This window comes from Salmo trutta, chromosome 36 (assembly GCF_901001165.1).
Source record: "Salmo trutta chromosome 36, fSalTru1.1, whole genome shotgun sequence".
NCBI lineage: Eukaryota > Metazoa > Chordata > Actinopteri > Salmoniformes > Salmonidae > Salmo > Salmo trutta.
This window is the reverse complement of record NC_042992.1, coordinates 9,025,319-9,097,407: the sequence shown is the minus strand read 5'-3', so window position 1 is coordinate 9,097,407 and position 72,089 is coordinate 9,025,319. Positions and strand designations below refer to the sequence as shown.

The following is a 72,089-nucleotide window of genomic DNA, read 5'->3' as shown; positions in this document are numbered from 1 at the left end:
ACATCAGTGGTACCGACTTCAGATGAATCCCGTGGGGCTTGTGGGGGTCGTAGAGCAAAACGGAGAACACCATCGTGTTCGTGAGAATCTCCTCTTTCCATAGCGGGGTCATATTAGTTTGTAGCCCAAACCGTTCAGACGCTACAGGCATTTTCATGAGAAGATTGATTTTTCGGGATGTCTCATGGTCTGACAAACACCTCTGTGGCTCGGCTACCTTCAGATGCAGAAGGCCGACATTTAGGCGGATACGGTTGATTGAGACGCAGCCCATGCAGATAACTCTGAAACTGATGGATTTTCATGGGGATCTTTTTCTTATGTTACTTAGATTGAACATTTACGAGCATAGAAGATAACAGGAAGAGGCAATGTTAGTTAGGGGCTTATTGAAGAGTGTGTGTGCGTGTGCGTGTGTTCGTGCACATGTGGGTGGGTGTTTGTGCGTGGGCATGTAGGTTGTGTGTGTGTGTGCGTGAGTGTATGCGTGGGCATGTGTGTGAGTGTGTGCGTGAGTGTGTGCTTAGGCATATGGGTTGGTGGAGTTGTGTGTGTGTGTATGTGTATATGTGTGTGTGTGTGTAGGTGTGTGTGTGTAGGTGTGTGTGTGTAGGTGTGTGTGTGTGTGAGTATGTGTGTGTGTGTGTGTGTGTATGTGTGTGTGTGTGTGTGTGTGTGCTTAGGCATATGGGTTGGTGGAGTTGTGTGTGTGTGTATGTGTATATGTGTGTGTGTAGGTGTGTGTGTGTGTAGGTGTGTGTAGGTGTGTGTGTGTGTAGGTGTGTGTGTGTGTGTGAGTATGTGTGTGTATGTGTGAGTGTGTGTGTGTGTGTGTGTGTGTGTGTGTGTGTGTGTGTGTGTGTGGAAGGAATGAGGTGGAGGACGGTGATGTCTACCTCCTGCCTCTGACACCTTCTTGCTGACGATGAGTCACGACACACACAACGTGTGTCCGAAAGTGACCTGTTTCTGCTACCCTGTTGTTAAACACCTTCCGGTCTAAACAAAGTGAACAGGGTGCTCCTTTGTAGCTCTGTTGGTAGAGCATGGCACTTATAACCCCAGGGAGAGTGGGTTCAATTCCCGGGACCACCTGTATGTAAAATGTACGCATGCATGACTATAATTCCCGTTGGATAAAAGCGTTTGCTAAATGGCATATATATATATATATATATTATATATTGGTACACAGGGAATCTAAAAGCTAACGTACATGTGATTTAAGGCAGTCAACAATTCAAATGTTTTTAGTTTGACCAGTTTCCATAGTAACCCTTATCAGAAGAGAGAAGGATGTGATGTGTAGCATTATGGGATGGACACAGTAGCGGTGCATGGGGAAGAAAATCACTGGGGTAGCCAAGCCCCACCCCCACCCTGTTGTTTGCTCTATAACCTGTTAATTCATAAGCCTTGACACCGTGATATAAAGGCCTAAAGGCAGAGACAATAAGAAGTGAATAAATTCAACCACACCTTTGTTTTATCACAAAACCGGAGAGCAACCGCTGTCCTGTGAAGTCCACAAAGCATATTGCATGTTCAGTAACAGACAGTTACATGACCTTCAGCATGGTCAAGCAAGTTCATGTTTCCCACATTTTCAGACTAGTGTGTGTGTGTGTGTGTGTGTGTGAACGTGTGTGTGTGTGTGTGAACGTGTGTGTGTACGTGTGTGTGTGTGTGTGTGTGTGTGTGTGTGTGTGTGTGTGTGTGTGTGTGTGTGTGTGTGAACGTGTGTGTGTGTGTGTGTGTGTGTGGGTGCGCGTTCGTGCAAGTAGAAAAACAGGTTGACTCACCCTACTTGTAGAGAAACACTATCCTCCTCTCTTTCATGTTGACGAAACGGTCTATCACTCTGTCATACAGTCCGGGCATTTCGTTGTTGTTGTCCTTGGCTACTTGGCTAAAATACTTGCTCGCTAGCCTAACTTCCATTCATGGGCAGCGTTAGCTAGTTAACATTAGCCTTCTATATCTAGCTACATACTGAACTTCCATCCTCTCAGGCCAGTGGCACAACAATGTATGAATTAATGGTGGATCAGAATCGCCGTTATAATCATTGGCCAGTACACAGAATTAAGTAAAACCACAAGTCCAAATCCCTATCTCCATCCATGGCTAATTTAGGAAAGGGACAATTTTAGCTTGCTGGCTATTTAGCCACGGGAAGACAACAACACAACGAGATGCAACAATTCAAATTTTTCTGTCAATGAGGAATGCTCTCAATGGGATTTGATAGGAGTGACGCCAAATCCAAGATGGCTTCCCTTGACACTTTTTTTTAGTGCTCTAGAACCATTCACAGTTTAGCTCAATGCTGATTGGCTAATTCTTTATAATTTTTTGGTCAAGGGAGATCAGATGCCTAATGGCTTCCCTTGCCTTCAATGCTTCGGGTGGCAACAATGTCATACTCGTTTGGACCAGACAGCATCAGATAGATGGTCTACACATAGAGACAGAGGTCGCTGTTTCGCTCGCTCGGATGCTTTCTCCTGTGAGTTACATTCAGAAAATTATGAAACACAGAGAGATGGAGAATTGTGTGTAGATACAGTGCCTTCGGAAAGTATTCAGACCCCTTGACTTTTTACAAGTTTTGTTACATTACAGCCTTATTCTAAAATTGATTAAATAAATAAATAAATCTCATTAATCTACACACAATACCCCATAATGATGAAGCAAAAACTGGTTTTTAGACATTTTGCAAATGTATTAAAAATAAAAAACAGATACCTTTTTTACATAAGTATTCAGACCCTTTGCTATGAGACTCAAAATTGAGCTCAGGAGCATCCTGTTTCCATTAATCATCCTTGAGATGTTCCAATAACTTGATTGGAGTCCACCTGTGGTAAATTCAAATGATTGGACATGATTTGGAAAGGCACACACCTGTCTATATAAGGTCCCACAGTTGACAGTGCATGTCAGAGTAAAAACCAAGATATGATGTTTTTACGGGAATTGTCCGTAGAGCTCCTAGACAGGATTGTGTCGAGGCAGAGATCTGGGGGAAGGGTATCAAAACATGTCTGCGGCATTGACGGTCCCCAAGAACACAATGGCCTCCATCATTCTTAAATGGAGAAAGTTTGGAACCACCAAGACTCTTCCTAGATCCTTGATGAAAACCTGCTCCAGAACGCTCAGGTCCTCTGACTGGGGTGAAGGTTCACCTTCCAACGGGACAACAACCCTAAAGCACTCAGCCAAGACAACACAGGAGTGGCTTTGGGTCAAGTCTCTGAATGTCCTTGAGTGGCCCAGCCAGAGCCTGGACATGAACCCGATCAAACATCTCTGGAGAGACCTGAAAATAGCTGTGCAGCAACGCTCCCCATCCAACCTGACAGAGCTTGAGAGGATCTGCAGAGAAGAATGGGAGAAACTCCCCAAATACAGGTGTGCCAAGCTTGTAGCGTTCTACCCAAGAAGACTTGAGGCTGTAATCGCTGCCTAAGATGCTTCAACAAAGTACTGAGTAAAGGGTATTTCCGTTTTGTCTAAAAACCTGTTTTTGCTTTGTCGTGATGGGGTAGATTGATCAGGAACAAAAACGATTTAATCCATTTTAAAATAAGGCAGTAACAGAACAAATGTGGAATAAGTCAAGGGGTATGAATACTTTCAGAAGTCCATACATTTATTTAATTTTTTATACCTTTATTTAACTAGGCAAGTCAGTTAAATGTATATTTATTTATTATTTTGTATATTATTTGTATATGTATATTTTTTTATCGCTGCAACTCCCCAACGGGCTCGGGAGAAGAAAAGGTGGAGTCATTTGTCCTCCGAAACATGACCTGTCTAACCGCGCTCCTTAACACCCGCCAGTTTAACCCGGAAGCCGCGGAGGAGGAAACACTGTTCAACTGGCGACTGAGGTCAGCCTGCAGGCACCCAGCCCACCACAAGGAGTCGCTAGGGTGCGTTGAGCCAAGTAAAGCCCCCCCCAGCCAAACCCTCCCATAACATGGACGACACTGGGCCAATTATGCGCCGTCCTATGGGACTCCCTGCCACGACCGGTTGTGGCACAGCCCGGGAATGAACCCAGGTCTGTAGTAACACCTCTAGCACAGCGATGCAGTGCCTTAGACCTCTGCGCCACTCGAGAGGCCCCAGTACTTTTTCTTCTTCGTTCAAACCCTGATTACAATTGAAGTTCATGTTTAAAATGACCACTTTCTCTCCTTTTTAGTAGCGTTCTATCCAGGATAAACATTCAAATCAAATCAAAATGTATTGGTTGCATACACATATTTAGCAGAGGTTATTGCCATGTGTGGCTCAGTTGGTAGAGCGTGGTGTTTGCAACGCCAGGGTTGTGGGTTCGATTCCCACAGGGGACCAGTACGGGGAAGAAAAAAAATAATAATTATGTATGAAATGTATGCATTCACTACTGTAAGTCGCTCTGGATAAGAGCGTCTGCTAAATGACTAAAATGTAAATGTTAAGAACACATTCTTATTTACAATGACGGCCTACCGGGGAACAGTGGGTTAACTGCCTTGTTCAGGGGCAGAACGACAGATGTTTTACCTTGTCAGCTCGGGGATTCGATCCAGCAACCTTTCAGTTACTGGCCCAACGTTCTAACCACTAGACTACTCGAATCCAAGATGGCGTAGCAGTGCAGATGTGGTTTGTTGTCCTCTCGTTTACTTTTTGTATTTTTCGTCTTTTTTTGGGATATATTCCAATTTATTTTTCAATCTCGTTTTCCATTTTTAAATTAAATATACCTTCCGGTAACCCGCCTCACTCAATGTGACACGGAGCCGCTATTTTTTTTAGACCCTATAGCCAAAACTTTCATCAGAAGGTAGCCAGCTAATTAGCTAAGTTACTAGCCATTTAGTCATTGTTAGCCACTGCTAGCGGCCTTTACCCTCTGCTCAGGCACCAGACGTTTTTTTTAGCCTGGATAATACCTGCCAGCTTCGGACTGTTTTTCTCCACTACAACGCCAGATTCCTGCCGACCATTGATCATCACAGCTAGCTAGCTGCCACTGATTGACCCAGCCCCGAAGCTAGCCCTGAGCCAGGCGCACCTCCCGGCTAGCAAAAGAAATTCCCACTAACTACAATACCTCTTTCGCCATCTGGCCCGGTCCCTTCGTCGACATGGTGCCCCGCCGTACCACCACGACTGGTCCGCAGACGTAATTCCATCAGCTGTGCCTTCAACCAGCCTTTGCCGGACGACGGAGCAGGCGCTTCTACTTACCCCGGACTGCTAACTTTAAACGCTGTGTCTTCCGCGTGCTAGCGTAGCAACGACTACCTAGCGGCTTCCCTGTTTCATCTATTGCTGTACACTGGACCCTATGATCACTTGGCTACATAGCTGATGCCTGCTGGACTGTTTATTTATCACGGTACTCCATTCTGTTTATTATTTGTTTATCTGTCGGCCCTAGCCACGAACTCAGGCCCTGTGTGTAGTTAACTGACCCTCTCTGCCCATTCATCGCCATTTTACCTGTTGTTGTTGATTTAGCTGATTAGCTGTTGTTGTCTTACCCGTTGTTGTCTTAGCTAGCTCTCCCAATCAACACCTGTGATTGCTTTATGCCTCGCTTTATGTCTCTCTTAAATGTCAATATGCCTTGTATACTGTTGTTTAGGATAATTATCATTGTTTTAGTTTACTGCGGAGCCCCTAGTCCCACTGTACATGCCTTAGATACCTCCTTTGTCCCACCTCCCACACATGCGGTGACCTCACCCAGTATAACCAGCATGTCCAGAGATGCAACCTCTCTTATCATCACTCAGTGCCTGGGCTTACCTCCACTGTACCCGCACCCCACCATACCCCTGTCTGCACATTATGTCCTGAATCTATTCTACCACACCCAGAAATCTGTTCCTTTTATTCTCTGTCCCCAACGCACCAGATGACCAGTTTTGCTAGCCTTTAGCCGTACCCTCATCCTACTCCTCCTCTGTTCCTCGGGCGATGTGGAGGCAAACCCAGGCCCTGCGTGTCCCCAGGCACTCTCATTTGTTGACTTCTGTAATCGAAAAAGCCTTGGTTTCATGTATGTTAACATCAGAAGCCTCCTCCCTAAGTTTGTTTTACTCACTGCTTTAGCACACTCCGCCAACCCTGATGTCCTAGCCGTGTCTGAATCCTGGCTTAGGAAGGCCACCAAAAATTCTGAGATTTCCATACCCAACTACAACATTTTCCATCAAGATAGAACTGCCAAAGGGGGAGTAATATACTGCAGAGATAGCTTGCAAAGTTCTGTCATACTTTCCAGGTCTATACCCAAACAGTTCGAGCTTCCAATTTTAAAAATTAATCTCTCCAGAAATAAGTCTCTCACTGTTGCTGCCTGTTATAGACCCCCCTCAGCTCCCAGCTGTGCTCTGGACACCATATGTGAATTGATTGCCCCCCCATCTATCTTCAGAGCTCGTTCTGTTAGGTGACCTAAACTGGGAAATGCTTAACACCCCAGCCATCCTACAATCTAAGCTTGATGCCCTCAATCTCACACAAATTATCAAGGAAACCACCAGGAACAATCCTGAATCCGTAAACATGGGCACCCTCATAGATATTATCCTGACCAACTTGCCCTCCAAATACACCTCTGCTGTTTTCAACCAGGATCTCAGCGATCACTGCCTCATTGCCTGCATCCGCTATGGGTCCGCGGTCAAACGACCACCCCTCATCACTGTCAAACGCTCCCTAAAACACTTCTGCGAGCAGCCCTTTCTTCTTGACCTGGCCCAGGTATCCTGGAAGGATATTGACCTCATCCCGTCAGTCAAGGATGCCTGGTCGTTCTTTAAAAGTAATTTCCTCACCATCTTAAATAAGCATGCCCCTTTCAAAAAATGTAGAACTAAGAACAGATATAGCCCTTGGTTCACTCCAGACCTGACTGCCCTTGACCAGCACAAAAACATCCTGTGGCGGACTGCAATAGCATCGAATAGTCCCCGCGATATGCAGCTGTTCAGGGAAGTCAGGAACCAATACACACAGTCAGTCAGGAAAACAAAGGCTAGCTTTTTCAAACAGAAATTTGCATCCTGTAGCTCTAACTCCAAAAAGTTTTGGGACACTGTAAAGTCCATGGAGAACAAGAGCACCTCCTCCCCACTGCACTGAGGCAAGGCGACACGGTCACCACCGATAAATCCATGATAATCGGAAAATTTCAATAAGCATTTCTCTACGGCTGGCCATGCTTTCCTCCTGGCTACCCCAACAAACAGCTCCGCACCCCTCGCAGCTACTTGCCCGAGCCTCCCCAGCTTCTCCTTCACCCAAATCCAGATCGCAGATGTTCTGAAAGAGCTGCAAAACCTGGACCCGTACAAATCAGCTGGGCTAGACAATCTGGACCCTCTCTTTCTAAAATTATCCGCTGCCATTGTTGCAACCCCTATTACCAGTCTGTTCAACTTCTCTTTCATTTCATCTGAGATCCCTAAAGATTGGAAAGCTACCGCGGTCATCCCCCTCTTCAAAGGGGGTGACACTCTAGACCCAAACTGTTACAGACCTATATCCATTCTGCCCTGCCTTTCTAAAGTCTTTGAAAGCAAAGTTAATAAACAGATCACTGACCATTTCGAATCCCGCCGTACCTTCTCCGCTGTGCAATCCGGTTTCCGAGCTGGTCACGGGTGCACCTCAGCCACGCTCAAGGTACTAAACAATATCATAACCGCCATCGATAAAAGATAGTACTGTGCAGCCGTCTTCATCGACCTGGCCAAGGCTTTCGACTCTGTCAATCACCGTATTCTTATTGGCAGACTCAATAGCCTTGGTTTCTCAAATGACTGCCTCGCCTGGTTCACCAACTACTTCGCAGATAGACTTCAGTGTATAAAATTGGAGGGCCTATTGTCCGGTCCTCTGGCAGTCTCTATGGGGGTACCACAGGGTTCAATTCTCAGGCCGACTCTTTTCTCTGTATATATCAATGATGTCGCTCTTGCTGCGGGTGATTCCCTGATCCACCTCTACGCAGACGACACCATTCTGTATACATCTGGCCCTTCTTTGGACACTGTGTTAACTAACCTCCAAATGAGCTTCAATGCCATACAACACTCCTTCCGTGGCCTCCAACTGCTCTTAAACGCTAGCAAAACCAAATGCATGCTTTTCAACCGTTCGCTGCACGCACCCGCCCGCCCGACTAGCATCACTACTCTGGACGGTTCTGACCTAGAATACATAGACAACTACAAATACCTAGGTGTCTGGTTAGACTGTAAACTCTCCTTCCAGACTCATATCAAACATCTCCAATCCAAAATCAAATCTAGAATCGGCTTTCTATTTCGCAACAAAGCCTCCTTCACTCACGCCACCAAACTTACCCTAGTAAAACTGACTATCCTACCGATCCTCGACTTCGGCGATGTCATCTACAAAATAGCTTCCAATGCTCTACTCAGCAAAGTGGATGCAGTCTATCACAGTGCCATCCGTTTTGTCACCAAAGCGCCTTATACCACCCACCACTGTGACCTGTATGCTCTCGTTGGCTGGCCCTCGCTACATATTCGTTGCCAGACCCACTGACTCCAGGTCATCTACAAGTCTATGCTAGGTAAAGCTCCACCTTATCTCAGCTCACTGGTCACCATAACAACACCCACCCGTAGCACGCGCTCCAGCAGGTATATCTCACTGGTCATCCCCAAAGCCAACACCTCCTTTCCTTCCAGTTCTCTGCTGCCAATGAATGGAACGAATTGCAAAAATCACTGAAGCTGGAGACTTACATTTCCCTCACTAACTTTAAACATCAGCTATCTGAACAGCTAACCGATCGCTGCAGCTGTATATAGTCCATTTGTAAATAGCCCACCCAATCTACCTACCTCATCCCCATATTGTTTTTATTTACTTTGCTGCTCTTTTGCACACCAGTATCACTACTTACACACCATCATCTGCTCATCATCTGCTCATCTATCACTCCAGTGTTAGTCTGCTAAATTGTAATTACTTTGCTACTATGGCCTATTTATTGCCATACCTCCTCATGCCATTTGCACACACTGTATATAGACTTTCTTTTTTTCCTCTATTGTGTTATTGACTGTACGCTTGTTTATTTCATGTAACTAACTCTGTGTTGTTGTTTCTGTCGCACTGCTTTGCTTTATCTTGGCCAGGTCGCAGTTGTAAATGAGAACTTGTTCTCAACTAGCTTACCTGGTTAAATAAAGGTGAAATAAATAAATAAAAATTCCCCACCAAAATAATGGTGTTCCAAAAAAGGTCCAGTTGCCAGGACCATGAATACAAATTCCATCTAGACACCGTTGTCCTAGAGCACACAAAAACTATACATACCTCGGCCTAAACATCAGCACCACAGGTAACTTCCACAAAGCTGTGAACAATCTGAGAGACAAGAAGGGCCCTCTATGCCATTTAATTCAACATGCCAATTAGGATTTGGTTAAAAATACTTGAATCAGTCATAGAACCCATTGCCCTTTATGGTTGTGAGATCTGGGGTCTGCTCACCTACCAAGAATTCACAAAATGGGACAAACACCAAATTGAGACTCTACATGCTGAATTCTGCAAAAATATCCTCCCTGTACAACGTAAAACACCAAATAATGCATACAGAGCAGAATTAGGGCGATACCCGATAATGATCAAAATCCAGAAAAGAGACGTTAAATTCTACAACCACCTAAAAGGAAGCGATTCCCAAACCTTCCTTAACAAAGCCATCACCTACAGAGAGATGAACCTGGAGAAGAGTCCCCTAAGCAAGCTGGTCCTGGGGCTCTGTTCACAAACACAAACAGACTCCACAGAGCCCCAGGACAGCAACACAATTAGACCCACATCAAATCATGAGAAAACAAAAAGATAATTACTTGACACATTGGAAAGAATTAACAAAAAACAGAGCAAACTAGAATGCTATTTGGCCCTAAACAGAGAGTACACAGTGGGAGAATACCTGACCACTGTGACTGACCCAAACTTAAGGAAAGCGTTGACTATGTACAGACTCAGTGAGCATAGCCTTGCTATTGAGAAAGGCCGCCGTAGGCAGACCTGGCTCTGAAGAGAGGACAGGCTATGTGCACACTGCCCACAAAATGAGGTGGAAACTGAGCTGCACTTCCTAACCTCCTACCAAATGTATGACCATATTAGAGACACATATTTCCCTCAGATTACATATCTATTGGGTGAAATACCACAGTGTGACATCACAGCAGCAAGATGTGTGACCTGTTGCCACAAGAAAAAGGCAACCAGTGAAGAACAAACACCATTGTAAATACAACCCATATTTATGTTTATTTATTTTTCCCTTTTGTACTTTAACTATTTACACATCATTACAACACTGTATATAGTCATAATATGACATTTGAAATGTATTATTTTGTGAGTGTAATGTTCACTGCTAATATTTTATTGTTTATTTCACTTTGGTTTATTATCTATTTCACTTGCTTTGACAATGTAAACATATGTTTCCCATGCCGATAAAGTCCATAACAGAGTCTACTGACCACAGGCCCCCAGCTCTACTACTGACCACAGGCCCCCAGCTCTATTACTGACCACAGGCCCCCAGCTCTACTACTGACCACAGGCCCCCAGCTCTATTACTGACCACAGGCCCCCAGCTCTACTACTGACCACAGGCCCCCAGCTCTATTACTGACCACAGGCCCCCAGCTCTACTACTGACCACAGGCCCCCAGCTCTACTACTGACCACAGGCCCCCAGCTCTACTACTGACCACAGGCCCCCAGCTCTATTACTGACCACAGGCCCCCAGCTCTACTACTGACCACAGGCCCCCAGCTCTATTACTGACCACAGGCCCCCCAGCTCTACTACTGACCACAGGCCCCCAGCTCTACTGCTGACCACAGGCCCCCAGCTCTACTACTGACAACAGGCCCCCAGCTCTACTACTGACCACAGGCCCCCAGCTCTATTACTGACCACAGGCCCCCAGCTCTACTACTGACCACAGGCCCCCAGCTCTATTACTGACCACAGGCCCCCAGCTCTACTACTGACCACAGGCCCCCAGCTCTATTACTGACCACAGGCCCCCAGCTCTACTACTGACCACAGGCCCCCAGCTCTACTACTGACCACAGGCCCCCAGCTCTACTACTGACCACAGGCCCCCAGCTCTATTACTGACCACAGGCCCCCAGCTCTACTACTGACCACAGGCCCCCAGCTCTACTACTGACCACAGGCCCCCAGCTCTACTACTGACCACAGGCCCCCAGCTCTACTGCTGACCACAGGCCCCCAGCTCTACTACTGACCACAGGCCCCCAGCTCTACTACTGACCACAGGCCCCAGCTCTATTACTGACCACAGGCCCCCAGCTCTACTACTGACCACAGGCCCCCAGCTCTACTACTGACCACAGGCCCCCAGCTCTACTACTGACCACAGGCCCCCAGCTCTACTACTGACCACAGGCCCCCAGCTCTACTACTGACCACAGGCCCCCAGCTCTACTACTGACCACAGGCCCCCAGCTCTATTACTGACCACAGGCCCCCAGCTCTACTACTGACCACAGGCCCCCAGCTCTACTACTGACCACAGGCCCCCAGCTCTACTACTGACCACAGGCCCCCAGCTCTACTACTGACCACAGGCCCCCGCGCTACTACTGACCACAGGCCCCCAGCTCTACTACTGACCACAGGCCCCCAGCTCTACTTACTGACCACAGGCCCCCAGCTCTATTACTGACCACAGGCCCCAGCTCTATTACTGACCACAGGCCCCCAGCTCTATTACTGACCACATGCCCCCAGCTCTATTACTGACCACAGGCCCCCAGCTCTACTACTGACCACAGGCCCCCAGCTCTACTACTGAACCACAGGCCCCCAGCTCTACTACTGACCACAGGCCCCCAGCTCTATTACTGACCACAGGCCCCCAGCTCTATACTGACCACAGGCCCCCAGCTCTATTACTGACCCAGGCCCCAGCTCTACTACTGACCACAGCCCCCAGCTCATACTACTGACCACAGGCCCCCAGCTCTATTACTGACCACAGGCCCCCAGCTCTATTACTGACCACAGGCCCCCAGCCTATTACTGACCACAGGCCCCCAGCTCTACTACTGACCACAGGCCCCCAGCTCTACTACTGACCACAGGCCCCCAGCTCTATACTGACCACAGGCCCCCAGCTCTATTACTGACCACGGCCCCCAGCTCTACTACTGACCACAGGCCCCAGCTCTACTACTGACCACAGGCCCCCAGCTCTACTACTGACCCAGCCCCAGCTCTACTACTGACCACAGGCCCAGCTCTACTACTGACACAGGCCCCCAGCTCTACTACTGACCACATGCCCCCAGCTCTATTACTGACCACAGGCCCCCAGCTCTACTACTGACCACAGGCCCCCAGCTCTACTACTGACCACAGGCCCCAGCTCTATTACTGACCACAGGCCCCCAGCTCTACTACTGACCACAGGCCCCCAGCTCTACTCCTGACCACAGGCCCCCAGCTCTAACTACTGACCACAGGCCCCCAGCTCTACTACTGACCACAGGCCCCCAGCTCTATTACTGACCACAGGCCCCCAGCTCTATTACTGACCACAGGCCCCCAGCTCTACTACTGACCACAGGCCCCCAGCTCTACTACTGACCACAGGCCCCCAGCTCTATTACTGACCACAGGCCCCCAGCTCTATTACTGACCACAGGCCCCAGCTCTATTACTGACCACAGGCCCCAGCTCTATTACTGACCACAGGCCCCCAGCTCTATTACTGACCACAGGCCCCCAGCTCTACTACTGACCACAGGCCCCCAGCTCTACTACTGACCACAGGCCCCCAGCTCTATTACTGACCACAGGCCCCCAGCTCTATTACTGACCACAGGCCCCCAGCTCTATTACTGACCACAGGCCCCCAGCTCTACTACTGACCACAGGCCCCCAGCTCTATTACTGACCACAGGCCCCCAGCTCTATTACTGACCACAGGCCCCCAGCTCTATTACTGACCACAGGCCCCCAGCTCTACTACTGACCACAGGCCCCCAGCTCTACTACTGACCACAGGCCCCCAGCTCTACTACTGACCACAGGCCCCCAGCTCTATTACTGACCACAGGCCCCCAGCTCTATTACTGACCACAGGCCCCAGCTCTATTACTGACCACAGGCCCCAGCTCTATTACTGACCACAGGCCCCCAGCTCTATTACTGACCACAGGCCCCCAGCTCTACTTACTGACCACAGGCCCCCAGCTCTACTACTGACCACAGGCCCCCAGCTCTATTACTGACCACAGGCCCCTCAGCTCTATTACTGACACAGGCCCCCAGCTCTATTACTGACCACAGGCCCCCAGCTCTATTACTGACCACAGGCCCCCAGCTCTATTACTGACCACAGGCCCCCAGCTCTACTACTGACCACAGGCCCCCAGCTCTATTACTGACCACAGGCCCCCAGCTCTATTACTGACCCACAGGCCCCCAGCTCTATTACTGACCACAGGCCCCCAGCTCTACTACTGACCACAGGCCCCCAGCTCTACTACTGACCACAGGCCCCCAGCTCTATTACTGACCACAGGCCCCCAGCTCTATTACTGACCACAGGCCCCCAGCTCTACTACTGACCACAGGCCCCAGCTCTACTACTGACCACAGGCCCCCAGCTCTACTACTGACCACAGGCCCCCAGCTCTACTACTGACCACAGGCCCCCAGCTCTACTACTGACCACAGGCCCCCAGCTCTATTACTGACCACAGGCCCCCAGCTCTACTACTGACCACAGGCCCCAGCTCTACTACTGACCACAGGCCCCCAGCTCTACTACTGACCACAGGCCCCCAGCTCTACTACTGACCACAGGCCCCCAGCTCTATTACTGACCACAGGCCCCCAGCTCTATTACTGACCACAGGCCCCCAGCTCTATTACTGACCACAGGCCCACAGCTCTATTACTGACCACAGGCCCACAGCTCTACTACTGACCACAGGCCCCCAGCTCTATTACTGACCACAGGCCCCCAGCTCTATTACTGACCACAGGCCCCCAGCTCTATTACTGACCACAGGCCCCCAGCTCTACTACTGACCACAGTCCCCCAGCTCTACTACTGACCACAGGCCCCCAGCTCTATTACTGACCACAGGCCCCCAGCTCTATTACTGACCACAGGCCCCAGCTCTATTACTGACCACAGGCCCCCAGCTCTACTACTGACCACTGGCACCCAGCTCTACTACTGACCACAGGCCCCCAGCTCTATTACTGACCACAGGCCCCCAGCTCTACTACTGACCACAGACACTGGCGTTGCTAATGTCTCCCCTGTCCATCACTCCATATCTAATGTGTCCCCTGTCCATCACTCCATATCTAATGTCTCCCCTGTCCATCACTCCATATGTCTCTTCTGTCTTTTCATGTCTGTTTTCTCTACCACCCTCTCTCCCTACCGCTAATCATCTCTCTCTCTGTCGGAGCTGTGTGTCATGTTGCTGTGGCGACAGAGGTGTAAATGGAGTTGGCTGTCAGCATGACACCCTGGCTCAGAATTCCCTCCTCCTGTATGGAAGAACAGAGGTGCCTTTCTCTGTCCTCTCTCTCTCTCTCTCTCCCTCCCTCTCCCTACTTACATGACCGAAAGAACTCCAAAATCTGGACCCCTACAAATCAGCCGGGCTAGACAATCTGGACCCTTTCTTTCTAAAATGATCTGCAGAAATTGTTGCAACCCCTATTACAAGCCTGTTCAACCTCTCTTTCGTATCGTCTGAGATTCCCAAAGATGGGAAAGCTGCCGCGATCATCACCCTCTTCAAAGGGGGAGACACTCTAGACCCAAACTGCTACAGACCTATATCTATTCTACCCTCTTTCTAAGGTCTTCGAAAGCCAAGTTAACAAACAGATTACTGACCATTTCGAATCCCACCGTACCTTCTCCGCTATGCAATCTGGTTTCAGAGCTGGTCATGGGTGCACCTCAGCCCCGCTCAAGGTCCTAAACAATATCATAACTGCCATCGATAAGAGACTCATCGACCTGGCCAAGGCTTTCGACTCTGTCAATCACCACATTCTTATCGGCAGACTGAACAGCCTTGGGTTCTCAAATGATTGCCTCGCCTGGTTCACCAACTACTTCTCTGATAGAGTTCAGTGTGTCAAATCGGAGGGCCTGTTGTCCGGACCTCTGGTAGTCTCTATGGGGGTGCCACAGGGTTCAATTCTCGAGCCGACTCTCTTCTCTGTATACATCAATGATGTTGCTCTTGCTGCTGGTGAGTCTCTGATCCACCTCTACGCAGATGACACCATTCTGTATACTTCTGGCTCTTCATTGGACACTGTGTTAACTAACCTCCGGACGAGCTTCAATGCCATACAACTCTCCTTCCGTGGCCTCCAACTGCTCTTAAATACAAGTAAAACTAAATGCATGCTCTTCAACCAATCGCTGCCCGCACCTGCCCGCCCGTCCAGCATCCCTACTCTGGACGGTTCTGACTTAGAATATGTGGACAACTATAAATACCTAGGTGTCTGGTTAGACTGTTAACTCTCCTTCCAGACTCACATTAAGCATCTCCAATCCAAAATTAAATCTAGAATCGGCTTCCTATTTCACAACAAAGCATCCTTCACTCATGCTGCCAAACATACCCTCATAAAACTGACCATCCTACCGATCCTCGACTTCGGCGATGTCATTTACAAAATAGCCTCCAACACTCTACTCAACAAATTGGATGCAGTCTATCACAGTGCCATCCGTTTGGTCACCAAAGCCCCATATAATACCCACCACTGCGACCTGTACGCTCTCGCTGGCTGGCCCTCGCTTCATACTCATCACCAAACCCACTGGCTCCAGGTCATCTACAAGTCTCTGCTAGGTAAAGCCCCGCCTTATCTCAGCTCACTGGTCACCATAGCAGCACCCACCCGTAGCTCGCGCTCCAGCAGGTATATCTCTCTGGTCACCCCAAAGCCAATTCCTCCTTTGGTCGTCTTTCTTTCCAGTTTTCTGCTGCCAATGACTGGAATGAACTGCAAAAATCACTGAAGTTGGAGACTCATACCTCCCTCACTAGCTTTAAGCACCAGCTGTCAGAGCAGCTCACAGATGACTGCACCTGTACATAGCCCATCTGCAAATAGCCCATCTATCTATCTACCTCATCCCCATACTGTATTTATTTATTTATTTTGCTCCTTTGCACCCCAGTATCTCTACTTGCACATTCATTTTTACATTTACATTTAAGTCATTTAGCAGACGCTCTTATCCAGAGCGACTTTATCCTACCATTGCAGTGTTTAATTGCTATATTGTAATTATTTCGCCACCATGGCCTATTTATTGCCTTACCTCCCTTATCTTACCTCATTTGCACACACTGTATATAGATTTTCTTCAACTGTATTATTGACTGTATGTTTTGTCTATTCTATGTGTAACTCTGTGTTGTTGTATGTGTCGAACTGCTTTGCTTTATCTTGGCCAGGTCGCAATTGTAAATTGGAACTTGTTCTCAACTAGCCTACCTGGTTAAATAAAGGTGAAATACATTTTTTTTTTTACATCTTTCTCTATCTTCATCTGATGTCCGTCCCTCCCTCCCCCCTCTCCCCTCCCTTTCTCTCCCCTCCCTCTTTCCCCCCTCCCTTTCTCCCCTCCCTCTCTCCCCTCCCTCTTTCCCCCCTCCCTCTCTCCCCCCTCCCTCTCTCCCCTCCATCTTTCTCCTTCCTCTCTTTGTTTCCTCTAAACGTCAGTCTTGTTTCACACATGTTCTCACAGTCCTGATACTTGCCACACCTAAAACATGTCAGTATGTGGTTGTGTGTGTGTGTGTGTGTGTGTGTGTGTGTGTGTGTGTGTGTGTGTGTGTGTGTGTGTGTCTGACCCCACGCTGCCCCCGTCCAGCCATCCTCGTGTGCAGGCAGAGAAGGAACACTCCACCACGGCGTGAAGCAGCTCCTCGGTCGACGCCAGCCGGGCATCATGGGAAGCACACGCATGTTCTGCCTCGGCCAATCCCCCGGAGTCAGACGTGTTTCTCTGGTCCAATAGAAACACATGACCTGGGGAGAGAACACCTTTACAGCAGAGACCATGGTATGGACTGTAAATCAATAGTTTAACACCTTTAGAAACACAGCAGAGACCATGGTATGGACTGTAAATCAATAGTTTAACACCTTTACAGCAGAGACCATGGTATGGACTGTAAATCAATAGTTTAACACCGTTACAGCAGAAACGCAGCAGAGACCATGGTATGGACTGTAAAATCAATAGTTTATCAAATCAGTTGCAACAGTTATAAAAACAGTTACACAACTGATTTAACTATCTATAAATTAATAGTATATTAACTACTTTATTATAAACCCTTCACATTAGATAAGAGTTCCCCATCAAGGTCTCGCCAAACTACTGCAGAGAGGTGAGAGAAAGAGAGACTGCCAACACCAAGTCAAAATCCTGCTCACACGGGGTTATCAATACAGACCATGTATTATCAAGCAATACTATACGCATAAGCTTTTTCTAGCAGTATTTTTCAATTCGAAGCAGCAGTTTACTCTGTAAACCAGGTTGGAATACAGTAGAATATATTTCTGAACGTTGTTTAAAAAGTGTATCCTCGACCAAAAGCAGAGGTTCCACTCTCTCGCCCGGTTGGACGCGAGACCCCCAGATGTTGACAGCTGCCCACCGTGCGCCAGATGTGACCAAAACCGACACAGTTACTATTTGGATTGGGCGTCACAACCCATGTAGAAAAAAAATACAACTTACCGTCAGCGTGAACGACAGAAACCACCGTTAGCCAAACCAAGCATCCAAACATGGACGAGAAAACCAGGTTTTGGTAAATGCGTCGCGCCATCATTCTCTGCGCGCTCTGATTATTTTTGTTTACCGCAGTTGAAAAAAAGATTCCAAAGTTTTCATGGAAATAAATCTCCCTTTGGTGAGTTGGTGATACAAGAAGGAGCAGCGGGTCCGTTATATCCCTCTCGGTGGCAGACAGACTGAGAGAATCTGGATTTGAACTTGTTGACACGAAACGGCAAAACGGAAAGGAAAATGACGGTTGGTTCGGTTTATCTCCCCAAATAGTGCCTTCGCGAACAGATGGAGCATCGGTACGAAAACTCGCGTGTCCCCGTCAGTAAATACGTGACGGCTCCCCAACCTGAAGTCTGGTCAGCAGCGCGACCTGAGAAACACCAACCGTCAAGCAAACCGGGAGTGCGTCTTTACGCACCGAGAGAGAGAGAGGAGAGAGAGGGAAAAAAAAACACTTTCTCTGGTGTGGGTATCGCGAGGCAACTTGCATATTTTTTCAGTGATTACATCCTCGAACACTAATGCTCAAAAGTGTCCATGTTTTTATCCCCTCTTCCCTACACTCTTAGAAGTAAAGGAGCCTTTTGAATAACCTTTTGGGGTTCAAAAGATTGCAGCTGTGGGGAACCTTTTTAGGTCAAAAAGGCAAAGCAAGGAAACCCCTCTGAAAAGGTTATTTGAGAAGCCCCTGTGACATGAAGCATTAGAAGTGGCAATCGGAAGAAAAACAATTGGTCTGTATTTTACTTTATTTACAGGAACCCTTTGTTACATTAAAGGTTCCTATAAAAACCCTCAACTGACCGAAGGTGCAGATATGAACCATTGACTTGCAACGATTCTTTGAGGAACTCCAGGGTACCTCGAGTCACCACTAATTCTCAGAGTGTAGGAAACCCGTTACTTAATCCACACCTGATAACTGTTTTTATATGTTGGCGTATACGCTTACATGTCTTTATATTTACACGTTTTGTATTTACAATTTGGAGAAGAATCTGCAATAGCCTAAACCATTATGTTATGATGTGGGGAAATATTCTTCACCTGCATCTCAATTTTCTTTCCACCACTAACATTCTCTGGCACTCTGGCTTGCTATAATTGAGGTGACTGCTCCCCTGTCTCAGCTCTAGGCCCAGAGCTCTCTCTCTCTCTCTTTCTCTCTGTCTCTCTCTCTCTCTCTCTGTCTCTCTCTCTCTCTCTCTCTCTCTCTTTCTCTCTCTCTCGCTCTCTTTCTCTCTGTCTCTCTCTGTGTCTGCTTTTACTGTGATATAAAGATGGACAGCCATCTCCCTGAGAGACCAGCACCCTGCATCCGGGGAGTTGTCTTGGTTAGTCTGTGCAATGAGAGAACACACACACACACACACACACATACAGTTGAAGTCGGAAGGTTACAGTCCCCCTCGCCAAATACATTAAAACTACATTTTTCCCAATTCCTGACATTTAATCCTAGTAAAAGTTCCCTGTTTTAGTTCAGTTAGGATCACCACTTTATTTTAAGAATGTGAAATGTCAGAATAATAGTAGAGAGAATGATTTATTTCAGCTTTTATTTCTTTCATCACATTCCCAGTGGGTCAGAAGTTTACATACACTCAATTAGTATTTGGTAGCATTGCCTTTAAATTGTTTAACTTGGGTCAAACGTTTTGGGTAGCCTTCCACAAGCTTCCCACAATAAGTGGGGTGAATTTTGGCCCATTCCTCCTGACAGAGCTGGTGTAAGTGAATCAGGTTTGTAGGCCTCCTTGCTCCCACACGCTTTTTCAGTTCTGCCCACAAATTTTCTATAGGATTGAGGTCAGGGCTTTGTGATGGCCACTCCAATACCTTGACTTGGTTGTCCTTAAGCCATTTTGTCACAACTTTGGAAGTATGCTTGGGGTCATTGTCCATTTAGAAGACCCATTTGCAACCAAGCTTTAACTTCCTGACTGATGACTTGAGATTTTGCTTCAATATATCCACATAATTTTCCATCCTCATGATGCCATCTATTTTGTGAGGTGCACCAGTCCCTCCTGCAGCAAAGCACCCCCATAACATGATGCTGCCACCCCCGTGCTTCACGGTTGGGATGGTGTTCTTCGGCTTGCAAGCCTCCCCCTTCTTCCTCCAAACATAATGATGGTCATTATGGCCAAACAGTTCTATTTTTGTGTCATCAGACCAGAGGACATTTCTCCAAAAAGTACGATCTTTGTCCCCATGTGCAGTTGCAAACCGTAGTCTGGCTTTTTTATGGCGGTTTTGGAGCAGTGGCTTCTTCCTTGCTGAGCGGCCTTTCAGGTTATGTCGATATAGGACTCGTTTTACTGTGGATATAGATACTTTTGTACCTGTTTCCTCCAGCATCTTCACAAGGTCCTTTGCTATTGATCTGGGATAGATTTGCACTTTTTGAACCAAAGTACATTCATCTCTAGGAGACAGAACGCGTCTCCTTCCTGAGCGGTATGATGGCTGCGTGGTCCCATGGTGTTTATACTTGCGTACTATTGTTTGTACAGATGAACGTGGTACCTTCAGGCGTTTGGAAATTGTTCCCAAGGATGAACCAGACTTGTGGAGGTCAACAATTTTTTCTCTGTCTTGGCTGATTTTCTTTTGATTTTCCCATGATGTCAAGCAAAGAGGCACTGAGTTTGAAGGTTGGCCTTGAAATACATCCACAGGTACACCTCCAATTGACTGAAATTATGTCAATTAGCCTATCAGAAGCTTCTAAAGCCATGACATAATTTTCTGGAATTTTCCAAGCTGTTTAAAGGCACAGTCAACTTAGTGTATGTAAACTTCTGACCCACTGCAATTGTGATACAGTGATTTATAAGTGAAATAATCTGTCTGTAAACAATTGTTGGAAAAATGACTTGTGTCATGCACAAAGTAGATGTCCTAACCGACTTGCCAAAACTATAGTTTGTTAACAAGACATTTGTGGAGTGGTTGAAAAACGAGTTTTAATGACTCCGACCTAAGTGTATGTAAACTTCTGACTTCAACTATAGATGCACAGATACTTTTAAAGTTTAAGAGTCACCTAGAATCAAACACACTCCGCCTAATTAAATGGCTGTAAGCTATACTGAGTGTTGTGAATGGGGGTTGGATATGAGATGGGGTTGTATTCTCCAATGAAGAGTTTTCGGTTAACTGCTGATAATGATGTAATTTCAACTAGTTTTCAACCTGTTTGACATTACATTATTTCAACAAGATTCAACCAGGGAGGGAAGGTGGGAATTGGAAAGCTGATATTACTACTCAGACCAGTGTCTCCCTAGGGAGGAGAGAAGCGAGGGAGGTGGGAAGAGCGAGGGGAGAGAGTTATGTCCAAAAAGAGTGACACAAGTTCACATTATCCTGGGAAATCACACTTATTCATCTCTATCCCTTTCTCATCCTCTCCCACACATTCCTTATTCATTTGTATCTCTTTGCTTACCTCCTCCCTTCTCCCCAGTCTCTCCAGTCCTCCTCCCTTCTCCCCAGTCCTCCTCCCTTCTCCCCTGTGTCTCCAGTCCTCCTCCCCTGTGTCTCCAGTCCTCCTCCCCTGTGTCTCCAGTCCTCCTCCCTTCTCCCCTGTGTCTCCAGTCCTCCTCTCTTCTCCCCTGTCTCCCCAGTCCTCCTCCCTTCTCCCCTGTGTCTCCAGTCCTCCTCTCTTCTCCCCTGTCTCTCCAGTCCTCTTCCCTGTCTCTCCAGTCCTCTTCCCTGTCTCTCCAGTCCTCCTCCCCTGTGTCTCCAGTCCTCTTCCCTTCTCCCCTGTGTCTCCAGTCCTCCTCCCTTCTCCCCTGTGTCTCCAGTCCTCCTCCCTTCTCCCCTGTCTCTCCAGTCCTCCTCCCTTCTCCCCTGTGTCTCCAGTCCTCCTCCCTTCTCCCCTGTCTCTCCAGTCCTCCTCCCTTCTCCCCTGTGTCTCCAGTCCTCCTCCCGTCTCCCCTGTGTCTCCAGTCCTCCTCCCTTCTCCCCTGTGTCTCCAGTCCTCCTCTCTTCTCCCCTGTCTCCCCAGTCCTCCTCTCTTCTCCCCTGTGTCTCCAGTCCTCCTCTCTTCTCCCCTGTGTCTCCAGTCCTCCTCCCTTCTCCCCTGTGTCTCCAGTCCTCCTCCCTTCTCCCCTGTCTCTCCAGTCCTCCTCTCTTCTCCCCTGTGTCTCCAGTCCTCCTCCCTTCTCCCCTGTGTCTCCAGTCCTCCTCCCTTCTCCCCTGTCTCTCCAGTCCTCCTCCCTTCTCCCCTGTCTCTCCAGTCCTCCTCCCTTCTCCCCTGTGTCTCCAGTCCTCCTCCCTTCTCCCCTGTGTCTCCAGTCCTCCTCCCTTCTCCCCTGTCTCTCCAGTCCTCCTCCCTTCTCCCCTGTGTCTCCAGTCCTCCTCCCTTCTCCCCTGTGTCTCCAGTCCTCCTCCCTTCTCCCCTGTGTCTCCAGTCCTCCTCCCTTCTCCCCTGTGTCTCCAGTCCTCCTCCCTTCTCCCCTGTGTCTCCAGTCAAATTCACTTTTCTTTCTCTCTCCCTGTTCCATCCCTCAACCTTTTCTCTCCATCTCTCTCCATCTCTCTCCATCTCTCTCCATCTCTCTCCATCTCTCTCCATCTCTCACTCATTTTCTGGGACATTCTCTGAGGTTAGAGTTAGATAAAGAGGGATGGAGTGGGAGAGAGGATTCACCACAGACTCAGAGGGGGATCGTCTGACACACACCTTGGATATTTATTGAGAGAAAACAAGGGAATGTTTGATGAAAAAGAGAGAGATGAGTGAGAGGTAGCAGCGAGGAGAGAGACAATGAATCACACCTGTACTATCTGACAGAGGAGGGTGAGAATTACATCGCAAGTGTCAGGGGGACTATCGCTTTATCACAGCTATGTACGTTAATCTGTCTCCTGCATGCACACACACACACACACACACACACACACACACACACACACACACACACACACACACACACTCTGTTTGGTCTCCTTGGTAACAGCCTCCTGAGCAGGCCTGGTGATTGGATCTGAGATTTCAGGGAGTGGCTCCAGCCTGGGTATGTGTGTGTGTGTGTGTGTGTGTGTGTGTGTGTGTGTGTGAGCGTTTGGGTGTGTGTGAGCGTTTGGGTGTGTGTGATGGTTTGGGTGTGTGAGTGTGTGAGCGTTTCTGTGTGTTTTGGTGTTTAGGTGTGTGTGTGTGTACGAGCCGCACAATACCGCTCTCCAAACTTTAGATTTATACTCCAAGAAAAACCTCCACATTATAAAATATATAAAATCTGAAATATAGCAACGTCCTTGTTCTAAATGAGTAGATTTATTTAGAACACCATAAGACATTCTACACCAGGCTGCTAGGCCAGCCAGGATTGGAGGAGAACAGTTCTATTTAAAGAAGACGGTTAATTAATGAGACTTTTACTGAGGCATTCTTAATTATCATAGTATGCTGAGCGAGTGGAGGAGGGGACTGGGGTATATGCCTGTGTATGTGAACACACACGGTCACACACACACACACACTCACATGAATACACACACACACACACACACCTTCCCTATCCGCCCATCTATCCATGCTGATCAGCCCTCCTCCATGTTTGAGGATGTGACCTTCATACACTAGGAATTAGGCAGAGGGACTGGTGTGACCTTCATACACTAGGAATTAGGCAGAGATACTGGTGTGACCTTCATACACTAGGAATTAGGCAGAGATACTGGTGTGACCTTCATACACTAGGAATTAGACAGAGGGACTGGTGTGACCTTCATACACTAGGAATTAGGCAGAGATACTGGTGTGACCTTCATACACTAGGAATTAGGCAGAGGGACTGGTGTGACCTTCATACACTAGGAATTAGACAGAGGGACTGGTGTGACCTTCATACACTAGGAATTAGACAGAGGGACTGGTGTGACCGTCGTACACAGTGGTGGAAAAAGTACCCAATTGTCATACCTGAAAATGACTCAAGGAAAAGTGAGAGTCACCCAGCAAAATACTACTTGAGTAAAAGTCTAAAAGTATTTGTTTTTAAATGTACACCGCTCAAAAAAATAAAAGGGAACACTTAAACAACACAATGTAACTCCAAGTCAATCACACTTCTGTGAAATCAAACTGTCCACTGATGAAGCAACACTGATTGACAATAAATTTCATATGCTGTTGTGCAAATGGAATAGACAGCAGGTGGAAATTATAGGCAATTAGCAAGACACCCCCAATAAAGGAGTGGTTCTGCAGGTGGTGACCACAGACCACTTCTCAGTTCCTATGCTTCCTGGCTGATGTTTTGGTCACTTTTGAATGCTGGCGGTGCTTTCACTCTAGTGGTAGCATGAGACGGAGTCTACAACCCACACAAGTGGCTCAGGTAGTGCAGCTCATCCAGGATGGCACATCAATGCGAGCTGTGGCAAGAAGGTTTGCTGTGTCTGTCAGCGTAGTGTCCAGAGCATGGAGGCGCTACCAGGAGACAGGCCAGTACATCAGGAGACGTGGAGGAGGCCGTAGGAGGGCAACAACCCAGCAGCAGGACTGCTACCTCCGCCTTTGTGCAAGGAGGAGCAGGAGGAGCACTGCCAGAGCCCTGCAAAATGACCTCCAGCAGGCCACAAATGTGCATGTGTCTGCTCAAACGGTCAGAAACAGACTCCATGAGGGTGGTATGAGGGCCCGACGTCCACAGGTGGTGGTTGTGCTTACAGCCCAACACCGTGCAGGACGTTTGGCATTTGCCAGAGAACACCAAGATTGGCAAATTCGCCACTGGCGCCCTGTGCTCTTCACAGATGAAAGCAGGTTCACACTGAGCACATGTGACAGACGTGACAGAGTCTGGAGACGCCGTGGAGGACGTTCTGCTGCCTGCAACATCCTCCAGCATGACCGGTTTGGCGGTGGGTCAGTCATGGTGTGGGGTGGCATTTCTTTGGGGGGCCGCACAGCCCTCCATGTGCTCGCCAGAGGTAGCCTGACTGCCATTAGGTACCGAGATGAGATCCTCAGACCCCTTGTGAGACCATATGCTGGTGCGGTTGGCCCTGGGTTCCTCCTAATGCAAGACAATGCTAGACCTCATGTGGCTGGAGTGTGTCAGCAGTTTCTGCAAGAGGAAGGCATTGATGCTATGGACTGGCCCGCCCGTTCCCCAGACCTGAATCCAATTGAGCAGATCTGGGACATCATGTCTCGCTCCATCCACCAACGCCACGTTGCACCACAGACTGTCCAGGAGTTGGCGGATGCTTTAGTCCAGGTCTGGGAGGAGATCCCTCAGGAGACCATCCGCCACCTCATCAGGAGCATGCCCAGGCGTTGTAGGGAGGTCATACAGGCACGTGGAGGCCACACACACTACTGAGCCTCATTTTGACTTGTTTTAAGGACATTACATCAAAGTTGGATCAGCCTGTAGTGTGGTTTTCCACTTTAATTTTGAGTGTGACTCCATATCCAGACCTCCATGGGTTGATAAATTGGATTTCCATTGATTATTTTTGTGTGATTTTGTTGTCAGCACATTCAACTATGTAAAGAAAAAAGTATTTAATAAGATTATTTCATTCATTCAGATCTAGGATGTGTTATTTTAGTGTTCCCTTTATTTTTTTGAGCAGTGTACTTAAGTATCAAAGTGCTTTATTAAGCAAACCAGACAGCACTATTTTATTTGATAATTTACAGACAACCAGGGTCACACTCCAACACTCAGACATCATTTACAGATAGCCAGGGTCACACTCCAACACTCAAAACCGTCGTACACTAGGAACGAGACAGAGAGACTGGTGTGACCGTCGTACACTAGGAACGAGACAGAGGGACTGGTGTGACCGTCGTACACTAGGAACGAGACAGAGAGACTGGTGTGACCGTCGTACACTAGGAACGAGACAGAGAGACTGGTGTGACCGTCGTACACTAGGAACGAGACAGAGAGACTGGTGTGACCGTCGTACACTAGGAACGAGACAGAGGGACTGGTGTGACCGTCGTACACTAGGAACGAGACAGAGAGACTGGTGTGACCGTCGTACACTAGGAACGAGACAGACTGGTGTGACCGTCGTACACTAGGAACGAGACAGAGAGACTGGTGTGACCGTCGTACACTAGGAACGAGACAGAGAGACTGGTGTGACCGTCGTACACTAGGAACGAGGCAGAGAGACTGGTGTGACCGTCGTACACTAGGAACGAGACAGACTGGTGTGACCGTCGTACACTAGGAACGAGACAGACTGGTGTGACCGTCGTACACTAGGAACGAGACAGACTGGTGTGACCGTCGTACACTAGGAACGAGACAGACTGGTGTGACCGTCGTACACTAGGAACGAGACAGAGACTGGTGTGACCGTCGTACACTAGGAACGAGACAGAGACTGGTGTGACCGTCGTACACTAGGAACGAGGCAGAGAGACTGGTGTGACCGTCGTACACTAGGAACGAGGCAGAGAGACTGGTGTGACCGTCGTACACTAGGAACGAGACAGAGAGACTGGTGTGACCGTCGTACACTAGGAACGAGACAGAGAGACTGGTGTGACCGTCGTACACTAGGAACGAGACAGAGAGACTGGTGTGACCGTCGTACACTAGGAACGAGGCAGAGAGACTGGTGTGACCGTCGTACACTAGGAACGAGGCAGAGAGACTGGTGTGACCGTCGTACACTAGGAACGAGACAGACTGGTGTGACCGTCGTACACTAGGAACGAGACAGACTGGTGTGACCGTCGTACACTAGGAACGAGACAGACTGGTGTGACCGTCGTACACTAGGAACGAGACAGACTGGTGTGACCGTCGTACACTAGGAACGAGACAGAGACTGGTGTGACCGTCGTACACTAGGAACGAGACAGACTGGTGTGACCGTCGTACACTAGGAACGAGGCAGAGAGACTGGTGTGACCGTCGTACACTAGGAACGAGGCAGAGAGACTGGTGTGACCGTCGTACACTAGGAACGAGACAGAGACTGGTGTGACCGTCGTACACTAGGAACGAGACAGACTGGTGTGACCGTCGTACACTAGGAACGAGACAGAGAGACTGGTGTGACCGTCGTACACTAGGAACGAGGCAGAGGGACTAGTGTGCTTGTGCAGGCTGGGTCACTCCTAGAACAATACACAGAAAAACACAGGGCTGCTGTCTATTAGGCCTAATAACCTAAACTGTCCCAGTGCTTGTAAAAAGTAGGCTCCAGTAAAGTAATAGTTTGGAGCAGTATACACGCGCCCTCTAGAGACGCTTTGGGAACAGGCTCAGATAACTCCGTTTAGTACTTTTGTAAGAGATATTCAACTCCCTCTTAAATCCGTCTTCAAACTCATCACGTTTCATACGATTAAATAGATTAGGCCTGCTACGCATGTACCTATTGTGAGATTAACGCATAACATGTATAAAAAGTCATGGAATTAACTCGAATGTGTTGTTTTGTGTAAAAAGAAATTTTAGATTTAAATAATGATGGAGTGGTCTAATAATAAACAGCAAACTCCTGACGATATATTCTCGGGTTCCTGTATACCAGTCAGTGTTTTTCGGTTTCAGAACCGGTCAGTGACAGTTCGGTGACATACCTCACCGTTAACGGACCGGTGCTGAACATCTTCAATTTGAACTCCAACGCAAACTCGCTATCGAAACAAATCGGACACACGTGCTTTTCCCGCAGACATGACGCCCACCGCCACAGCCTTCACCGTCCACGTCCACCGTTGAAAATAAATACTAGAATAACAGAAGAAACTGATCAAATGTTTTTGGATCATGTTTTTCATACATGTTAACGTTTCAACCCGCTCCAGCAGGAGGGAGGGATATTGAGGCCAGCTGATAAGCTGTCTGAGAGGCGGAAGTGAGGTCACCAGGAGCGCGTCCATGTTATTATTGTTATTTTGGTAGTTGGCAATGTGATGAGACGGACTGGAGAGCCGTCGGGCTCAAAGAATAGGTTATTGCTCTTCCAGGCCGCCCCGGACTAAGCAGTAATCCCGGAGAAAGAAGCCCTGTCGCCGGCAGGGGAGAGCACCCAGTCCAGGCTCTTCTCCCACCGGCAGCCCTTCCAACGACACAGGCTACAAAAACAATAGGGTATCCGCCAAACCTAACGCTTAGCCCCAGACGTGTTGTGTACGGTAACACCCTCCGCAGATATGAACGGCATCACCAAGGGCAGGTTTGAGGTAAGAGCTGCAGAAACGGGACAGGAGTGTGTATGTAAACGGATATGAACGGTAGTAGGTTTTCCGTAAGGTGTTAGTGCGTGCACGGTGTGAATTGTACATGCTGGAGGGAGCTGGGGCTCTGTTGGTTAAGGGTAATCTGAAATCCTGGAATTGTCCAGACAGACGCACAATCTGACTGCTGCAACACCGAGCTCAGTCTGTGGGACAGGAGCGACGGTTAGGGCTGGGGCTGGTTGCCAGTTAGGGCTGGTTGCCAGTTAGGGCTGGGGCTGGTTGCCAGTTAGGGCTGGGGCTGGTTGCCAGTTAGGGCTGGGGTTGCCAGTTAGGGCTGGGGTTGCCAGTTAGGGCTGGGGCTGGTTGCCAGTTAGGGGTTGGTTGCCAGTTAGGGGTTGGTTGCCAGTTAGGGGTTGGTTGCCAGTTAGGGGTTGGTTGCCGGTTAGGGGCTGGTTGCCAGTTAGGGGTTGGTTGCCAGTTAGGGGTTGGTTGCCAGTTAGGGCTGGGGCTGGTTGCCAGTTAGGGGTTGGTTGCCAGTTAGGGCTGGGGCTGGTTGCCAGTTAGGGGTTGGTTGCCGGTTAGGGCTGGTTGCCGGTTAGGGGTTGGTTGCCAGTTAGGGGTTGGTTGCCAGTTAGGGGTTGGTTGCCGGTTAGGGCTGGTTGCCGGTTAGGGGTTGGTTGCCAGTTAGGGCTGGGGTTGGTTGCCAGTTAGGGCTGGGGCTGGTTGCCAGTTAGGGCTGGGGCTGGTTGCCAGTTAGGGCTGGGGCTGGTTGCCAGTTAGGGCTGGGGCTGGTTGCCAGTTAGGGCTGGGGCTGGTTGCCAGTTAGGGCTGGGGCTGGTTGCCAGTTAGGGCTGGGGCTGGTTGCCAGTTAGGGCTGGGGCTGGTTGCCAGTTAGGGCTGGGGCTGGTTGCAAGTTAGGGGTTGGTTGCCAGTTAGGGGTTGGTTGCCAGTTAGGGGTTGGTTGCCAGTTAGGGGTTGGTTGCCAGTTAGGGGTTGGTTGCCAGTTAGGGCTGGGGTTGGTTGCCAGTTAGGGGTTGGTTGCCGGTTAGGGGTTGGTTGCCGGTTAGGGGTTGGTTGCCAGTTAGGGCTGGGGTTGGTTGCCAGTTAGTGGTTGGTTGCCAGTTAGGGGTTGGTTGCCAGTTAGGGCTGGGGTTGGTTGCCAGTTAGGGGTTGGTTGCCAGTTAGGGGTTGGTTGCCAGTTAGGGGTTGGTTGCCAGTTAGGGCTGGGGTTGGTTGCCAGTTAGGGGTTGGTTGCCGGTTAGGGGTTGGTTGCCGGTTAGGGGTTGGTTGCCAGTTAGGGGTTGGTTGCCAGTTAGGGGTTGGTTGCCAGTTAGGGGTTGGTTGCCAGTTAGGGGTTGGTTGCCAGTTAGGGGTTGGTTGCCAGTTAGGGCTGGGGTTGGTTGCCAGTTAGGGGTTGGTTGCCAGTTAGGGGTTGGTTGCCAGTTAGGGCTGGGGTTGGTTGCCAGTTAGGGCTGGGGTTGGTTGCCAGTTAGGGCTGGGGTTGGTTGCCAGTTAGGGCTGGGGCTGGTTTCCAGTTAGGGCTGGGGCTGGTTGCCAGTTAGGGCTGGGGATGGTTGCCATAATAGGACTGGTTGCCAGTTAGGGCTGGTTGCCAGTTAGGGCTGGGGTTGGTTGCCAGTTAGGGCTGGGGTTGGTTGCCATAATAGGGCTGAGGATGGTTGCCAGTTAGGGCTGGGGTTGGTTGCCAGTTAGGGCTGGTTGCCAGTTAGGGCTGGGGCTGGTTGCCAGTTAGGGCTGGGGTTGCCAGTTAGGGCTGGTTGCCAGTTAGGGCTGGTTGCCAGTTAGGGGTTGGCTGCCAGTTAGGGCTGGGGTTGGTTGCCAGTTAGGGGTTGGTTGCCAGTTAAGGGTTGGTTGCCAGTTAGGGGTTGGTTGCCAGTTAGGGGTTGGTTGCCAGTTAGGGCTGGGGTTGGTTGCCAGTTAGGGCTGGGGTTGGTTGCCAGTTAGGGGTTGGTTGCCGGTTAGGGGTTGGTTGCCGGTTAGGGCTGGGGTTGGTTGCCAGTTAGGGCTGGGGTTGGTTGCCAGTTAGGGCTGGGGTTGGTTGCCAGTTAGGGGTTGGTTGCCAGTTAGTGCTGGGGTTGGTTGCCAGTTAGGGCTGGGGTTGGTTGCCAGTTAGGGCTGGGGTTGGTTGCCAGTTAGGGCTGGGGTTGGTTGCCAGTTAGGGGTTGGTTGCCAGTTAGGGCTGGGGTTCGTTGCCATAATAGGGCTGGGGTTGGTTGCCATAATAGGGCTGAGGCTGGTTGCCATAATAGGGCTGGTTGCCATAATAAGGCTGGTTGCCAGTTAGGGCTGGGGTTGGTTGCCATAATAGGGCTGAGGCTGGTTGCCAGTTAGGGCTGGTTGCCAGTTAGGGCTGGGGCTGGTTGCCAGTTAGGGCTGGAGTTGGTTGCCATAATAGGGCTGAGGCTGGTTGCCAGTTAGGGCTGGTTGCCAGTTAGGGCTGGGGTTGGTTGCCAGTTAGGGCTGGGGTTGGTTGCCAGTTAGGGCTGGGGTTGGTTGCCATAATAGGGCTGAGGCTGGTTGCCATTATAGGGCTGGTTGCCAGTTAGGGCTGGTTGCCAGTTAGGGCTGGGGTTGGTTGCCAGTTAGGGCTGGAGTTGGTTGCCATAATAGGGCTGAGGCTGGTTGCCAGTTAGGGTTGGTTGCCAGTTAGGGCTGGGGTTGGTTGCCAGTTAGGGCTGGTTGCCATTTAGGGCTGGTTGCCAGTTAGGGCTGGGGTTGGTTGCCAGTTAGGGCTGGAGTTGGTTGCCATAATAGGGCTGAGGCTGGTTGCCAGTTAGGGCTGGTTGCTAGTTAGGGCTGGTTGCCAGTTAGGGCTGGTTGCCAGTTAGGGCTGGTTGCCAGTTAGGGCTGGGGTTGGTTGCCATAATAGGGCTGGGGTTTGTTGCCATATTAGGGCTGAGGCTGGTTGCCATAATAGGGCTGAGGCTGGTTGCCATAATAGGGCTGAGGCTGGTTGCCATAATAGGGCTGAGGCTGGTTGCCATAATAGGGCTGGTTGCCATAATAGGGCTGGTTGCCATAATAGGGCTGGTTGCCATAATAGGGCTGGGGCTGGTTGCCATAATAGGGCTGGTTGCCATAATTGGGCTGGGGCTGGTTGCCAGTTAGGGCTGGAGTTGGTTGCCATAATAGGGCTGAGGCTGGTTGCCAGTTAGGGTTGGTTGCCAGTTAGGGCTGGGGTTGGTTGCCAGTTAGGGCTGGTTGCCAGTTAGGGCTGGTTGCCAGTTAGAGCTGGGGTTGGTTGCCAGTTAGGGCTGGAGTTGGTTGCCATAATAGGGCTGAGGCTGGTTGCCAGTTAGGGCTGGTTGCTAGTTAGGGCTGGTTGCCAGTTAGGGCTGGTTGCCAGTTAGGGCTGGTTGCCAGTTAGGGCTGGTTGCCAGTTAGGGCTGGGGTTTGTTGCCATAATAGGGCTGGGGTTTGTTGCCATAATAGGGCTGAGGCTGGTTGCCATAATAGGGCTGAGGCTGGTTGCCATAATAGGGCTGGTTGCCATAATAGGGCTGGTTGCCATAATAGGGCTGGTTGCCATAATAGGGCTGGTTGCCATAATAGGGCTGGGGCTGGTTGCCATAATAGGGCTGGGGCTGGTTGCCAGTTAGGGCTGGAGTTGGTTGCCATAATAGGGCTTGAGTTGGTTGCCATAATAGGGCTTGAGTTGGTTGCCAGTTTAGGCAGGAGTTGGTTGCCAGTTAGGGCTGGAGTTGGTTGCCAGTTAGGGCTGGGAACATGGTTAGGGGCTGATGCCTTAAGGACAGGGCTGGGACTGGGGTAGCTGTTATTATAGTCATTATAGTTCTCTGGTAGTGATTGCAGTCAGAACTACTATGCCTGGGTAAGCAAACAACATGGGGTATAGGGCTGAGGCTGGGACCAGGGTATAAGGGGATTGATAGGCTGGGGTATAGGTGGTGGGCTGTAGAGAGAGAATGGGTTGGGCTTAGGGACTGGGACCAGGGCTGGAGATTGGTTTGGGCTATATATATATATATATATATATATATATTTTTTTTTAACCTTTATTTAACTAGGCGAGTCAGTTAAGAACAAATTCTTATTTACAATGACGGCCTACCGGGGAACAGTGGGTTAACTGCCTTGTTCAGGGGCAGAACGACAGATGTTTTACCATGTCAACTCGGGGATTCGATCTAGCAACCTTTCGGTTACTGGTCCAATGCTCTAACCATCAGGCTACCTGCCGACCCCACCCTATAGGGGTGAGGTCGAGACGATTTAACCTAGAGCCTTGAATTTGTTTATAGCCCATATAGGCAACTACTCTAAAGCTAACTGCCCTACAAAAGTCAGTGTTATTCAGTGTCGTATGTAAGTCGTCTCCAACCTCTCTCTGTCGGTAACAGACTCGTTGGGTTGGTCACGCTGTAGAACTGTCACGCGTTGCAGAAACATACATGTTATATAGGCACCAGGCCCCTATCTCCTCAAACTGGGAACCAGCCTGCTGGAGTTCAGACTGGAGGGTGGACAACATACATGTTATATAGGCACCAGGCTCCTATCTCCTCAAACTGGGATCCAGGCTGCTGGAGTTCAGACTGGAGGGTGGACAACATACAGACCTTTGCAGATAGAAATGTCATAACTAGAGCTAACATGATTCCTCGCTTAACAAAGTTAGGCTATGTCTGTTCTACATAATAGGGATTGTGCCGTACTGAACACATTAGGTAGGGTAGCATGTGATCTGTAATGGTTATCTTGCAGTGTGTGTGTGTGTGTGTGTGTGTGTGTGTGTGTGTGTGTGTGTGTGTGTGTGTGTGTGTGTGTGTGTGTGTGTGTGTCAGGCCTGGCTCCAGGATGAATCCATGGGGGGGGGGGGGGGGGGGGGGGGCATAACTAGTATTGCTTTAGAGCCCTAAATAAACAAAGTAGATTGGTCCTACTGCTGTTCAAATGTACAAAAATCTATCTGGAATGTTTCATATGATAACAGAAAGGTATGTGCCCCACTACGACATACCAACACACACAGATCAGCTGACAGGAAGAGCAACCACTAGTCTGTCAAATATTCTTACAGGCTTCATAGCTTAAACTTCAATACTTAGAACTATAGGCTAGATTTCTGTAGAATTTGTGACGTTCAGCGATGAGCGTAACCTACGTTAAGCCAAGCCGCCGCTTCTTGAGCTGCGTAATATTTTCTGTGGGAGAGTTTCAGAAAAGCTAACTAAATCAAACTAAGTGCGGGTATTCATAGCTGAAGTGAAATGTCCTACATGACATTGGACAGTTTTGAATCGGGCGCGAATAAGAGTAAACATCCATTCAGATAGTAACACGCTGTAGCAAGAGAGCAGGGAGGGGACGAATAAGTAGGCTGTGTCGTTTTCATAGTATTGACATCACTTTTACAGTAGCCTATCACACAACGGCTGTGTGTAATGTAAATGAATAATAACAGAGTGAAATGTTTGCCTACTTCTTTTTAGTAGACTGGACACGGTATTGGTCCTAAACTACTGCGACATACAACATGTACAAAAATGTAGGCCTATCTGAAACGCAGCCATATACACAACTGTCATTTCGTCCACAAGAAAGCATGTGACGTTAAAGAGAAGCGCCGGGAAGATTGGTAGCCTAAGATGCGCTCATTAAAACAGCACACAGCGTAACCATGGATTCAGGACCTCCAGTCAGCGAGATGATAGGATGATGCTCTGCCAATCCCAGCACCTCTGAAGTGGACAGCCAGGACAATGGGAGCATCACCTCAGAGCACAACCAATAAGCTACATTGGTCATTGTCTCTATACCAATCAAATAATGCAAAGCTGGATATCCATCAATAGCAATTAGACAAGTCACAGAAATCTAACATGCATTGAAGTAAAAAGCAAAGGCCTAAAGTAACTATACATTTAAAAAAAAATCTTCCAAACAACCAGGCTTACATGAGGGGAAAAATAATGAATTGCTAATTCTGGTATGGCGGCCAGGTACATAAAGGTGGTAGCTCACCATTTTAGAAGACAGAGCCTCCACCAGTTCACTATTTTCATTGCTAAATCGTGATGACATTTTCCTCACCACGGCATCCAAAGTGCTAAAAAAAAAACAGTTGTTTAGGCTACACCGCATCTCGTTTCCATCATCATGCTGACCCACTGTGCTTTCACAGAGTTTGTCATGAGTCTGTCGTCTGCTTGAAGCTGGTGTGGTCCTGCCCTTCTGGCATGCCTCCCAAAGCTTTTCCAATTCAGCATCACATCGCAGTTTTTCTACATACTGCGGACGAGTTTGACACCGGTGTGCCGATCAGTAGTTTCTGACTGCAGTAACTTGTTAGGAGGGCCGAAGAGCCCCAGGATTGTGTGAGTCATGTTAGCAATACACTTAAAGCTTGGCTCTGTCACTGCTTTCAATAAGCCTATGGCCCCAAGTCTGACATCTGTGCCATATGCACAAGTAGATTGGATTTCACCAAGCCATCTCTGATGTTGTCACTTGATTTCAAAATGACTGACACCGTGACAAGGTGGCCAGTCCATGTCTGATCAAGAAGTCTTCTTCAGTTTCTCCCCAGTGTACCGTGCAGCCACCATGGATTTTCTAAAGTCATCGTACAGAGAGCTGCACACGTTGAACAAGTCCTCTATCGCCTCCTCAGATGACATGGCTGCACCACAACCAACTGCAGACGCTACAAAAGGCCCGCTTTTCTCCCACTGAAAATGCGTCTGGGGTAACGCTGGCTCCTCATCACTGAGAGGTGGTCTGGTGGCTGAGGTAACGCTGGCTCCTCATCATTGAGGTGGTCTGGTGGCTGAGGTAACGCTGGCTCCTCATCACTGAGGTGGTCTGGTGGCTGAGGTAACGCTGGCTCCTCATCACTGAGGTGGTTAGGTGGCTGGGGTAACGCTGGCTCCTTATCACTGAGAGGTGGTCTGGTGGCTGGGGTAACGCTGGCTCCTCATCACTGAGGTGGTCTGGTGGCTGAGGTAACGCTGGCTCCTCATCACTGAGAGGTGGTCTGGTGGCTGGGGTAACGCTGGCTCCTCACCACTGAGGTGGTCTGGTGGCTGGGGTAACGCTGGCTCCTCATCACTGAGAGGTGGTCTGGTGGCTGGGGTAACGCTGGCTCCTCATCACTGAGAGGCTCCTCATCACTGAGAGGTGGTCAGGTGGCTGGGGTAACGCTGGCTCCTCATCACTGAGAGGTGGTCTGGTGGCTGGGGTAACGCTGGCTCCTCATCACTGAGGGGGTCTGGTGGCTGGGGTAACGCTGGCTCCTCATCACTGAGAGGTGGTCTGGTGGCTGGGGTAACGCTGGCTCCTCATCACTGAGAGGTGGTCAGGTGGCTGGGGTAATGCTGGCTCCTCATCACTGAGGTGGTCAGGTGGCTGGGGTAACGCTGGCTCCTCATCACTGAGGTGGTCTGGTGGCTGGGGTAACGCTGGCTCCTCATCACTGAGAGGCTCCTCATCACTGAGAGGTGGTCAGGTGGCTGGGGTAACGCTGGCTCTTCATCACTGAGGTGGTCTGGTGGCTGGGGTAACGCTGGCTCCTCATCACTGAGAGGTGGTCTGGTGGCTGGGGTAACGCTGGCTCCTCATCACTGAGAGGTGGTCTGGTGGCTGGGGTAACGCTGGCTCCTCATCACTGAGAGGCTCCTCATCACTGAGAGGTGGTCAGGTGGCTGGGGTAACGCTGGCTTCTCATCACTGAGAGGTGGTCTGGTGGCTGGGGTAACGCTGGCTCCTCATCACTGAGGTGGTCTGGTGGCTGGGGTAACGCTGGCTCCTCATCACTGAGAGGTGGTCAGGTGGCTGGGGTAACGCTGGCTCCTCATCACTGAGGTGGTCTGGTGGCTGGGGTAATGCTGGCTCCTCATCACTGAGGTGGTCTGGTGGCTGGGGTAATGCTGGCTCCTCATCACTGAGAGGTGGTCAGGTGGCTGGGGTAACGCTGGCTCCTAATGCTGGCTTGTTGTGATGTTACCCTCGTGCTGCTGGTGCTAGGCCCTGGCTCTTCTCCATCTTGTTGGTCAGCAGGCAGCGTGTGGGATGGCCAGACGGCGTGTGGGATGGCCAGGCGGAGTGTGGGATGGCCAGGCGGAGTGTGGGATGGCCAGGCGGCGTGTGGGATGGCCAGGCGGCGTGTGGGATGGCCAGGCGGCGTGTGGGATGGCCAGGCGGCGTGTGGGATGGCCAGGCGGCGTGTGGGATGGCCAGGCGGCGTGTGGGATGGCCAGGCGGCGTGTGGGATGGCCAGGCGGAGTGTGGGATGGCCAGGCGGCGTGTGGGATGGCCAGGCGGCGTGTGGGATGGCCAGGCGGCGTGTGGGATGGCCAGGCGGCGTGTGGGATGGCCAGGCGGCGTGTGGGATGGCCAGGCGGCGTGTGGGATGGCCAGGCGGCGTGTGGGAGGGCCAGGCGGCGTGTGGGATGGCCAGGCGGCGTGTGGGATGGCCAGGCGGCGTGCCAGGCGGCGTGTGGGATGGCCAGGCGGCGTGTGGGATGGCCAGGCGGCGTGTGGGATGGCCAGGCGGCGTGTGGGATGGCCAGGTTGTGCATTTGCTGCTAGGCTCCTCAGCCTTGGTGGTCGGGCTAGCAGGCTGCTCGTGAGTTCAGCATCGGTCTTGAAAATGGTGGTCCTCAGGTTTTTTTTGCTCTTGGCAGTGCCCAGCCATTTTGAGACATCCATGCTGATCAAAGCTTAGCCAACTAGCTGTAATTACTCACTGCGCCACTACCAACACTTAACGTAACTAGCTGTAGTGTCTGCAAAAGTGAGCAACCTTTTTCTCTCTCAGCAATAAAAAGAACGGTCAATTTGACCACGCCCTGGGATCCAATGAGCTTCCTAAACAAGGTAAAGAAGGCGGTACCTTATTTATTTTATTTTATTTATTTTACCTTTATTTAACCAGGTAGGCAAGTTGAGAACAAGTGTTACCAGTTTTAGAGATTTTTGTAGTTCGTTACAATCATTGGCAGAAGAGAACTGGAAGGTTTGGCGGCCGAAGGAGGAATTGGCTTTGGGGGTGACCAGAGAGATATACCTGCTGGAGCGCGTGCTACAGGTGGGTGCTGCTATGGTGACCAGCGAGCTGAGATAAGGGGGAACTTTACCTAGCAGGGTCTTGTAGATGACCTGGAGCCAGTGGGTTTGTCGACGAGTATGAAGCGAGGGCCAGCCAACGAGAGCGTACAGGTCGCAGTGGTGGGTAGTATATGGAGCGTTGGTGACAAAACGGATGGCACTGTGATAGACTGCATACAATTTATTGAGTAGGGTATTGGAGGCTATTTTGTAAATGACATCGCCGAAGTCGAGGATCGGTAGGATGGTCAGTTTTACGAGGGTATGTTTGGCAGCATGAGTGAAGGATGCTTTGTTGCGAAATAGGAAGCCATTTCTAGATTTAACTTTGGATTGGAGATGTTTGATGTGAGTCTGGAAGGAGAGTTTACAGTCTAACCAGACACCTAGGTATTTGTAGTTGTCCACATATTCTAAGTCAGAACCGTCCAGAGTAGTGATGCTGGACGGGCGGGCAGGTGCAGGCAGCGATCGGTTGAAGAGCATGCATTTAGTTTTATTTGTGTTTAAGAGCAGTTGGAGGCCACGGAAGGAGAGTTGTATGGCATTGAAGCTTGTCTGGAGGGTAGTTAACACAGTGTCCAAAGAAGAGCCAGAAGTATACAGAATGGTGTCGTCTGCGTAGAGGTGGATCAGAGACTCACCAGCAGCAAGAGCGACATCATTGATGTATACAGAGAAAAGAGTCGGCCCAAGAATTGAACCCTGTGGCACCCCCATAGAGACTGCCAGAGGCCCGGACATCAGGCCCTCCAATTTGACACACTGAACTCTATCAGAGAAGTAGTTGGTGAACCAGGCGAGGCAATCATTTGAGAAACCAAGGCTATTGAGTCTGCCGATGAGGATGTGGTGATTGACAGAGTCGAAAGCCTTGGCCAGGTCAATGAATACGGGAGCACAGTATTATTTCTTATCGATGGCGGTTAAGATATCGTTTAGGACCTTGAGCATGGCTGAGGTGCACCCATGACCAGCTCTGAAACCAGATTGCATAGCGGAGAAGGTGCGGTGGGATTCGAAATGGTCTGTAATCTGTTTGTTGACTTGGCTTTCGAAGACTTTAGAAAGGCAGAGTAAGATAGATATAGGTCTGTAGCAGTTTGGGTCAAGAGTGTCCCCTCCTTTGAAGAGGGGCATGACCGCAGCTGCTTTCTAATCTTTGGGAATCTCAGATGACACGAAAGAGAGGTTGAACAGGCTAGTAATAGGGGTTGCAACAATTTCGGCAGATAGTTTTAGAAAGAAAGGATCCAGATTGTCTAGCCCGGCTGATTTGTAGGGATCCAGATTTTGCAGCTCTTTCAGAACATCAGCTGACTGAATTTGGGAGAAGGAGAAATGGGGAAGGCTTGGGCAAGTAGCTGTGGGGGGTGCAGTGCTGTTGACTGCAGTAGGGGTAGCCAGGTGGAAAGCTTGGCCAGCCGTAGAGAAATGCTTATTGAAATTCTCAATTATAGTGGATTTATCGGTGGTGACATTTAAACTGAGTCCCCTTCTACTGGTCCAAATGTCAGTTGGCACAATGAAACCATCAGCTAGTTGCAATAGGTCTCTCAGCTTGGCTTCCATGGGGCATGATGGGGTATGAGGATGTCTCTGACCGTTCTATAGTAAGGTGGTGTGTAGCCTTGGCTTCCATGGGGCATGATGGGGCATGAGGATGTATTGGACCGTACTATAGCAAGGTGGTGTGTAGCCTTGGCTTCCATGGGGTATGAGGATGTCTCTGACCGTACTATAGCAAGGTGGTGTGTAGCCTTGGCTTCCATGGGGTATGAGGATGTCTCTGACCGTACTATAGCAAGGTGGTGTGTAGCCTTGGCTTCCATGGGGTATGAGGATGTCTCTGACCGTACTATAGCAAGGTGGTGTGTAGCCTTGGCTTCCATGGGGTATGAGGATGTCTCTGACCGTACTATAGCAAGGTGGTGTGTAGCCTTGGCTTCCATGGGGTATGAGGATGTCTCTGACCGTACTATAGCAAGGTGGTGTGTAGCCTTGGCTTCCATGGGGTATGAGGATGTCTCTGACCGTACTATAGCAAGGTGGTGTGTAGCCTTGGCTTCCATGGGGTATGAGGATGTCTCTGACCGTACTATAGCAAGGTGGTGTGTAGCCTTGGCTTCCATGGGGTATGAGGATGTCTCTGACCGTACTATAGCAAGGTGGTGTGTAGCCTTGGCTTCCATGGGGTATGAGGATGTCTCTGACCGTACTATAGCAAGGTGGTGTGTAGCCTTGGCTTCCATGGGGTATGAGGATGTCTCTGACCGTACTATAGCAAGGTGGTGTGTAGCCTTGGCTTCCATGGGGTATGAGGATGTCTCTGACCGTACTATAGCAAGGTGGTGTGTAGCCTTGGCTTCCATGGGGTATGAGGATGTCTCTGACCGTACTATAGCAAGGTGGTGTGTAGCCTTGGCTTCCATGGGGTATGAGGATGTCTCTGACCGTACTATAGCAAGGTGGTGTGTAGCCTTGGCTTCCATGGGGTATGAGGATGTCTCTGACCGTACTATAGCAAGGTGGTGTGTAGCCTTGGCTTCCATGGGGTATGAGGATGTCTCTGACCGTACTATAGCAAGGTGGTGTGTAGCCTTGGCTTCCATGGGGTATGAGGATGTCTCTGACCGTACTATAGCAAGGTGGTGTGTAGCCTTGGCTTCCATGGGGTATGAGGATGTCTCTGACCGTACTATAGCAAGGTGGTGTGTAGCCTTGGCTTCCATGGGGTATGAGGATGTCTCTGACCGTACTATAGCAAGGTGGTGTGTAGCCTTGGCTTCCATGGGGTATGAGGATGTCTCTGACCGTACTATAGCAAGGTGGTGTGTAGCCTTGGCTTCCATGGGGTATGAGGATGTCTCTGACCGTACTATAGCAAGGTGGTGTGTAGCCTTGGCTTCCATGGGGTATGAGGATGTCTCTGACCGTACTATAGCAAGGTGGTGTGTAGCCTTGGCTTCCATGGGGTATGAGGATGTCTCTGACCGTACTATAGCAAGGTGGTGTGTAGCCTTGGCTTCCATGGGGTATGAGGATGTCTCTGACCGTACTATAGCAAGGTGGTGTGTAGCCTTGGCTTCCATGGGGTATGAGGATGTCTCTGACCGTACTATAGCAAGGTGGTGTGTAGCCTTGGCTTCCATGGGGTATGAGGATGTCTCTGACCGTACTATAGCAAGGTGGTGTGTAGCCTTGGCTTCCATGGGGTATGAGGATGTCTCTGACCGTACTATAGCAAGGTGGTGTGTAGCCTTGGCTTCCATGGGGTATGAGGATGTCTCTGACCGTACTATAGCAAGGTGGTGTGTAGCCTTGGCTTCCATGGGGTATGAGGATGTCTCTGACCGTACTATAGCAAGGTGGTGTGTAGCCTTGGCTTCCATGGGGTATGAGGATGTCTCTGACCGTACTATAGCAAGGTGGTGTGTAGCCTTGGCTTCCATGGGGTATGAGGATGTCTCTGACCGTACTATTGCAAGGTGGTGTGTAGCCTTGGCTTCCATGGGGTATGAGGATGTCTCTGACCGTACTATAGCAAGGTGGTGTGTAGCCTTGGCTTCCATGGGGTATGAGGATGTCTCTGACCGTACTATAGCAAGGTGGTGTGTAGCCTTGGCTTCCATGGGGTATGAGGATGTCTCTGACCGTACTATAGCAAGGTGGTGTGTAGCCTTGGCTTCCATGGGGTATGAGGATGTCTCTGACCGTACTATAGCAAGGTGGTGTGTAGCCTTGGCTTCCATGGGGTATGAGGATGTCTCTGACCGTACTATAGCAAGGTGGTGTGTAGCCTTGGCTTCCATGGGGTATGAGGATGTCTCTGACCGTACTATAGCAAGGTGGTGTGTAGCCTTGGCTTCCATGGGGTATGAGGATGTCTCTGACCGTACTATAGCAAGGTGGTGTGTAGCCTTGGCTTCCATGGGGTATGAGGATGTCTCTGACCGTACTATAGCAAGGTGGTGTGTAGCCTTGGCTTCCATGGGGTATGAGGATGTCTCTGACCGTACTATAGCAAGGTGGTGTGTAGCCTTGTTGAGCTGCAAAGTACCACATTCCTTCCCGTTCTCCCTTTTAGTTAGGGGTTAGTAAGCTATAAAAAATAATATTTAAAAAAAGCCTCATCCAATTGCCTCTCTTCCGAGACACTGCCGGGATTTTACATGCAGAAAAGTAATCTTGAAATGTGTCTTTCTCCTGCAAAGTTTGTTGCTGCTGTGTCTCGTTACTATAGTAAGGTGGGTGTATCTCGTTCTCTATAAATACAAATTAAAGCTTAAATAGCCTAATGATAATTAGGCAAATCACCATAAATTAGCACCAAAATAAGCCTAGACATATAAAGTCAAGGATATAGGCCTAAAGACATGTAGCCTACTTTTAATATAGCCCAAAATGGACGCAATAATACATTGAAATTAATTTAATTGTCATATGAGTTTCACAAAACATGAAATATCATGGCCTTTTCAATTATTCTAATATTAATAATAAACAGGGCTAGATCAGGCAAGTAAATGCTTTTTTTTGTCTGTAAGTCAACCTTAATCAGGGGTCTCCAACCCTGTTCCTGGAGAGATGCCCTCCTGTAGGTTTTAACTCCAACCCTGTTCCTGGAGAGATACCCTCCTGTAGGTTTTAACTCCAACCCTGTTCCTGGAGAGAGACCCTCCTGTAGGTTTTAACTCCAACCCTGTTCCTGGAGAGAGACCCTCCTGTAGGTTTATACTCCAACCCTGTTCCTGGAGAGATACCCTCCTGTAGGTTTATACTCCAACCCTGTTCCTGGAGAGATACCCTCCTGTAGGTTTTAACTCCAACCCTGTTCCTGGAGAGAGACCCTCCTGTAGGTTTTAACTCCAGCCTCAGTTGTAACTAACCTGATTCAGCTTATCAACCAGCTAATTACTAGAATCAGGTGCGCTACATTAGGGTTGTAGTGAACCTACAGGACTTTAGCTCTCCAGGAATTGGGTTAGAGAGCCCTGGCAAAATAACCCTATCAAAATAACCCTATCAAAATAACCCTATCAAAACCAAAAGCTCCTTGAAAGAGGTATATGTCAGGCCTATTGGGGCACAATCATTGATAGAACGAAAATTAACACATTTCATTTTTGGCTTATAAATACTTTGCTACCTTGACACACTTAGCTAGTTACCTACCTTTTTCCTTTGTTAGCATGTGCACGTAGTACACCACAATGCTTTCAGGATACGTGTCTTTTCAGATTCCACAATGACTCTTTAGTTGTGGACACTACATCACCGCACTCCCTCTCTTGCTCTTGGTCCTCATCTTTAAGTCACCTTGATTTTGCACCTGTGTCTTTTATCAGTTTCTTTAGGAAAATACTTAGCCAACTCCATGACCGTAGCTAAAGCAAGGGGTTATAGCAGCACACAAGTAGCCTACAAATGCATGCTGGGGCGGGCATGCCCTAAGCTCGTGAGGTGAACGGTACTTGAGCAAAATTGGAGGGGGTGAGAAGGCCGACACTCCAGCCTTTGGGGAAACCCGGTCCAGGTAAATTGGGCATGCTCCAGGTAAATTGGGCATGCTCCGCTCCCGCTCTGCTCCGCTCACAGGTGAAGGATTCTTTTAAAAGAACATTAAGAGTTCTACAAACTGTTGTTACAACAACAAGAAAAAAACTTCAAGTGTTGTGTCCAAATACTGGTGGAGTCGACTAATAAAAGAATGGACGATCTGACCAGAGAAGTCCAAGACCTGAAGAACAGTTTGCAGTTCTCTCAGGGTTAGCTCGATGAGTTTAATTAAAACAGGAAGTTGACAGAAATCAGTACGTTTTTGAGGGAGGACATCAGTTCTGCAGGTGAATCCATTATAATCAGATTTCTCCGTCATTGTTATCTTGAGGGACAATCAAGACAGAACAACATAGTTGTGGAGAGACCTGGACGGAGTCTGAAGAAAAAAAAATAGAAATTATTTTGGAGAAACTGAAGATGGATCAAAGGCAGATTGAGGTGGAGCCCAGGCCCACCACAGGCCTGGAGAACCCACCACAGGCCCACCACAGGCCTGGAGAACCCACCACAGGCCTGCCACAGGCCTGGAGAACCCACCACAGGCCTGGAGACCCCACCACAGGCCCACCACAGGCCTGGAGAACCCACCACAGGCCTGGAGAACCCACCACAGGCCTGGAGAACCCACCACAGGCCTGGAGAACCCACCACAGGCCCGCCACAGGCCTGGAGAACCCACCACAGGCCTGGAGAACCCACCACAGGCCCACCACAGGCCAGGCCCGGAGAACCCACCACAGGCCCACCCACAGGACTGGAGAACCCACCACAGGCCCACCCACAGGCCTGGAGAACCCACCACCGGCCCAGGTGACAGGCCCAGGCCGATAGTGGTCAAGTTCCTAAGGTTAAAGGACAAGGTAGCTGTTCTGAACCGAGCCAAGTACTTGAGAAGAACATATAGTACATCTTCCTCAACTAGGACTATCCTGAAGCTGTGAGCCAGAAGAGGAAAGAACTGATCCCAGTCATGAGAGCTGCCGGAACACGTGTGGACATTGCTTTCATCTGCTATGACAGGCTCATTGTCCACCCTCCCTCCCAGAAGCCTGGAAGGGATGAGAGAGCCAAGCCTGTAGGTTAGTAGCTTCAACCCTGCAGCACACACACACACACACACACACACACACACACACCAACTGATTATTAGATCGACTGCTGAATGTTTATTTGTTTTGTTTTGTTTGCTCTTTTCCATGTGATGTCTGTCTCCGATCAGCTACCCAGGAAAGGACTACGAATAGCTCATATACATTTATATAGCCTTAGAAATAAGGTTAATGAAATCAATACCTTGCTAACGTCATATAACATTCATATATTAGACATTTCTGAGACTCACTTAGATCATTTCTTTGATACAGCAGTAGCAATACAAGGCTATAACGTCTACAGAAGAGACAGGAATGCCTATGGGGGAGGTGTGTGTATCTCTGTAATGCTTCGAGAGGATCTCATGACAAAATGTGTTTTTGAAGTGTTGTGGTCATATAAAGCCTAATCTTTTGGGGTGCTGCTATAGGTCACCAAGTGCTAACAGTCAGTATCTAGATAATGTGTGTGAAATGCTTGATAGTGTGTGTGATGTTAACGGAGGTCTATTTTCTGAATGACCTGAACATTGGCTGGTTAGCAACTAGCTGTTCTCTCAACAGGAATCTTCTAACTGTGACTAATGCCTGTAATATAACCCAGGTTATCACTCAGCCAACTAGAGAGCAAACCAATAGTGTTGGATCTGTGACATCCACTTGTATTGATCATATCTTCACTAATGCTGCAGAGCTTTGCTCAGCAATATCAGTTCCCATTGGCTGTAGTTAGTGACCAGAACATTGTGGCAATAACAAGGAAAACCAAAGTGCCAAATGTTGGTCCTAAATGAATTCATAAGAGATCATACTAAATGTTTTCTCAGGACTCTTGTTGAAGATTTTTTTTAAATGTGTGTTGGTCTGACGTGTATGAGGAAGTGAATCCAGATGCAGCACTGGAAGTATTTGTAGAAATATTCCTGCTAATTGTTGACAAGAAAGCACCTGTTAATAAATGAACTGTTAGAGCCCTCTGGATTAATGATTCATAGAAAAATGTTATGGGTCTTTTATCTATTTTGTTTTGTTGCTTTTTGGTGCTATTTCTCTGTCTGCATGCTACGTGTTTCTCTGTCTGCATGCTACGTGTTTCTCTGTCTGCATGCTACGTGTTTCTCTGTCTGCATGCTACGTGTTTCTCTGTCTGCATGCTACGTGTTTCTCTGTCTGCATGCTACGTGTTTCTCTGTCTGCATGCTACGGGTTTCTCTGTCTGCATGCTACGGGTTTCTCTGTCTGCATGCTACGTGTTTCTCTGTCTGCATGCTACGTGTTTCTCTGTCTGCATGCTACGTGTTTCTCTGTCTGCATGCTACGTGTTTCTCTGTCTGCATGCTACGTGTTTCTCTGTCTGCATGCTACGTGTTTCTCTGTCTGCATGCTACGTGTTTCTCTGTCTGCATGCTACGTGTTTCTCTGTCTGCATGCTACGTGTTTCTCTGTCTGCATGCTACGTGTTTCTCTGTCTGCATGCTACGTGTTTCTCTGTCTGCATGCTATGTCTTGCTTGTCCTATGTTTCTCTGCATGCGTTCACTGCTCCTTGATTGTCTGTATTGTAATAGTTTTTAATAACCTGCCCAGGAACTGCTGTTAAAAATTAGCCAGCTGGCTAAAACCGGCACTTTTACTGAAACGTTGATTAATGTGCACTGTCCCTGTAAAAATAAACTCAAAGAAATGATGCAAAAGAGATGGCCAACAGGTCAGGCTGCTAAGATGATTGGTCGACATACTGTAACTTGAGTCATTTTGTGACTTAAACTTAACAAAAAGAACACAATGGAAAAATACTTGAGTATCTTAAATGATATCATGAGCAGAAAACCCAATTCATCTCCATCGTTCATTGAAATTGTTGCGTAATTTATAACAAAACCTTTTTGATATTTCCAATCATTTCAATGACTTTCACTAATAAAGTGGAAAAACTCAGAAATGATAACATTGAACATTGAATCATATTTTTTAAATAAAATATCAAATAATGAAAGGGAAAGATTGCTGTTTTGAATTTGGTCAAGTTAGTGTGGGAGAGGAGGAAAAACTGCTGTTCGTCACTAATGATGAGCCACCAGGTATAGACAACCTAGATGGGAAACTATTGAGAATGGTAGCAGACTGTATTACCATATAGACAACCTAGATGGTAAACTATTGAGAATGGTAGCAGACTGTATTACCACCAGGTATAGACAACCTTGATGGTAAACTATTGAGAATGGTAGCAGACTGTATTACCACCAGGTATAGACAACCTTGATGGTAAACTATTGAGAATGGTAGCAGACTGTATTACCACCAGGTATAGACAACCTTGATGGTAAACTATTGAGAATGGTAGCAGACTGTATTACCACCAGGTATAGACAACCTTGATGGGAAACTATTGAGAAGGGTAGCAGACTGTATTGCCACCAGGTATAGACAACCTTGATGGTAAACTATTGAGAATGGTAGCAGACTGTATTACCACCAGGTATAGACAACCTTGATGGTAAACTATTGAGAATGGTAGCAGACTGTATTACCACCAGGTATAGACAACCTTGATGGGAAACTATTGAGAAGGGTAGCAGACTGTATTGCCACCAGGTATAGACAACCTTGATGGGAAACTATTGAGAAGGGTAGCAGACTGTATTGCTACCCCTATTTGCCATGTCGTTAACCAAAGCCTAAAGGTGTGTGTGTGTGTGTGTCTGTGTCTGTCCACAGGCGTGGGAGGAAGCTAAAATAATTCCACTGCCTAACAACAGTAAAGCACCCTTTGCTGGCTCTAACAACCCGACCAATCAGTTTGCTGCCTGTGCTTAGTAAACTGATGGAGAGAAATGTGTTTGACCAAATACAATGGTATTTTTCAGAGAACAGGTTAACTACTGACTTTCAGCATGCATATAGAGAAGGACACTCAACTAGTACTGCTCTGACTCAGATGACTGATGATTGGTTAAAAGAAATGGCTAATAACACATACAGTGCCCTCCACTAATATTGGCACCCTTCGTAAACATAAGCAAAATGGGTTCTGAATTTTTAAAAATGATTTATCCTCTTGGTCATTCATTCAAAAATATTCACAAAAATCTAACCTTTTTAATTAAAGTAAAATAATTGAAAGAAAAAATAAATTCTTATCATAAAACAAATATTTCTCAAGTATGTGTGCCACTGTTATTGACACTCCTTCATTCAATACTTTGTGCAACCTCCCTTTGCTGAGATAACAGAGTCTCTGAGTCTTCTCCTATAATGCGTAATGAGGTTAAAGAACACAGGGATCTGAGATCATTCCTCCATACAGAATCTCTCCAGATCCTTCAGATTCCCAGGTCCACAAGCTTTCCTCTTTAGCTCTTCTGTGGGGTTTAGGCCAAGGGACTGTGACGGCCATGGCAAAACCTTGATTCTGTGGTCAGTGAACCATTTGTGTGTTGATTTTGAGGTGTTCTTTGGATCATTGTCCTGCTGGAAGATCCAACCACGGCCCAGTTTAGGCTTCCTAGCAGATGCAGTCAGGTTTTGATTTAATATCTGCTGGTACGTGATGGAGTCCATGATGCCATGTAATCCTAACAAGTTGTCCAGGGCCTTTGGATGAAAAACCAGCCCCACATCATCAAAGATCCACCACGATACGTGGGGATGAGGTACTTCTCTGCATGGATATCTTTCTGTCTACGCCAAACCCACCTCTCTTTTGGTCTCATCTGACCATAGAACCCGGTCCCATTGTAAGTTCCAGTAACGTTTGTCAAACTGTAGGCGCTTGAGTTTGTTGTTTTGATAAAGGCTTTTTTTTTTATGGCAACCATCCCAAACAACTTGTGGTTATGTAGTTGGAGACTTTCTGACCCCCAACATCTGCGGTTCTCCAGCGTGATCCTTGGAGAACCATCCTCCTCGGTGTGCGTGGGATCTATACGGACACACGTTCTCTTCCAAGCCCATTGTGAACATCTCCAGTTGCTTTAAACTTCTTCATTATTGCCCTGATGGTGGAAATGGGCATTTTCAACCATTGAGCTATTTTCTTATAGCCATTTCCTGATATGTGCAGCTCAACAACTTTTTTGTCGGACAGCATTAGTGTATTCTTGGGTCTGTCCCATAGTAATGGATGACTATGGGAACTTGGCTTGTGTGTCACCTCGTATTTATACCCCAGTGAAACAGGAAGTCATGGCTTAAGACGTAAGTGTTCCTAATCACTCATGTGAACTTAAACGTCAAATATGAATGGGAATATACTTCAGTTAGATTTTACTCATCCGAATTTCTAGGGGTGGCAATTCTGGCACATGTTTCAGAGTAAAAAAAAACTCACATTTATTTTTTGCAATAATTTTACTTCAGTTAAAGGTTAGATTTTTGTGAATATTTTGAATGAAAGACCAGGAGGATAAACAGCTAAGTTGTTTTTTTTTTTTTTTTTTTTTGAAGGGCGCCGTAGTTGGAGGGCGCCGTAGTTGGAGGGCCCCGTAGTTGGAGCTGTATTGTCAGATTTCAGTGCAGCCTTTTAATGTTATTGATCATACATTGTTATTAAAGACACTCACTTGCTATGACTTTACAGCACCTGCCATCACCTGGTTGGAGAGTTAGGCCTATTCAACCAATAGAACCAAGAGAGTGTTCTTCAGTGGAAGCTTCTCTGACATCGGATATGTACAGTGCGGTGTCCCTCAGGGCAGTTGCCTTGGGCCATTACTCTTCTCTATTTTTGCAAATGATTTGCCACTGGTCTTACACAAAGCTAGAGTGACTATGTATGCAGATGATTCCACACTCTACATGTCAGCACCCAAAGCCAGTGACATCACTGACATTCTAAACAAGGAGTTACAGTCAGTATCAGAATGGGTGATTTAATAATAGACTGGTCTTAAATACATCAACAACTAAAAGCATTGTGATTGGTTGAAAACATTCTCTATGACATAAACCTCAACTGGAGTTGTGGGTGTGACCAAGGGTGTGACCATTCAACAAGTTCAGGAAGCTAAACTCCCAGGTATAACATGATATAGTCAGCTATCATGGTCAAGTCGTATTGACTAAGTTGTTGTGAAGATGGGGGACGGGTCAGTTTAATAAAAATATGTTCTGTGTTTTTGACACAAATCGACTACTAGTTATCCAGGCTCTGGTCTTGTCTCATCTTGATTACTGTCTGGTAAAATGGACTAGGTTAGAGGATATGGGCAAGTGCAGCAAAGAGAGCAGCTTGTCCTTAACTGCACGTACAGAACTAACATCAACATGCCGGTCTTTCCTGGTTGAGGGTTGACCTGAGATTAACTGCATAAATTCTTGTTTTTGTTAGAAATATTATTGTTGAAATTTTGAAAATTGTCTGTATAATCAACTTACATATAACTGACACCCATACATACCCCACCAGACATGCCACCAGGGGTCTCTTCACACACCCATACATACCCCACCAGACATGCCACCAGGGGTCTCTTCACACACCCATACATACCCCACCAGGGGTCTCTTCACAGTCCCCAAATCCAGAACGAATTCAAGGCAATGCACGTTATTATACAAAGCAATGATCACATGAAAATCCATTCCTTCTCAAATTACTCAAACAGCTAAATTTGTTTTAAAAACAACAACAAATAAAAAAACCTCAACACAACGCCTCTCCCCTATCTGGCCTAGTTGTAATGTCTGTCAATGTTTTTAAAATGATGTCAATTCTAAAGTATTTTTGTCTGTAACTTCTTTTTCATTATGTGGTGGACCCCAGGAAGACTTGCTGTCACCACTGCAGTCGGCTAATGTAATGGGGATCCCAATCAAATCTATAATGTTCCTCTCTTCTGAGTCTTCACCAGTAAATTAGGATACTCCCTCTCGTTACCTTTCCTTCCCTATTTCTTCCTCTCTCTCTCGTTCCCAGTCTCTCTCGGTAACTGTGTTCTATTGTGTTGCTAGGGGCTGTTTATGTAGCTGTAACTCTTAACATTCCTAAATCAATCTTTGGTGTCTCAGCGGACTCTCTATATCTCTCGTCTGTGTGTGTGTGTGTGTGTGTGTGTGTGTGTGTGCAGGCCTCTGTGTGTGCAGGCCTGTGTGTGTGTGTGTGTGTGCAGGCCTCTGTGTGTGCAGGCCTGTGTGTGTGTGTGTGTGCATGCCTCTGTGTGTGCAGGCCTGTGTGTGTGTGTGTGTGTGTGCATGCCTGTGTGTGTAGGCCTGTGTGTGTGTGTATGTGTGTGTGTGTGTGTATGTGTGTGTGTGCATGCCTGTGTGTGTGTGCATGCCTGTGTGTGTGTGTGTGTGTGTGTGTGTGTGTGTGTGTGTGGGGGGGTGTGTGCAGGCCTGTGTGTGTGAGTTCTATTGGGTGCTTGTTACCATGGTGACGGTGTCTCTGATGTGGATTCTCTCTCCAGGTGTTTTCCTCCAGTGATGAAGCTCCCATTAACAAGAAGCTTCCCAAGGAGCTGCTGCTCAGGTTATACACACACACACACACACACACACACACACACACACACACACACACACACACACACACACACACACCTGAGTGCTCGCCCCAGGGCTTAAAGTGGGAGGGTAACTTATTACAAAAGGACACGGCTGCCCTCACTTAGCAGACTGTTAACCTGGAGTGGTTAGGTGTGTGTGTGTGTGTGTGTGTGTGTGTGTGTGTGTGTTTCACCTTTAAAATGTATGTCCTACTAGCTATGTGACCTACAGTGGCTGTGTGTAACCCTACTCATCTGAGATCACGGTCTCTAATACACACACACACACACACACACACACACACACACACACACACACACACACACACACTGGTATAATGGTGTGTATATAGGTGGGTTCTGTCTGTCTGAAGTTCACACAGCTGGAGCTGAGCACTGCGGAATTTCCAACAGAGGCTATTTATAGTACAAACAACACATACAGAGCCTTCAGAAAGTATTCCCACTACTAGACTTAGTCCACATATTGTTGTGTGGATTAAATAGAGATGATGTGTCACTGACCTACACACAACACCCCAAAATGTCCAAGTGGAATTAAGTTTTTACAAATGAATTCATTAAAAGCTGAAATGGCTTGAGTCAATAAGTGTTTAACCTGTTTTGTTATGGCATGCCAAAATAAGTTAAGAGTAAAAATGTGCTTAATAATTTGCATGGAATAGTGTTGAACAGGATTGTTGAATGACTACCTCATCTCTGTACCCCACACATACAACATTATCTCTAAGGTCCCTCAGTCGAGCAGTGAATTTCAAACAGACCAGGGAGGTTTTCCACGTTTTATGTTTACATTTAAATCTCTCTGGATAGGAGCGTCTGCTAAATGACGTAAATGTTAAATGCCTTGCTCAATAGCAGAACGGCAGATTTTTCCACCTAGTCAGCTCGGTGATTTTAAACCAACGACCTTTCGGTTACTGGCCCAACACTCTGAACCGCAAGGCGACCTGCCATTGGCCTCATGGTGAAATCCCTTCCTCTCCGGCAACTGAGTTAGGAAGGACACCTGTATCTTTGTAGTGACTGGGTATATTGATACACCATACAAAGTGTAATTAATAACTTCACCATGCTCAAAGGGATATTCAATGTCTACTTTTTCATTTATTTTTACCCATCTACCAATAGGTGTCCTTTGCGAGGCGTTGGAAAATCTCCCTGGTCTAATCTGTGTTTGAAATTCACTGCTCGACTGAGGGACCTGACAATTATCTGTATGTGTGGGGTACAGAGATGAGGTAGTCAATCAAAAAGCATACCCATAACATGGTGCAGCCACCACCATGCTTGAAAATATGAAAAGCGATACTCGGTGATTGTTTCCCCAAACATAACACTTTTTATTCAGCACTTAAAGTTAATTTCTTTGCCATTATTTTTTTCAGTTTTACTTTAGTGTCTTTTTTGCAAACAGGACGCATGTTTTTGTAATATTTTGTTTCTGTACAGGATTCCTTTTAACTCTGTCATTTAGGTTAGTATTGTGGAGTAACTACAATGTTGTTGATCCATCCTCAGTTTTCTCCCATCACAGCTAATAAACTCTAACTGTTTTAAAGGGAAGGTAAAGAGGGATACCTAGTCAGCTGTAACTGTGTTAAAGGGGATACCTAGTCAGCTGTAACTGTGTTAAAGGGGATACCTAGTCAGCTGTAACTGTGTTAAAGGGGATACCTAGTCAGCTGTAACTGTGTTAAAGGGGATACCTAGTCAGCTGTAACTGTGTTAAAGGGATACCTAGTCAGCTGTAACTGTGTTAAAGAGGGATACCTAGTCAGCTGTAACTGTGTTAAAGGGGATACCTAGTCAGCTGTAACTGTGTTAAAGGGGATACCTAGTCAGCTGTAACTGTGTTAAAGGGATACCTAGTCAGCTGTAACTGTGTTAAAGAGGGATACCTAGTCAGCTGTAACTGTGTTAAAGAGGGATACCTAGTCAGCTGTAACTGTGTTAAAGAGGGATACCTAGTCAGCTGTAACTGTGTTAAAGAGGGATACCTAGTCAGCTGTAACTGTGTTAAAGAGGGATACCTAGTCAGCTGTAACTGTGTTAAAGGGGATACCTAGTCAGCTGTAACTGTGTTAAAGAGGGATACCTAGTCAGCTGTAACTGTGTTAAAGAGGGATACCTAGTCAGCTGTAACTGTGTTAAAGAGGGATACCTAGTCAGCTGTAACTGTGTTAAAGAGGGATACCTAGTCAGCTGTAACTGTGTTAAAGAGGGATACCTAGTCAGCTGTAACTGTGTTAAAGAGGGATACCTAGTCAGCTGTAACTGTGTTAAAGAGGGATACCTAGTCAGCTGTAACTGTGTTAAAGAGGGATACCTAGTCAGCTGTAACTGTGTTAAAGGGATACCTAGTCAGCTGTAACTGTGTTAAAGAGGGATACCTAGTCAGCTGTAACTGTGTTAAAGAGGGATACCTAGTCAGCTGTAACTGTGTTAAAGAGGGATACCTAGTCAGCTGTAACTGTGTTAAAGAGGGATACCTAGTCAGCTGTAACTGTGTTAAAGGGGATACCTAGTCAGCTGTAACTGTGTTAAAGGGGATACCTAGTCAGCTGTAACTGTGTTAAAGGGGATACCTAGTCGCTGTAACTGTGTTAAAGAGGGATACCTAGTCAGCTGTAACTGTGTTAAAGGGGATACCTAGTCAGCTGTAACTGTGTTAAAGAGGGATACCTAGTCAGCTGTAACTGTGTTAAAGGGGATACCTAGTCAGCTGTAACTGTGTTAAAGGGGATACCTAGTCAGCTGTAACTGTGTTAAAGGGGATACCTAGTCAGCTGTAACTGTGTTAAAGGGATACCTAGTCAGCTGTAACTGTGTTAAAGAGGGATACCTAGTCAGCTGTAACTGTGTTAAAGGGGATACCTAGTCAGCTGTAACTGTGTTAAAGGGAAGGTAAAGAGGGATACCTAGTCAGCTGTAACTGTGTTAAAGGGGATACCTAGTCAGCTGTAACTGTGTTAAAGGGGATACCTAGTCAGCTGTAACTGTGTTAAAGGGGATACCTAGTCAGCTGTAACTGTGTTAAAGAGGGATACCTAGTCAGCTGTAACTGTGTTAAAGGGAAGGTAAAAGAGGGATACCTAGTCAGTTGTACAACTGAAATGTGTCTTCCTCATTTGAACCTCTCTGAATCAGAGAGGTTCATGGAGGCTGCCTTAATCGACGTCATCAGCGCCTGGGGAGCAGTTGTTGTTGTTGTTGAACTGTGTGGACCAGTATGGAGGGAATAGAGGATTTAATGTATTCACTCAACAGAAACACTCACAGCTGTAATCGCTCCCAAAGAGTGTGAATACTTATCTAAACGAGATTTCTGTATTTCATTTTCAATACATTTCAGCACAATTTTCTAAACCATATTTCCACTTTGTCATTATGGGATATTGTGTGTCTATTTTAATACATTTTAATTCGGGCTGTAATACAACGAAATGTGGAATAAGTCAAGGGGTATGAATACTTTCTGAAGGAACTGTCTAAAACACACAAACAGGATGGTACCAAGTATGCGTGATTAAAGTGTACAATGGCCTCGGCCGCGCTTATCAGCCAGTCGTCCGAGAGACGATCGATCAACTCTCGTCTGATTGGTTAGCTGCTCCACTGATCAATGAGGTGTGTGTACATGACCACACACACACACACACACACACACACACACACACACACCCACACACACACACTCCCCACCACACACACACACACACACACACACACACACACACACACACACACACACACACACACACAGCATTTGTCTCTGTCCATGAGGAAATAATGGGAAGTGCTAGTTTCCTGAGTGTGTGTGTGTGTGTGTGTGTGTGTGTGTGTGTGTGTGTGTGTGTGTGTGTGTGTGTGTGTGGTGGGGAGTGTGTGTGTGTGTGGTGGTGGGATTAAAGGATAACTACAGTCTGATAGGAGGAACTGTGTGTGTGATACCTGACCCACTGGCTTACCCCTGTTGGCTAATATCTACATGCTAACTGAATGCTCTTTCTCTGCAGAATCTTCTCCAATCTGGATGTGATCACATTGTGCAGGTGTTCCCAGGTGTCCAAGGTAAGGCCCGCCCCTACAGGTATCATAACTACTCAATGTGATTTCAGTCAGTTGTCAAGGTTCCACATTGTGCTCAACTTGCCCTACTGAAATCAAATCTTATGTCACATGCTTTGTAAACAACAGGTATAGACTAACTAAATGCTTACTCATGGCCTTTTCCAACAACGCAGAGAGAAAAATAGAGAGAAAAATAATAATTCAAGGAATAAATACACAATGAGTATTGAAAGCTTGGTTATACACACAGAGTACCAGTACCTAGGCAACAGGATAGATAATAGACAGTAACAGCAGTATACTGTAGGTAGGGGTAAAGGATAGATAATAGACAGTAACAGCAGTATACTGTAGGTAGGGGTAAAGGATAGATAATAGACAGTAACAGCAGTATACTGTAGGTAGGGGTAAAGGATAGATAATAGACAGTAACAGCAGTATACTGTAGGTAGGGGTAAAGGATAGATAATAGACAGTAACGGCAGTATACTGTAGGTAGGGGTAAAGGATAGATAATAGACAGTAACGGCAGTATACTGTAGGTAGGGGTAAAGGATAGATAATAGACAGTAACGGCAGTATACTGTAGGTAGGGGTAAAGGATAGATAATAGACAGTAACAGCAGTATACTGTAGGTAGGGGTAAAGGATAGATAATAGACAGTAACAGCAGTATACTGTAGGTAGGGGTAAAGGATAGATAATAGACAGTAACAGCAGTATACTGTAGGTAGGGGTAAAGGATAGATAATAGACAGTAACAGCAGTATACTGTAGGTAGGGGTAAAGTGACTAGACAACAGGATAGATAATAGACAGTAACAGCAGTATAATTTAGGTAGGGGTAAAGGATAGATAATAGACAGTAACAGCAGTATACTGTAGGTAGGGGTAAAGGATAGATAGACAGTAACAGCAGTATACTGTAGGTAGGGGTAAAGGATAGATAATAGACAGTAACAGCAGTATACTGTAGGTAGGGGTAAAGGATAGATAATAGACAGTAACGGCAGTATACTGTAGGTAGGGGTAAAGGATAGATAATAGACAGTAACAGCAGTATACTGTAGGTAGTGGTAAAGGATAGATAATAGACAGTAACGGCAGTATACTGTAGGTAGGGGTAAAGGATAGATAATAGACAGTAACAGCAGTATACTGTAGGTAGGGGTAAAGGATAGATAATAGACAGTAACAGCAGTATACTGTAGGTAGGGGTAAAGGATAGATAATAGACAGTAACAGCAGTATACTGTAGGTAGGGGTAAAGGATAGATAATAGACAGTAACAGCAGTATACTGTAGGTAGGGGTAAAGGATAGATAATAGACAGTAACAGCAGTATACTGTAGGTAGGGGTAAAGGATAGATAATAGACAGTAACAGCAGTATACTGTAGGTAGGGGTAAAGGATAGATAATAGACAGTAACAGCAGCATACTGTAGGTAGGGGTAAAGGATAGATAATAGACAGTAACAGCAGCATACTGTAGGTAGGGGTAAAGGATAGATAATAGACAGTAACAGCAGTATACTGTAGGTAGGGGTAAAGGATAGATAATAGACAGTAACAGCAGTATACTGTAGGTAGGGGTAAAGGATAGATAATAGACAGTAACAGCAGTATACTGTAGGTAGGGGTAAAGGATAGATAATAGACAGTAACAGCAGTATACTGTAGGTAGTGGTAAAGGATAGATAATAGACAGTAACAGCAGTATACTGTAGGTAGGGATAAAGGATAGATAATAGACAGTAACAGCAGTATACTGTAGGTAGGGGTAAAGGATAGATAATAGACAGTAACAGCAGTATACTGTAGGTAGGGGTAAAGGATATATAATAGACAGTAACAGCAGTATACTGTAGGTAGGGGTAAAGGATAGATAATAGACAGTAACAGCAGTATACTGTAGGTAGGGGTAAAGGATAGATAATAGACAGTAACAGCAGTATACTGTAGGTAGGGGTAAAGGATAGATAGACAGTAACAGCAGTATACTGTAGGTAGGGGTAAAGGATAGATAGTAGACAGTAACAGCAGTATACTGTAGGTAGGGGTAAAGTGACTAGATAATAGACAGTAACAGCAGTATACTGTAGGTAGGGGTAAAGGATAGATAATAGACAGTAACAGCAGTATACTGTAGGTAGGGGTAAAGGATAGATAATAGACAGTAACAGCAGTATACTGTAGGTAGGGGTAAAGGATAGATAATAGACAGTAGCAGCAGTATACTGTAGGTAGGGATAAAGTGACTAGACAACAGGATAGATAATAGACAGTAACAGCAGTATACTGTAGGTAGGGGTAAAGGATAGATAATAGACAGTAACAGCAGTATACTGTAGGTAGGGGTAAAGTGACTAGATAATAGACAGTAACAGCAGTATACTGTAGGTAGGGGTAAAGGATAGATAATAGACAGTAACAGCAGTATACTGTAGGTAGGGGTAAAGGATAGATAATAGACAGTAACAGCAGTATACTGTAGGTAGGGGTAAAGGATAGATAATAGACAGTAACAGCAGTATACTGTAGGTAGGGGTAAATGATAGATAATAGACAGTAACAGCAGTATACTGTAGGTAGGGGTAAAGGATAGATAATAGACAGTAACAGCAGTATACTGTAGGTAGGGGTAAAGGATAGATAATAGACAGTAACAGCAGTATACTGTAGGTAGGGGTAAAGGATAGATAATAGACAGTAACAGCAGTATACTGTAGGTAGGGGTAAAGGATAGATAATAGACAGTAACAGCAGTATACTGTAGGTAGGGGTAAAGGATAGATAATAGACAGTAACAGCAGTATACTGTAGGTAGGGGTAAAGGATAGATAATAGACAGTAACAGCAGTATACTGTAGGTAGGGTTAAAGGATAGATAATAGACAGTAACGGCAGTATACTGTAGGTAGGGGTAAAGGGTAGATAATAGACAGTAACGGCAGTATACTGTAGGTAGGGGTAAAGGGTAGATAATAGACAGTAACAGCAGTATACTGTAGGTAGGGGTAAAGGATAGATAATAGACAGTAACAGCAGTATACTGTAGGTAGGGGTAAAGGATAGATAATAGACAGTAACAGCAGTATACTGTAGGTAGGGGTAAAGGATAGATAATAGACAGTAACAGCAGTATACTGTAGGTAGGGGTAAAGGATAGATAATAGACAGTAACAGCAGTATACTGTAGGTAGGGGTAAAGGATAGATAATAGACAGTAACAGCAGTATACTGTAGGTAGGGTTAAAGGATAGATAATAGACAGTAACGGCAGTATACTGTAGGTAGGGGTAAAGGGTAGATAATAGACAGTAACGGCAGTATACTGTAGGTAGGGGTAAAGGGTAGATAATAGACAGTAACAGCAGTATACTGTAGGTAGGGGTAAAGGATAGATAATAGACAGTAACAGCAGTATACTGTAGGTAGGGGTAAAGGATAGATAATAGACAGTAACAGCAGTATACTGTAGGTAGGGGTAAAGGATAGATAATAGACAGTAACAGCAGTATACTGTAGGTAGGGGTAAAGGATAGATAATAGACGGTAACAGCAGTATACTGTAGGTAGGGATAAAGTGACTAGACAACAGGATAGATAATAGACAGTAACAGCAGTATACTGTAGGTAGGGGTAAAGGATAGATAATAGACAGTAACAGCAGTATACTGTAGGTAGGGGTAAAGTGACTAGATAATAGACAGTAACAGCAGTATACTGTAGGTAGGGGTAAAGGATAGATAATAGACAGTAACAGCAGTATACTGTAGGTAGGGGTAAAAGGATAGATAATAGACAGTAACAGCAGTATACTGTAGGTAGGGGTAAAGGATAGATAATAGACAGTAACAGCAGTATACTGTAGGTAGGGGTAAAGGATAGATAATAGACAGTAACAGCAGTATACTGTAGGTAGGGGTAAATGATAGATAATAGACAGTAACAGCAGTATACTGTAGGTAGGGGTAAAGGATAGATAATAGACAGTAACAGCAGTATACTGTAGGTAGGGGTAAAGGATAGATAATAGACAGTAACAGCAGTATACTGTAGGTAGGGGTAAAGGATAGATAATAGACAGTAACAGCAGTATACTGTAGGTAGGGGTAAAGGATAGATAATAGACAGTAACAGCAGTATACTGTAGGTAGGGGTAAAGGATAGATAATAGACAGTAACAGCAGTATACTGTAGGTAGGGGTAAAGGATAGATAATAGACAGTAACAGCAGTATACTGTAGGTAGGGGTAAAGGATAGATAATAGACAGTAACAGCAGTATACTGTAGGTAGGGGTAAAGGATAGATAATAGACAGTAACAGCAGTATACTGTAGGTAGGGTTAAAGGATAGATAATAGACAGTAACGGCAGTATACTGTAGGTAGGGGTAAAGGGTAGATAATAGACAGTAACGGCAGTATACTGTAGGTAGGGGTAAAGGGTAGATAATAGACAGTAACGTAGGTAGGGGTAAAGGATAGATAATAGACAGTAACAGCAGTATACTGTAGGTAGGGGTAAAGGATAGATAATAGACAGTAACAGCAGTATACTGTAGGTAGGGGTAAAGGATAGATAATAGACAGTAACAGCAGTATATGTGATGAGTCAAAAGAGTACAATACATATAGTACAGATAGCTATTTGGTGAACTAGTTAGTAGTGTTATGGCTTGGGGGTTAACTAGTTAGTAGTATTATGGCTTGGGGGTTAACTAGTTAGCAGTATTATGGCTTGGGGGTTAACTAGTTAGTAGTATTATGGCTTGGGGGTTAACTAGTTAGTAGTATTAAGGCTTGGGGGTTAACTAGTTAGTCGTATTATGGCTTGGGGGTTAACTAGTTAGTAATATTAAGGCTTGGGGGTTAACTAGTTAGTAGTATTATGGCTTGGGGGTTAACTAGTTAGTAGTATTATGGCTTGGGGGTTAACTAGTTAGTAGTATTATGGCTTGGGGGTTAACTAGTTAGTAGTATTAAGGCTTGGGGGATATAATCTGTTCAGGGTCCTGTTGGTTCCAGACTTGGTGCAGTGGTACCGCTTGCCGTGCAGAGCAGATAGAACAGTCTGTAACTTGGGTGGCTGGAGTCTACACCGCCTGCTATAGAGGTCCTGGATGGCAGGGATCTCGGCCCCCTGTGATGTACTGGGCCGTACGCACTACCCTCTGTAGCGCCTTGCAATCAGATGCCAAGCAGTTGCCATACCAAGTGGTGATGCAGCCAGTCAAGATGCTCTCAATGGTGCAGCTGTAGAACTTTTTGAGTATCTGAGGGTCCATGCCAAATCTTTTCAGCCTCCTAAACAGGTGTATGACTGACCACACCCATCACTCTCTCTTCCTCTCCCTCTTTCCATCTCTCTCTCTGTCTTTCTTTCTCTCTTCTCAGGCGTGGAATGTTCTGGCCTTGGATGGTAGTAACTGGCAGAAGATTGACCTGTTCAACTTCCAGACAGACATAGAGGTGAGAGGTCAGGGTGAGGGAAGTTGATCCTACATATATACACATTCGTAGGTCACACCAGGCTCGCTCTATCACACTCTCTCTCTGTCATTCTCTTGATCTCTCTCTTGTCATGTTTTTTGTAAGTTGAATTGTACCATTAAAGACGGGTTAAAAATGATCTCTCTCTCTGTGTCTCTCTCCAGGGTAGAGTAGTGGAGAACATCTCTAAGCGATGTGGAGGCTTCCTGAGGCAGCTGAGTTTGAGGGGATGTCTCAGTGTGGGAGATGCATCCATGAAGTGAGTCCTTCTCCATAGGGCCTCGTTCACTCTTAGTATAACCGATTCACTGTGATTTCAGAGGGATGTAATGATTCACCGATGGGCTCATAGGGATGTAATGATTCACCGATGGGCTCATAGGGATGTAATGATTCACCGATGGGCTCATAGGGATGTAACGATTCACTGATGGGCTCATAGGGATGTAATGATTCACCGATGGGCTCATAGGGATGTAATGATTCACCGATGGGCTCATAGGGATGTAATGATTCACCGATGGGCTCATAGGGATGTAATGATTCACCGATGGGCTCATAGGGATGTAATGATTCACCGATGGGCTCATAGGGATGTAATGATTCACTGATGGGCTCATAGGGATGTAATGATTCACTGATGGGCTCATAGGGATGTAACGATTCACCGATGGGCTCATAGGGATGTAATGATTCACCGATGGGCTCATAGGGATGTAATGATTCACCGATGGGCTCATAGGGATGTAATGATTCACTGATGGGCTCATAGGGATGTAATGATTCACCGATGGGCTCATAGGGATGTAATGATTCACCGATGGGCTCATAGGGATGTAATGATTCACCGATGGGCTCATAGGGATGTAATGATTCACTGATGGGCAGCGGTCCCCGATTTCAAATGTTTAAATTAATTATAAGTGAAAAAATCTGTCTGTAAACAGTTGTTGGAAAAATGACTTGTGTCATGCACAAAGTAGATGTCCTAACCGACTTGCCAAAACTATAGTTTGTTAACAAGAAACTTGTGGAGTGGTTGAAAAACGAGTTTTAATGACTCCAACCTAAGTGTATGTAAACTTCCCACTTCAACTGTACATACATACATACATACATACATACATACATACATACATACATACACCATAGACATACAGTACCTTCAGAAAGTATTCATACCCCTTGACTTATTTCACATGTTGTTTTGTTACAGCCTAAAAAAAAATCACCCTTCTACACATGATGACAAAATGTAAGACATTTTTTGCAAATTTATTGAAAATTAAATATAAAAATATCTAATTTACATAAGTATTCACACACCTGAGTCAATACATGTTAGAATCACCTTTGGCAGTGATTACAGCTGTGAGTCTTTCTGGGTAACTCTCTAAGAGCTTTGCACACCTGGATTGTACAATATTTGGACATTCTTTTTAAAATTCTTCAAGCGCGGTCAAATTGGTTGTTGATCATTGCTAGACAGCCATTTAAGTCTTGCCATAGATTTAAGTCAAAACTCTAACTAGGCCACTCAGGAACATTCAATGTCATCTTGGTAAGCAACTCCAGTGTATATTTGGCCTTTTGTTTTAGGTTAAGGTGAATTTGTCTCCCAGTGTCTGTTGGAAAGCAGACTGAACCAGGTTTTCCTGTGCTTAACTCTATTCCGTTTATTTTTATCCTAAAAAAAACTCCCTAGTGGTTGCTGATGACAAGCATACCCATAACATGATGCAGCCACCACCATGCTTGAAAATATGAAGAGTGGTACTCTGTGATGTGTCGTGTTTGATTTGCCCCAAACATAACACTTTGTGTTCAGGACATAGTTCATTTCTTTGTCACATTTAACACAGAATAAAACAACGAATAAAAGTCCAATGATGGTAGTATGTATTTTCAGATGCCTCGCGAAGCAACAGCTAGCTGCTCTCTATAGCACCTCAGAAAGAGAAACACAGACCGGACAAGTAGATGCGCAATGGATTATGGTCATTGTAGTTAATTACCAAGTTTTATGCGTTAAACTATGTATAATATTGGCCTGTTGGAAACTACAACTCCCTACTACATCTCACAGTTCAGCCTGGATCTGATTTATCTCTAGAGAAATTGTGCAATGAGCTCACAGAAAAATAAAACGGAACAAAATGGATTTCAAATTTATTGAACCGACATTGGTTAATCGGTCAGCACTATTTTTGTCTCAAGACATTTCAGCTTTTAATTTTTTTTATTAATTGTGTGTAGACCAGTGACACAAAATCTCAATTTTAATCTATTTTAAATTCAGTCTGTAACACAACAACGCATAATAAGTCAAGGGGTGTGAATACTTTCTGAAGGCTCTGTACATCATTTACACACACACACACACACACACACACACACACACACACACACACGTGTCAGCTCAGACAGATCCAGCTCAGACAGATCCAGCTCAGACAGATCCAGCTCAGGCGGGCCCAGCTCAGGCGGGCCCAGCTCAGACAGATCCAGCTCAGACAGATCCAGCTCAGACAGATCCAGCTCAGGCGGGCCCAGCTCAGGCGGGCCCAGCTCAGACAGATCCAGCTCAGACAGATCCAGTTCAGGAGGCCCAGTTCAGGAGGCCCAGCTCAGACAGATCCAGCTCAGACAGATCCAGCTCAGACAGATCCAGCTCAGACAGATCCAGTTCAGGAGGCCCAGTTCAGGAGGCCCAGTTCAGACAGATCCAGTTCAGACAGGTCCAGTTCAGGCAGATCCAGCTCAGACAGATCCAGTTCAGGAGACCCAGCTCAGACAGATCCAGCTCAGGAGGCCCAGTTCATGCTCCATCAGCAGCAGGTTTTAATTTAGAATGGAAAAGAAATGTATCGATTCGTTCCCCCATTCAAACCGAATCGCACTGAATTGCTTCAAACTAAAACGTATGGTTCCTGTATCATATCGGACTCCATGTATCTAGATATGTATCCAATCATCTTGAAAGCGAAAGATGCACATCCCTCGTGATTCAGTCACTTCTCCATGACTTTGGTATTTGTATACCTAATGATGACTCTTGTCACCTGTCAGGACGTTTTCCCAGAACTGCCGAAACATTGAGGTGTTGAACCTGAACGGCTGCACTAAGATCACAGACAGCACCTGTCTCAGCCTGTCCAAGTTCTGCTGCAAACTCAAACAGCTGGACCTCACCTCCTGCGTGTCTGTTACCAACCACTCCCTCAAAGCTCTCAGGTGAGTGTGCCAAACAGTACTCTATTCCCTATGTAGTGCACTTACTTCTGGCCAAGGCTCAAGGGTTGCAGTTTTATTTTACGGTCCAGAAATTACAAGGTCTTTGCTAGAAGGGTAGAATGGTAGTTACATATGTAATTTATTACTGTTGGTTTCTTTAGGATTCATTACAACAAACACAATTTATTACCGGGTACAACAGATCTCCGTGGTTACCGTATCATTACCGGGTACAACAGATCTCCGTGGTTACCGTATCATTACCGGGGTACAACAGATCCCCCCTGGTTACCGTATCATTATCGTGTACAACAGATCCCCATGGTTACCGTATCATTACCGGGTTACAACAGATCCCCCTGGTTACCGTATCATTACCGGGTACAACAGATCCCCCTGGTTACCGTATCATTACCGGGTACAACAGATCCCCCTGGTTACCGTATCATTACCGGTTACAACAGATCCCCGTGGTTACCGTATCATTACCGGGTTACAACAGATCTCCCTGGTTACCGTATCATTACCAGGCACAACAGATCCCCCTGGTTACCGTATCATTACCGTGTACAACAGATCCCCCTGGTTACCGTATCATTACCGGGTACAACAGATCTCCCTGGTTACCGTATCATTACCAGGTACAACAGATCCCCCTGGTTACCGTATCATTACCGGGTACAACAGATCCCCCTGGTTACCGTGTCATTACCGGGTACAGCAGATCCCCTGGTTACCGTATCATTACCGGGTAAAACAAATCCCCCTGGTTACCGTATCATTACCGGGTAAAACAAATCCCCCTGGTTACCGTATCATGTAACATACAGTGTAATACTTAGTAAGAAAACTGTGTCTCTGCTTAGTGACGGCTGTAGTATGTTGGAGATGTTGAACCTGTCGTGGTGTGACCAAATCACCAGAGATGGCATCGAGGCTCTGACCAGGGGCTGTAACAACCTACAAGCCCTGTTCCTACGTGGCTGCACACAGGTACACACACACACACACACACACACACAAATTAACATGATTGTATTGATTGTCGGTAGTGATTGGTTTCTCTGTGTTGTGTTCTCTACAGTTGGAGGATGGAGCACTGAAACCACTCCAGAAACACTGTCCTGAACTAACCACTATCAACATGCAGACCTGCTCAGTAAGACAGAGATTGTGTGTGTAGGAGTAGGGATTGAAAGACAGAAAGTGTGTGTAATGTGTGTTATTTATAAGCCTGTGTGTGTGTGTTTACAGCAGATAACTGATGATGGCTTGGTCAGTCTGTGTCGGGGTTGCCACAAGCTGCAGGTCCTGTGTATCTCTGGCTGCAGTAACATTACAGACGCCTCTCTCACTGCTCTGGGGCTCAGCTGCCCCCGACTCAAGTAAGAAATGTCCCCCTTTCTTATTAACACGATGAGGCCCCACTGATACCATACGATGAGGCCCCACTGATACCACACGATGAGGCCCTACTGATACCACACGACGAGGCCCTACTGATACCACACGATGAGGCCCCACTGATACCACACGATGAGGCCCTACTGATACCACACGATGAGGCCCTACTGATACCACACGATGAGGCCCACTGATAACACACGATGAGGCCCCACTGATACCACACGATGAGGCCCTACTGATACCACACGATGAGGCCCACTGATAACACACGATGAGGCGTCCACATAACCAATGTGTTTGTATCAGGATCTTGGAAGCAGCACGATGTTCCCATGTTACAGATGCTGGGTTTACTGTACTGGCCAGGGTAAGTGCTTCTTTACTTGCTTCAGCGCTCTGTCTTCACTTGTGTTTCTTTTTGTCTTCAAATCTTTTCACATTTAAAGTCACTAATCAAAACCTAATGTTGAACTGATGTGATTTTGTTTCAACAGCATTGTCATGAGATGGAAAAAATGGATTTAGAAGAATGTGTTTTGGTAAGATTTCATGGGGGTTCTTTTCTTGTTTAATGCAACTGTAGATTGAGGCCATCAGCATTTGATTGAGCCTGTCTGATTCTATGTACCCTATCTGGGTTTGATTGAGCCTGTCTGAATCTATGTACCCTATCTGGGTTTGATTGAGCCTGTCTGATTCTATGTACTGTATCTGGGTTTGATTGAGTCTGTCTGAATCTATGTACTGTATCTGGGTTTGATTGAGCCTGTCTGATTCTATGTACTGTATCTGGGTTTGATTGAGCCTGTCTGATTCTATGTACTGTATCTGGGTTTGATTGAGCCTGTCTGATTCTGTCTCCTCTCACAGGTGACTGACAACACTCTAGTCCAGCTCGCTATTCACTGCCCTCGCCTGCAAGCACTGGTATGTATTGGTGTGGGTGTACATTACAGTATGTAATATAGTGTCTACCATCTATCCTCTCTCCACCAGTCTCTCTCCCACTGTGAGCTGATAACTGACGACGGTATCAGGGCGCTGAGCAGCAGTGTGTGTGGACAGGAGCGCCTCACGGTGGTGGAGTTGGATAACTGCCCCTTGATCACAGACGGGACTCTGGAGCACCTGAAGAACTGCCACCGTCTGGAGAGGATAGAACTCTACGACTGCCAGCAGGTCACCAGGGCCGGCATCAAACGCATACGGGTCAGTCATCACCATCACTACATCTCCCAAGCTGCATCACTATAGCTGTAATGTCAAAATGTCCTGCATGGCCTGGTGGGAATTGTAGTTTCCTGAAGCTGGATGTCGCTCCTATGGAAAGAATAGAATGACCCCCACACTGTTGTATTATACTCCTATAGAGTTTATTGCAGCGTTGCAGGTTGTCATATGAAATACATGGGACAAAATACAACAGTGGGAAATGTCGTTGGATGTGCATGCTACATTTGATATGACTCCTACCTCTCCCTATAGGCCCATCTCCCAGAGATAAAGGTCCACGCCTACTTTGCCCCGGTGACGCCCCCTCCCTCGGTGCACGGCGGGGGCCATAGGCTGTGTCGCTGCTGCGTCATCCTCTGACAGTGGAGGGCCCGGGGGGGGGGGTCAGCTCTGTCTACGGGGCCTAATGCTGTGACCCCCCCCACCACCCAACAACAATAACTCACCGCCACGTGATGAGACCCTGAACCCCACCACGACTACACCACACCCTGAACCCCACCACGACTACACAACACCCTGAACCCCACCACGACTACACCCTGAATCCCACCACGACTACACAACACCCTGAACCCCACCACGACCACACAGCACCCTGAACCCCACCACGACTACACAACACCCTGAACCCCACCACGACTACACAACACCCTGAACCCCACCACGACTACACAACACCCTGAACCCCACCACCACACCCTGAACCCCACCACGACAACACAACACCCTGAACCCCACCACGACTACACAACACCCTGAACCCCACCACGACTACACCACACCCTGAACCCCACCACGACTACACAACACCCTGAACCCCACCACGACTACACCACACCCTGAACCCCACCACGACTACACAGCACCCTGAACCCCACCACGACTACACAACACCCTGAACCCCACCACGACTACACCACACCCTGAACCCCACCACGACTACACCCTGAACCCCACCACGACTACACAGCACCCTGAACCCCACCACGACTACACCCTGAACCCCACCACGACTACACAGCACCCTGAACCCCACCACGACTACACCACACCCTGAACCCCACCACGACTACACAACACCCTGAACCCCACCACGACTACACAGCACCCTGAACCCCACCACGACTACACAGCACCCTGAACCCCACCACGACTACACCCTGAACCCCACCACGACTACACAACACCCTGAACCCCACCACGACTACACAGCACCCTGAACCCCACCACGACTACACAGCACCCTGAACCCCACCACGACTACACAACACCCTGAACCCCACCACGACTACACAACACCCTGAACCCCACCACGACTACACAGCACCCTGAACCCCACCACGACTACACAACACCCTGAACCCCACCACGACTACACAACACCCTGAACCCCACCACGACTACACAGCACCCTGAACCCCACCACGACTACACAGCACCCTGAACCCCACCACGACTACACAACACCCTGAACCCCACCACGACTACACCCTGAACCCCACCACGACTACACAACACCCTGAACCCCACCACGACTACACCCTGAACCCCACCACGACTACACCACACCCTGAACCCCACCACAACTACACAGCACCCTGAACCCCACCACGACTACACAACACCCTGAACCCCACCACGACTACACAACACCCTGAACCCCACCACGACTACACCACACCCTGAACCCCACCACGACAACACAACACCCTGAACCCCACCACGACTACACCACACCCTGAACCCCACCACGACTACACAGCACCCTGAACCCCACCACGACTACACAGCACCCTGAACCCCACCACGACTACACAGCACCCTGAACCCCACCATGACTACACAGCACCCTGAACCCCACCACGACAACACAACACCCTGAACCCCACCACGACTACACAGCACCCTGAACCCCACCACGACTACACTACACCCTGAACCCCACCACGACTACACCACACCCTGAACCCCACCACGACTACACAACACCCTGAACCCCACCACGACTACACAACACCCTGAACCCCACCACGACTACACAACACCCTGAACCCCACCACGACTACACCCTGAACCCCACCACGACTACACAACACCCTGAACCCCACCACGACTACACTACACCCTGAACCCCACCACGACTACACCCTGAACCCCACCACGACTACACAGCACCCTGAACCCCACCACGACTACACCCTGAACCCCACCACGACTACACAGCACCCTGAACCCCACCACGACTACACCCTGAACCCCACCACGACTACACCACACCCTGAACCAATAACCGCAAGGTCGTGTTCACTCGGCACTAAACGGGAGATTTTTGAAAATGGTTCTTCCCAAACTTTTTCCAATGATTAAACAAAATTGTTACATTTTATGTTTAAATGTTTTTCTACGGTCTGACCCCCCCCCCCCCCCCCATCACTACTGATCTCTGATCAATACCCTGGACATGGACCCCCCCCCCCCCCATCACTACTGGTCTCTGATCAATACCCTGGACATGGACCCCCCCCCATCACTACTGATCTCTGATCAATACCCTGGACATGGACCCCCCCCCCCCCCATCACTACTGATCTCTGATCAATACCCTGGACATGGACCCCCCCCCCCCATCACTACTGGTCTCTGATCAATACCCTGGACATGGACCCCCCCCATCACTACTGATCTCTGATCAATACCCTGGACATGGACCCCCCCCCCCCCCCATCACTACTGATCTCTGATCAATACCCTGGACATTGACCCCCCCCATCACTACTGATCTCTGATCAATACCCTGGACATGGACCCCCATCACTACTGGTCTCTGATCAATACCCTGGACATGGACCCCCCCCCCATCACTACTGATCTCTGATCAATACCCTGGACATGGACCCCCCCCATCACTACTGATCTCTGATCAATACCCTGGACATGGACCCCATCACTACTGGTCTCTGATCCATACAGACTGATTGATCACTACTGATAAATTATCAATTGGACTCTGAGGTTCCTACTCAGGGGAGGAGGGGTGGGGTCTTCTCTCTCTGACAGAACTCTGAGTCGGCCATCACTCACCTTCCAGACCCCTCCTCTCAAACTACCTTCACCTTCCAGACCCCTCCTCTCAAACTACCTTCACCTTCCAGACCCCTCCTCTCAAACTACCTTCACCTTCCAGACCCCTCTTCTCAAACTACCTTCACCTTCCAGACCCCTCTTCTCAAACTACCTTCACCTTCCAGACTCCTCTTCTCCAAAACTACCTTCACCTTCCAGACTCCTCCTCTCAAACTACCTTCACCTTCCAGACTCTTCCTCTCAAACTACCTTCACCTTCCAGACTCCTCTTCTCAAACTACCTTCACCTTCCAGACCCCTCCTCTCAAACTACCTTCACCTTCCAGACCCCTCCTCTCAAACTACCTTCACCTTCCAGACTCCTCTTCTCAAACTACCTTCACCTTCCAGACCCCTCTTCTCAAACTACCTTCACCTTCCAGACCCCTCTTCTCAAACTACCTTCACCTTCCAGACCCCTCCTCTCAAACTACCTTCACCTTCCAGACTCCTCTTCTCCAAAACTACCTTCACCTTCCAGACTCCTCCTCTCAAACTACCTTCACCTTCCAGACCCCTCTTCTCAAACTACCTTCACCTTCCAGACCCCTCTTCTCAAACTACCTTCACCTTCCAGACCCCTCCTCTCAAACTACCTTCACCTTCCAGACTCCTCTTCTCCAAAACTACCTTCACCTTCCAGACCCCTCTTCTCAAACTACCTTCACCTTCCAGACTCCTCTTCTCAAACTACCTTCACCTTCCAGACTCCTCTTCTCAAACTACCTTCACCTTCCAGACCCCTCCTCTCAAACTACCTTCACCTTCCAGACTCCTCTTCTCAAACTACCTTCACCTTCCAGACTCCTCTTCTCCAAAACTACCTTCACCTTCCAGACTCCTCTTCTCCAAAACTACCTTCACCTTCCAGACTCCTCCTCTCAAACTACCTTCACCTTCCAGACCCCTCCTCTCAAACTACCTTCACCTTCCAGACCCCTCCTCTCAAACTACCTTCACCTTCCAGACCCCTCTTCTCAAACTACCTTCACCTTCCAGACCCCTCCTCTCTAATACTTGGACTAGTGGATGAGGGGGGATGACCCTAAAGAGCGATTCGCCTTCCAGTGGATGAGGGGGGATGACCCTAAAGAGGCAGAGGACTAAAACCCACAGAATGTTGGCCAGTGTTATTCAGGATGGTGGAATGGTACAGAACGTGCACATAGAAGTATGTTGTGTAGAAGAGACGTGATGAGGAGCGTTGGTAATCGTGTCAGCTCCATATGTTACGTTTCTATCTGCAAGGTTCCCAGTCTTGCCCTTCTAACCACACCCCCTGGACAACGCATCACTCTGGGTGGAACTTCATCTTAACCAATCACATGCCACCTCTGTGTGACCATGCTGCGAGTCAACCTGCTGCAACTAATCAACACGCACAGCTCTGTGGATGTGAAAAGGGGATTCTGGGAAGTGTAGTGATTCTGGGTGCGAGCAGAGAGGATGCTGGGATAGCCCTGACTTACTGCGATGTAGGGGACACCACTAAACCCCGCCCATCCAGAGGCGAACAGAAAACCAGAAGTACAAAACAAAGTACAAAGCTGAACATTTTGACGTTTTTGTTGTGCACCTGAGAACCTGCCTGTTTGAGACTGTTTTTGTTTGTAAGATAGTTTTACAATGAGGGCAAAAGAAATATTACAATGTGGCAACTCGCCCTCGGATTGGAGTTGACCGGTAACAAATTATTATTTTCCCTCTTTTTCAGTGCTTATTGTTATTGTCCATGCTTATCTATCCAGAGGGAGATCAGATCTGTGCATCTCTCCTTTTGAAAATAATGAAAACAAACTGTTACTGTTGGGCAGAAATGGACTGTCTCTGTCAGAAAATAGCATCTAATGACATCACTGGAACATGTGTACTCTGGGCCTTCTGTGTGGCTGTGGAACACACAGGCCTGGTTCCAAACTGACCACTAGCCCCTTGACCACTAAGCATCTCCTGACTCACCCTCAATGAAATGAAATGGAGAGGTTTGAGCCTAAGCGATGATCATGTGTCTAGATTTTTTTAAAATAATCTGGAGCAGTGGATTCAAGCAACATGGCAGATACTTCACACAGTCTGGCAGATACTTCACACAGTCTGGCAGATACTTCACACAATCTACCAGATACTTCACACAGTCTACCAGATACTTCACACAGTCTACCAGATACTTCACACAGTCTACCAGATACTTCACACAGTCTGGCAGATACTTCACACAGTCTACCAGATACTTCACACAGTCTACCAGATACTTCACACAGTCTACCAGATACTTCACACAGTCTACCAGATACTTCACACAGTCTACCAGATGGAGATTGAGGTCAAGATATAGAGCGCTATGTTACTGTTACCTACCATGTAATCTCTTGTGGACAGATGTGCATAACAGAACTGGTATTGTACCATCTGTCAGCAGACTGTGGGTTGCGCCGACTAACGATGAAATTTGTTCTGGTGCGCAGATCTTTCATCACTGGTAATTTGGACAAATCACGATTTCGCAGGCGTCTTTTCGAATTTCGGAAGAGTAAGGGGGACATTTGGCCCATACACCTCTCCTGTAACCTGGAGCTCCTAGTTCTAGTATATTCTCTAACACGTCTGCCCCCAGAATTTAATTAAGCATCTAACGCAATTGCACAGGATTTTTCATTCTGGGTGTCCGAGATTACCTACCATGTGTTTTCAGATGTTCCGGGGCTAAGGGAAGGGGGTCAGGGCTAGGGGCCAGTCCTGGGTTTGGGACAAGGCCTGTCCGTGTTTAGTCTCAGACAGACAGAAGCGTGTAGTATATAATATGGGTGTTTGACTCGGATGCATCTGGTTCCAGGTCAATAAGCTGACTGACCTCTAGGGTTGGGGGGTCAGTTCTTTATTCATTCAGTCTTTGAAATGGAATTGATCCCAACCCTGCTGACCTCACTGTGTGGCAGTGATACTAACGCCTCTCTTTCACAGCTGATCTAACGGGAGCTTTATGTTGAAAATGAATAAATATAACATAAATAAATCAAAGTAACTGATTAGTAAACGTGCTCTGACTGGTTCTACAGTGGAATTTGTTCAAATAAATGTTCTGAGTAGCGCTTACTCTCTCACTGTCTGTGGTGTGTGTGTGTGTGTGTGTGTGTGTGATAGCAATGTAATC

At 47.4% G+C, this 72,089-nt stretch overlaps 1 protein-coding gene and 1 long non-coding RNA gene across 3 annotated transcripts; both read left to right on the top strand.

Annotated features, from left to right (window-relative positions):
- The first annotated feature begins 27,638 nt into the window (after positions 1 to 27,638).
- Positions 27,639 to 68,196, top strand: LOC115175339 (F-box/LRR-repeat protein 2). Of its 2 annotated transcripts, none has more exons than XM_029734548.1 (14): positions 27,639 to 28,119; positions 50,269 to 50,330; positions 54,387 to 54,441; positions 59,843 to 59,917; positions 60,103 to 60,197; positions 63,008 to 63,172; positions 64,039 to 64,165; positions 64,257 to 64,331; positions 64,430 to 64,557; positions 64,886 to 64,946; positions 65,074 to 65,118; positions 65,450 to 65,506; positions 65,576 to 65,788; positions 66,065 to 68,196. In XM_029734548.1, exons 1-14 carry the CDS (start codon positions 28,090 to 28,092, stop codon positions 66,170 to 66,172), a joined length of 1,296 nt encoding a protein of 431 aa, XP_029590408.1. In that variant the 5' UTR covers positions 27,639 to 28,089; the 3' UTR covers positions 66,173 to 68,196. The 2 variants fall into 2 exon arrangements, with proteins under 2 accessions (XP_029590408.1, XP_029590407.1); XM_029734547.1 differs by having other exon boundaries at positions 27,640 to 28,119; positions 64,427 to 64,557.
- On the top strand, positions 40,696 to 41,318 carry LOC115175352 (uncharacterized). Its single transcript, XR_003872028.1, has 2 exons — positions 40,696 to 41,114; positions 41,235 to 41,318. It is a non-coding gene; the product is annotated as an uncharacterized LOC115175352 (long non-coding RNA).
- Positions 68,197 to 72,089: the final 3,893 nt, after the last annotated feature.

Excerpts from the sequence above, each read along its gene's own strand:
- LOC115175339 (XM_029734547.1), top strand. The coding sequence starts at position 28,090 with ATGAACGGCATCACCAAGGGCAGGTTTGAG. Across the intron at positions 64,947-65,073 it reads GGTTTACTGTACTGGCCAGG|CATTGTCATGAGATGGAAAA; the intron begins GTAAGTGCTTCT and ends TTGTTTCAACAG. Across the intron at positions 65,507-65,575 it reads GCCCTCGCCTGCAAGCACTG|TCTCTCTCCCACTGTGAGCT; the intron begins GTATGTATTGGT and ends TCTCTCCACCAG.